Source organism: Helianthus annuus, chromosome 12, assembly GCF_002127325.2.
Source record: "Helianthus annuus cultivar XRQ/B chromosome 12, HanXRQr2.0-SUNRISE, whole genome shotgun sequence".
Lineage (NCBI taxonomy): Eukaryota > Viridiplantae > Streptophyta > Magnoliopsida > Asterales > Asteraceae > Helianthus > Helianthus annuus.
The window spans coordinates 157,694,309-157,766,397 of record NC_035444.2 but is presented as its reverse complement, the minus strand read 5'-3'; the positions used below and the strand labels follow the sequence as shown (position 1 = coordinate 157,766,397).

At 35.9% G+C, this 72,089-nt stretch overlaps 3 protein-coding genes and 6 long non-coding RNA genes across 25 annotated transcripts; 4 read left to right on the top strand and 5 right to left on the bottom strand.

Moving 5' to 3' along the window:
- The first annotated feature begins 6,621 nt into the window (after positions 1 to 6,621).
- Positions 6,622 to 10,392, top strand: LOC110897158. The gene is made up of 5 exons (XR_004873946.1): positions 6,622 to 6,759; positions 6,858 to 6,926; positions 7,014 to 7,073; positions 8,404 to 8,544; positions 10,146 to 10,392. It is a non-coding gene; the product is annotated as an uncharacterized LOC110897158 (long non-coding RNA).
- A 182-nt stretch (positions 10,393 to 10,574) lies between these two features.
- On the top strand, positions 10,575 to 11,503 carry LOC110896045. Its single transcript, XR_004873947.1, has 3 exons — positions 10,575 to 10,663; positions 10,749 to 10,956; positions 11,220 to 11,503. It is a non-coding gene; the product is annotated as an uncharacterized LOC110896045 (long non-coding RNA).
- Positions 11,504 to 19,718: 8,215 nt separating this feature from the next.
- LOC110896044 (BOI-related E3 ubiquitin-protein ligase 1) lies at positions 19,719 to 26,825 on the top strand. Its single transcript, XM_022143468.2, has 5 exons — positions 19,719 to 19,950; positions 20,054 to 20,079; positions 21,834 to 21,956; positions 24,478 to 24,842; positions 26,142 to 26,825. Exons 3-5 carry the CDS (start codon positions 21,860 to 21,862, stop codon positions 26,676 to 26,678), a joined length of 999 nt encoding a protein of 332 aa, XP_021999160.1. The 5' UTR covers positions 19,719 to 19,950; positions 20,054 to 20,079; positions 21,834 to 21,859; the 3' UTR covers positions 26,679 to 26,825.
- A 4,022-nt stretch (positions 26,826 to 30,847) lies between these two features.
- On the bottom strand, positions 30,848 to 31,839 carry LOC118484680. The gene is made up of 3 exons (XR_004873945.1): positions 31,625 to 31,839; positions 31,298 to 31,385; positions 30,848 to 31,194 (listed from the first exon to the last, which is right to left on the bottom strand). It is a non-coding gene; the product is annotated as an uncharacterized LOC118484680 (long non-coding RNA).
- Positions 31,840 to 39,162: 7,323 nt separating this feature from the next.
- Positions 39,163 to 41,082, top strand: LOC110896042. Its single transcript, XM_022143467.2, has 6 exons — positions 39,163 to 39,400; positions 39,475 to 39,505; positions 39,583 to 39,809; positions 40,092 to 40,400; positions 40,506 to 40,584; positions 40,668 to 41,082. Exons 1-6 carry the CDS (start codon positions 39,342 to 39,344, stop codon positions 40,890 to 40,892), a joined length of 930 nt encoding a protein of 309 aa, XP_021999159.1. The 5' UTR covers positions 39,163 to 39,341; the 3' UTR covers positions 40,893 to 41,082.
- A 7,538-nt stretch (positions 41,083 to 48,620) lies between these two features.
- Positions 48,621 to 56,901, bottom strand: LOC110896043 (zinc finger MYM-type protein 1-like). Of its 17 annotated transcripts, none has more exons than XM_035980483.1 (10): positions 56,369 to 56,901; positions 56,086 to 56,196; positions 55,188 to 55,370; positions 54,996 to 55,084; positions 54,755 to 54,836; positions 54,469 to 54,519; positions 54,255 to 54,356; positions 53,967 to 54,075; positions 51,443 to 53,600; positions 48,621 to 51,048 (listed from the first exon to the last, which is right to left on the bottom strand). In XM_035980483.1, exon 10 carries the CDS (start codon positions 51,034 to 51,036, stop codon positions 48,697 to 48,699), a length of 2,340 nt encoding a protein of 779 aa, XP_035836376.1. In that variant the 5' UTR covers positions 51,037 to 51,048; positions 51,443 to 53,600; positions 53,967 to 54,075; positions 54,255 to 54,356; positions 54,469 to 54,519; positions 54,755 to 54,836; positions 54,996 to 55,084; positions 55,188 to 55,370; positions 56,086 to 56,196; positions 56,369 to 56,901; the 3' UTR covers positions 48,621 to 48,696. The 17 variants fall into 17 exon arrangements, 15 of the variants coding, with proteins under 15 accessions (XP_035836376.1, XP_035836375.1, XP_035836381.1 ...); XM_035980482.1 differs by having other exon boundaries at positions 51,443 to 53,595; XM_035980488.1 differs by having other exon boundaries at positions 53,967 to 54,033.
- A 2,576-nt stretch (positions 56,902 to 59,477) lies between these two features.
- Positions 59,478 to 60,179, bottom strand: LOC118484678. Its single transcript, XR_004873942.1, has 3 exons — positions 59,967 to 60,179; positions 59,640 to 59,727; positions 59,478 to 59,536 (listed from the first exon to the last, which is right to left on the bottom strand). It is a non-coding gene; the product is annotated as an uncharacterized LOC118484678 (long non-coding RNA).
- A 432-nt stretch (positions 60,180 to 60,611) lies between these two features.
- On the bottom strand, positions 60,612 to 62,304 carry LOC118484677. The gene is made up of 3 exons (XR_004873941.1): positions 62,201 to 62,304; positions 62,018 to 62,113; positions 60,612 to 61,868 (listed from the first exon to the last, which is right to left on the bottom strand). It is a non-coding gene; the product is annotated as an uncharacterized LOC118484677 (long non-coding RNA).
- A 1,010-nt stretch (positions 62,305 to 63,314) lies between these two features.
- On the bottom strand, positions 63,315 to 63,613 carry LOC110897157. The gene is made up of 2 exons (XR_002568494.2): positions 63,484 to 63,613; positions 63,315 to 63,373 (listed from the first exon to the last, which is right to left on the bottom strand). It is a non-coding gene; the product is annotated as an uncharacterized LOC110897157 (long non-coding RNA).
- Between the last annotated feature and the right edge of the window lie 8,476 nt (positions 63,614 to 72,089).

The window sequence follows — 72,089 nt, the reverse complement described above, 5'->3', positions numbered from 1 at the left end:
AGACACTCATGAGTAGCTGCGGACATAACCATAGCTTCCGCAGACTGGTTGCTACGGAAGAGCCAACGTAACTCCACATCACCGAGCGAAGCTACTTCAAGGCGAACTCGGTATTGGAGCGGGAAGGTAAGTGGCTCCAAAACGAACGCAGATAAGCGATCTAAACGAGCCCTTGTCGAACAGCAAGCGTCCGAACAGCGGTAACAAGTCTGCTTATGACTTTGTTTGCCCGCCTATGGGCCGCATAGAATAAACAATGGTGGGCATACCCTTGCCTATGACCATGTTTATTTACCCATAGTACAAATCTACATTGTTCGACCAAACATGGCCAACAATGACGCAACGAGGTAACCGCAAAGGACGTGCGGTTACTAGAGAGCTATGACGACAAACACGAAAACCCAACAAAAAAGGGGATCGTCATCTCACGACTAGATGCTGAACATAGAGCTCGAGCAAAGCACTTACAAGCATCAACTACTTTTGATCCAGATCTCAGAGATTGATCAAAAAATTTCTTTTCTTCTTCATGCACCAATTCAACAATTGGTTTGAAGAAAAGACCACCTTTCAGAGGTGGGAAACCTCTGCATACCTTCAAACCACCATCTCAGAGGTTGGTTCGAAGTTTGTGCAGCATTACTAACAAAGTCTCCAAGAGACCTTCGGCACAACAACAGGTGGCAAGCCACCTGGTGACATAAATCGGCTGAGAATTTCGCATCAGACGAGATTCTTTCACCGATACGGAAGAGGCGTCAGATGACCCTTCCAGACCTCCAGCTTGATTTACATACAGAAAAGACCATACATGGTCTAGGATCTTCTCCAGACTGCAAACTACCTTCCAAACACCATAGTCCAGTACTCCTCCCACATACAACTTGTATGTGGCAGCAACACTAGACTAGGGGGACTTGAAGGGGTATGGTCCCAGATCTCGCGTCAGCATCGACCGCGAGTGACCATTACCCTTATCAAAACCCCCACTAGCTAACAACCTACTTGTGCCCATGCGAGAACGCGTCGGCACAAGGGTTGAATCCAATCTATCTAGTAACGAAGGAGGACTTGCATGGAACATGAGAACGGTAGAGTGATGCGACATAGCATCACATCTGGTCTACAAAAACGGAAGTATTCACAGTGATGCGGCATCGCACCGCATCCAGTGAACACTTCTATCAATACAAGAAAGCCTTACCTTAGGCATAGAAGAAGATGAACGTAACGGTGCGGCTGACACCGCACCATATGGGCATTTTCGTCACGACAAGGGATGCAGGCAAATAGTCTCCGCGGACGACGATGCGGCTAGCACCGCATCTCGCGTATTCCTTGATCACAAGTAGGAGACGCGGTAACTTCAGATGTTACCGCACGTAGCGATGCGGCTTGCACCGCATCCTATGCACTCAACAAGTGGGACTGACACCACAGTGCAAGTGGCACCAATGGCAGTTACCTGTCAGAGCTACGTAAGCAATGGACTGACGTGGCGTAACCTCCACAACCGACAAGCCTGACACACCGGCAAGTGGCACCAATGGCAGTTAACATGATTTTTTTCAATTCAATTAAGTGGTCAAAGTTCTTTTTTTTTCTTCCAATGTAGGCTTTTAGTAGGGGTATAAACGAGATGAGCCACTGGTGAGTTACGCTATGAAAAATCAGTTTGCTAAAAGCTTGAACGAGCATCACTGGGGTTGGTGGTCCAGTGACAAGACAAAGCCTTTTAATATACTTAAATGTAAGGTCTTGGGTTCAAATCTCATAAGAAGCAAGAAATTCGTCGTTAAAAAAAAAAAGAAGCTTGAATGAGCTTAAACGAGGTCGAGGATATTGGAGTTCTTTTAATAAATAAGCTTGAATATGATATTCTATATCGAGTTTCACTAGACTTACCGCTTATAGCCTATGCAAGCATATTATTATACAATTACTTTTAACCACAAAATAAATATTTTTATACATAATTACCGAAGAAATAACTGATTATGTATTGTGTTACATTTAAAAGTTTATAACAGTATATAAAGTTATACAGTTAATTTAGTAATAAATAATAAATGAGTCAAGCTCGAACTTGAAAATTACACATAGGACGAGCTCAAGTTTTAGACACAGTGCTCGAAACGAGTTGAGCACAAGTTCTCGAACTTACCTTAAACGTGACAAACTTGAGTTTAGGCAAATTAAAGCTCAATTCGGCTCATTTACACCTTTGGTTTTTAAGGACTTAGATCAATACATTAAGTAAAGTTTAAATACTTAATCATTTGTGTGATTATGGACAGTTGACCCAAAAATTACTTAGATACTTGATCAATTAGAGGAAAGTATTATGTGAGTGGACCTCTTATCAGGAAGTTAACAGATTAGTTTGATTGGACTTCCATCTGAACAAGCCACTCGATAAGCTTAACTAACCTCTCCCATGACTTGTTTTTTTAACGGCCAACGAATTCCCTAAATGGGCTACTGGCGAAATTCACCACATCGGAATACACTCGCCCGAAGGCACGACAGTGCGGTGAGGTAAAACCCGCTCAGTTCAAGAATTGAACTAGCGATCTCCACTTTTTCGCCTAGTCTCCCATCATCACCAGGTAAGGGAGGTCAGAAATCGAACTTGGGTCCCTTAGAACACCAAGTCTCTCTCTTACCACTCCACCACCACCTCATTGACCCTCTCCCATGACTTGTGAGAAACGGTTTAACATCAATGGGTCAAGATTAAACATTTAAAGAAGTTGAAATGCATATTTTTCATAGATGATCCAAAAAACCATAATAATTTCTATGATAGTTCTAAATTTATCAATGTAGTCATGGGCCACCTTCACGCCTCTATGTTTTGTTGTGTGGTGTGTCACTTTTAAAAACGTACCTAAAACGTAATCCTATAATATTATTAGATGTCTAATGATTACAACTCACTATTATGTAACAAAACAATTGTGCACCTAATCAAGAATGCAAAAATTATACATAAATCAAGTCTTTTAGGTATAATTAGAAAAGAATTAGATTATCAGCCTCATACAAAAATTATAATAAACGACAAACTTACATATTCATCATACTCTATACATCTCTTCCACACGAGACTTACATCCATAACCATTTGATTATGAAACATCTTACATTTTAGTACCGTTATATGTCAAACACATATAGTGCGTGATTTGATAATAAATCAAACTTTTTTTTTGTTAGTTTTCATTTAGAGAAGATATGTGAAAAGAAGTTCTTTTTTTCGTGGTGTGTGAATAGTGTGATGTACTTGGTCTTTGAATGCTTTGAACTTGTACTTGAAAGGGAACCATTATAGAAGGCTATATGTTCAAATGTCTTAATTGTTAAAATTGGTCAATCTTGGACGATTTACCTAGATGTATGGTTCATGCTAAGAGAGTGAAGGGGTATGGTCCCAGATCTCGCGTCAGCATCGACCGCGAGTGACCATTACCCTTATCAAAACCCCCACTAGCTAACAACCTACTTGTGCCCATGCGAGAACGCGTCGGCACAAGGGTTGAATCCAATCTATCTAGTAACGAAGGAGGACTTGCATGGAACATGAGAACGGTAGAGTGATGCGACATAGCATCACATCTGGTGTACGAAAACGGAAGTATTCACAGCGATGCGGCATCGCACCGCATCCAGTGAACACTTCTATCAATACAAGAAAGCCTTACCTTAGGCATAGAAGAAGATGAACGTAACGGTGCGGCCGACACCGCACCATATGGGCATTTTCGTCACGACAAGGGATGCAGGCAAATAGTCTCCGCGGACGACGATGCGGCTAGCACCGCATCTCGCGTATTCCTTGATCACAAGTAGGAGACGCGGTAACTTCAGATGTTACCGCACGTAGCGATGCGGCTTGCACCGCATCCTATGCACTCAACAAGTGGGACTGACACCACAGTGCAAGTGGCACCAATGGCAGTTACCTGTCAGAGCTACGTAAGCAATGGACTGACGTGGCGTAACCTCCACAACCGACAAGCCTGACACACCTGCAAAGGTGCAGCACGTCGTCAGTCCATCCATCATCATCCTCCTTCACTCCTCGGCTATAAATACCAACCCCAAACCAGGTTTGAGGTATCTCTTCACAACTCTCTCGCTACTACTACTATCTTACTTTGCTTCCCAAGCAAACTACTAATTCTCACGCCGGAGAGTGGTAACAAGGAGCACCCCCCACCCCATCCTCCTTGTTACGAGTCACGGCTTGTTTTCTTGTGCAGGAGATCAACCACCGGTGATCCAGCCAGCGATCCTCGAGAGGAAGGGATTAACCCTTCTTGACGAGACCAGTGTGTTAACCCTGCCCGGTTAACCATTGTTTCATCAGAGAGCTTATGATATATTAATTGTATGTCTAAGATCTAGAATGTTAAATTCAAAGTCGGTTACTTTTTGTTAAGGGCTAGATGGTTTCATAATTTGAGAATTGTTTTAACTAGTAAATTATTCAGTTAAGTTTGGATCAAGTAGACAAGCAGGCTTGATTTCTTGGAAGTTAAATAAACAAATTTGTCCAAATATAATTTATAGGAGTAAACCTAATTACATAAATAGAGGTCGGTTAATATACAAGAGTGCTTATCGTGCGAAGTGTACGCGAACATCTCAACCACACATCTGACCTACCCTATGCGTTCAATTGAACGCGGTGCCACAATAGTAATCAACTTGACATAATTACGCACTTTATTGCATAATTACGTACATTATTTGCGTAATTACATACGTTATAATGCATAATTATGCACGTTAAAAAAAAATCAAAACCCACATGCCACCAAACATAAAAATTACTCATGTTAAACTCAAAATTGCACATGGGTTGTTTCAAACCCTAATCACACATCTCATAAAAAATATGGAATGACACACGCGACGCAATCTCCTACTCGCATACGCTTCGTACGATAACCACTCTTGTAGTTTACACTTTCTCGTTCTGCATAAATATACTATATATTCGTAGTTGTAGACAATAGACAATTTAATCATTGAACGTAACATAGTTATATTATCCGTGCAATTGTATGTAACTCCCCGTTCCAAATGGTAGAAAGATGTGAAAGTTTTTGCATTCATATGCAACCACTTTACATTTAATTGCTTGGAAAAAAGAAAGGTTTAATACAATTTGAAAAAAATATAATATACTTGACTTTACATTTACAAATGATAAAACTAAGCAAACTAATAATAATCTATTATATATAATAAACATAAAGATTTGGGCTGATGTGGCACGTTATTAGGGCTTCTCAGGATTCATTTTAGCGGGAAAATGAGCTGAGTTTTTTATCATCCGCGGATACCCATTTTGATGTGATCCGACCCGTTTTATGACCTGGGTATATAAGTCACATAAAAAAACCTAATTTCCTGTAGCCCCATTCTTTTCCTTCACCGCTTCACAACCAAACCCTAGCCTCCGTCTTCCTTGAAGCTTCTACATCTAATTTTCTCTGAAAAGATAGGTGTCGCTTGTGCTTTGAATCGACTGATAAAGGATTCCAAAATCAAACCGATTCACTTACAAGTATGTGGATTCTTCACTCGATATTGATTTTATTCGTTTTATTTGTTTCATCGTCTCAGTTTTTTTCTAAAATTTTGACTGTTTCGTATGAGGAAGATGGTGGTGGCCTGAAGAGAAACGATGACAACGACATTGGTTGATTTAGGTTTTCCCAGTGGTGGTCTTATGATGGTTGTGGTTTAACGCAACAAGGAAAGGGCGGCGGCTAGGGTTTCACCAACACATAAATCGGTATCTTTCTATTTCATTTTTAATCCTCTTATTCAGATTTGATTTGTTGCATATCCTATTTTCATATAATTTTGTTCATGATTTACTGTGAGTTCGTCAGTTCTAATCGTTTTAGGGTTTTTACTGTTTTTTTTTTTTTTGAAGGTCATTGTAATAAGGTTTTGGATGTTGTGTAATGGATGAAGATGTACTTAATTATAAATGACATATTTGCCATCATTTTTTGCACATATGATACTGCAATTTGGTGTTTGTAAAGTAAGAGACGTGGACTAAAGTTGTTTCTGTCATGAAAATAACTTATGTGGTAGTTTGTTAGTTTCTTTTTTTATGACACATTGTTCATTATTATTTATTATTTTGGGTTTTTTTTTGTCAGGTGCCCAAGGCAAAATGGTTTTCTTTTTTTAAAAGTTTGTAAGTTCTTATGGATTTCTTTGAGTACATCTTTTTGTTATTTTGTCTTTTTTGATTTGTCAATGTCTCACCACTTAGCTATATATGTTTTCAGGAGTTGCAGAATATATGTTCGGAATTTCACATCATACATGCCTGTCACGTTGATTTGTGATCACCATGTTATGTACGAGTTTGCATAAAAGTTTCACGACTTATTTTAAACTGTGAAAGCATCCAAACCGGTTATCATGTCCAGCACCATATGCAGCAACGACACAACAGGGAGCAAAGGTAAAATTACCATTTTATTTCGTTTGTGCTTTCAATAGTAAAGCAAATGTTATGCATTACATACTCAGTTTTTTAATTTTATGTATATATCACCAGTTGTAGTTGAAGCAGATTGTCATCCACCTTTTACAAGGAATGTGGTTCAATATTACACACCAGCTAGCCGTGCAGTTCGATAGGGTACGCAACAGCTAACTGGAGAGTTTGATTGGCTTTTACCCTATGTTCAGAAACTGCTTGATCATCTCCTGTTCAAGGTTCAAATTTTCACCTTTTAAATTTTTTATTGATTGATCGACTGAATTTTGTATAAGTTTGTTGATTGAAAGTTTTATTTCCCATGTTTGATATGTAGATGGGACCTACTAGAATGAAGATTCAAGAGGTGATCTTCATCTAAGCGTCCCAGGCCTAGAGAACCAAGGTAATATACAATATTACAATGCACTGTAAGGTTATTTATATTGATGTTAGTTAAGAGTATCATTGATTTGTTTTTTTTTTTTGCTAGAGGAAGTCCTGCATTAGGTGGTTCTGGGTTTGGTCCTCGGATACCGTCTCCGGGGATTAGGTGCGTTTTTTACATGTTTACATAAATAGTTTCAGATTTTACCATTCCTTTCTTCTCATGCTCAAATAACCTAAAACATTCATTCGTTTGCATTAGAGGTCTTAACTTGGTTATTTAGTTTCCTTGATAATGGGTCAAACAAGTAAAATCTGAAAATTATTCACAAAAATAAAATGGGTTAAAAAGATTCAAGGGTCAAAAGCCGCCTAGCGTGTTCAAACGTATACATTATCGATGACACCAAGTCTTTTTTGGTTTAATGGAGTTTAGGCATTCAACGGATCGAGAAGTTGCTATCATGATACTTGTAGCTTATCTTTCTTACATGCTAGCTGAGGGATATCTTCCTCTTTGCTTATCTTGCAAGTTTTTTTTCTTCCTTTAATAGAAGTAATTTCGACATGTTTTGTTATGAATGAGTAATTCGGGCCATAACCGGTTTTCTGATGAATTGCAACAACAACTTTGCCCACTATAATCCCAGTTAATTTAACTATTTTCTCATGAACAATACCATATCAAGTTTGCAAATTATACGCCTGTTTCTGGGTTTAGCTTGAGTGATCATAGTTGCTTAAAAAATAATAATTAGGTAATAGAATTCAGCAGTCAAAGAAGTTTCTTTGGGAAAAAATAATAATATCAACCTGTTGGCCACTATAATCCCAGTTAATTTAACTATTTTCTCATGAACAATACCATATCAAGTTTGCAAATTATACGTCTGTTTCTGGGTTTTGGTAAAGCTATGGCAATTGCTGTGCAGCCTGCTAAAGATCCTTTCTATTTGCTGAAACTAATTGTTGTCTCTTGCGTAGGTATATTGCATCTGATGTAAGACTGTTCACCACTTCGATTTGATCTTAAAGGTATCAACCATCAAATTCAAAACATTAAATATTATTAACCTTGTGTTTCTTGATTTTCACCATATTTGCCCTTTGAATCTAGCGATGTAGAAGACAGCTGTTTTATTACTCATGTTCAAGATAACCTCTTTCGTGTTCATGTGAGCAAGAAGAGAGGAAGACACAAAGGAGGTTTGAAACATAGTTCAGATGATACAGGTTCAGGTGTCAAATCTGTATCATGTGAACTGTGTTTGACACATCCTTTGTGTCTTTCTCTCTTCTTGCTCACATGAACACGAAAGAGGTTATCTTGAACATGTTTTCGCTCAAGTTTGAAACAGTATTGTTTAGTGTTACTCTTCCTTCAAGGTAAGGCCAAAATAGCAGTTATCTATATATAAAAAATTTGCCTTCAAATTCTTTCTAACAAAACAATAGAAACGTTGTTGATTATTTGATTTTTTTTTCATTTTTTGTAGCTATGTTAAGGTTTAAAGCTATTTAATGGGTTGAAAGTGTAGTTAGGCCATTGGAGATACCAAAACAGCTATCAAACTTTTTGATATGTCAAAGCTTCATGTTTCCAACAACTAATGGTTGTTCTATCCTAAAGACTTCTGGTATGTACTTTAAGCATAAACTTTATATTGTCATTCATGGTGTTAAACAATGTGATTAGAGTAGAAGTTCAACATTGCTATGTTGTAACTTAGTTTCAGTTTGAATCTGTTTGTGTGTTTCTCGAGGCCTTTTTTAAGCAAGCCGCATAGTACAAACTCTAACTTTTGGGTGTTGTAGACTGTTTTAAGTTGATTTCTAGGATTATTTAGGTTGAAGGTAGCCTTCATTAGGGTTTTTATTGTCATTTTTTTGGTGTAAATTAGGACGAAAATCATGTTAAATGACTACACTGTTGTTTTTCTCTTTTTACCTGAACATGGTTTCATAAAATTACTTTCTTGCCTGTTATACGTCTTTATCTAATCTCAGTGCTATAAAATTATTTTCGTGTTCACCTTCGTTTGTTATCAAAATATGTTGTTAAATAAACGAACATATATTAAAAGATATAAACTTGGCTCTATAAGACTAGCTAGCATATTGAGTGTTGCTGTCCCTAATGGATCTTTCGACTTTTGCCCTAGAATAATATATACAACTACCAAACAATCTTAACATAATCCAAATTCAGATAAAAGTTACTCGGGTTTGTTGAAACTGTTTGGCTTCGAGAATTGTTAAAGGAGAAAATTAAATAAAGATTAAACATTGTTAAATCGAAAAGTTTAAAAAGAAGTAAAAATAATACGATCATCCATATAAAGTATTTAAAAAGTAACAATTACATATAAAAAACAAAACTAATCAGACACTTAAACTCTAATAGCAAGAATCAAGAAACTTTAACTTCAACTCCATGGAGCACTGAACTTCACGATGTATGTCATTGATCTTTCTCATGAACTCTAGGTCTCTATCTCCACACTCTATATTACTCGCAATACATAGGTCACGAACGGAAGTAGTTGGCATCGCCCTCAGGTTTCTCGAAACCTGGTCTCTTGTCAGGAGACCAAGTTGTAGTCCGTTAAAACACCTCTTCAACTCTTGAAGAGTAGACCTATCAGCCAAAACTTGCTCTTCGATTTGTTTAATAAAGCGTTTCTTGAAATCGTCAGAATATGACTCCATTTTAATGTATTTATAATAACTAAAGCAAACAATAACAATTGATCTTTGGCTTTCAGTGAATGAATTTGTGTATGATAAAACAACATTTTAATTATCAATCGTATTATATAGAATCTGAAACAGGCAAAAGGTCATTTTTAAATGCAATCATTAAATATCTAGAAAACCAAAGAACAAAATTTAATGATTTAATGGTAAAACGTGTATAAATTTATATTTAAAAAAACATGTACATTTAATGATTTAATGGGAAAGCAAGTAAAATTAAATATCTAGAAAACCAAAGAATAAAATTTAAACTTCAAAAAAGGTTATCATAATTAGGAAATGTCTGTTCATTTACCACATCAAACATTTTACACACTATAAAGGTTCATGATTACTTTATTTGAAAACATCAACACTTCATTTTTAAAAAACCCTTCACCCTAAAACAAACTGTGCAAAAAACACTAACACTCTTTCTAAATGGCAAGCAAAAGCTTCTACCACTGGTCTGAAACTGCCGATCTTAAAATTGAATTTTTAGGATGGTCACTTGAAGAACAGAGAAAAGATGAAGAACTCAACAAAAAAGTTGCTATGGTGAGTGATAAATATTATAAGCAAACCTGGAGTAGCATTGCACTGCTGGATGAAGTGGTCTGTTCTCCTCCATCAGAGTTTAAAGAAAAAACAGAAGAGTTTATCACACATCTGCTGAAACAAGATCAAAAGACCTGTGATATGCTTGCTGATCTGCAAATTAAAACAAACAATGAAATTGCATGGAAGAAGGCGAGAGAACGAGATATCTTATTAAGTGTTAATTGTAATGTATAATTTTTACTATTTTTCAAAATCAGAATTTTGTAATACTATTTAATATCGAATGAGTTGTATCGTTTTTCTTTGTATTTGTTTTATGAGTCGGTGTTAAATTATTTTTAATACTCAATTGGTATAATATCATTTGCAGGTGAAGTGAAATTATTTCGAAGGTTTAAATGATTTCTTGGGCTTGGTTCCTATTGGTGCTTGGTACGGGAATGGAAGGAATGTTGGATGGTAACAACTTAATATAGTACCGTTAAATTACTAGCTTTACCCTTTTTAGTTCTTAATTATGTATCTTACGTACGTTTAATAACAGGTACAATCCATTTCTAATGGCTTGCTATGATCCCGACACTGATGAATATCAAAGTGTCTGTCGTGTAATGTCCGGCTTCTCTGATGCGTTATGTATAGAGGTTCTCTGTCTCCACTCTGAAAACCCTAGCTCCGCACCATATTCTTCAAAAATAAGGGTGGGATGCGACATAGATGATGAGAATCCGAGTCTAGATTCGACTTGCTAGGTTTGTATTCATCTTTTAATCGTTATATATGTTTTTAGGGTTCTTACGTGTTTTTTTAATTCAGCGAGTTTATTCATATTAGAAGAAATAATGAAGAAATTGTTCTTGATTGATTTTTGGAAGCCGAAATTCAGTGTCAATTTAGGGTTAGTTATTGTGTAAAATCAACTTTGTTCATCGATCAATCATTTTGTTTTGAAATTAGTTGAAATACGGGATTGTTTATGTGATAAACCAATGTGTGTGTAGAATATTTTGTGCAGTTGCGTGTTTCAAAAACGAAGATGAAGGAGTGGAGGTGAAAGAGAACACTAACAAGATTTTAGCCGTCTTTTTTGCTTTTTTGCTGAATTTGGTATCACAAGTGATGCAGCATTGAAGGTCGGTACGTTCGAGTTGGGTCGCGTCGGGTCATTTGTTTATTAAATGTATCCCGTGTGGGAATTGGGTTTGGTTAGGATGATAAGTAGTGGAGTTCTGTTTTTCTTTAATTTCTTGATCACTCAAATGAAGCTGGTTAAATTTTTGGCATTTTTATGTCATTGAATGACACTATTTACTTAAGTTATTATTGTTAACATCTATGAAGACATTTTTTAATTTATTATTGTATTAACAATTAATCAATGTTGTGTAAAAGTTTAATGAAATAATATTTTTACATTTTAACGAAAAAAACATGTTTATTAACTAATAAAAATAAACAACCCGGGGAGCATTCCCGGGTGATAACATGTTAGTTATTTTTTATCATTTTATTTAAGTATTTATTGCTTATAAATAATAAGTGCTAAATATATAACTTTCTCGAACCCGGGAAGCATTCCCGGGTAATAACCTAGTCTTAAATATAATAATGTATTGGTATGACATATGTTTTCGAGTTAATTAGGCTCTCTCTCTAAGTGACCTGAAGCCCACGGCAACCAAACTTGATAAGGTTGAAAAAAAAAAAAAATCCAACCACAATTTGACAAAATATAGAACCAATTAACAAAGAGATGATTCATTTTTGTTTTTTATAACCGATTTTAATAGTTTGATTATGCTTATACATGTACAAAATAGTTTGTGATTATACTTATATGTATGTATATAAAATAGTTGAACTAATCGTATTGAATCATCATTAAAACCAACTCTTTTTTATAAATAATATATTATATATATAGTAGAAGTTGCTACTTTTTCTATAAATCAAATATATCTTGTTCTACATTTATAAATTATAAAGTAGCATGTTATATCTGATTTTCATTTTCCAAAAATATAACTGTATTTATCATCGACTAACACTCAAACCGACAGTCATGGGCGGACCCATATGAGGGGGGGGGGGGGGGGGTCGGGCGCCTCCCGTAAAAGAAAGGTTAGTTTATTTTATAGGCAAAAAATCTCAATCACCCCATTGAAAGTTTGGGTCAATCTCTCATTTGTTTCCCACAAAATAAATCCTATGTCCGCCATTATCAGCAGTTGAGCGAAATACCAAAACCTTCTTTTTTTGGTAACAACTGTGTTGTTCTTTTAAGCAAAACCAGTGGTTATAAAAATCTACAAACCAAAACATGGTCACCCCTAAAACCTGAATTGGGTGTAACCGTGTAAACTAATCTTGACTTCGTTTTAGGCTAGTTTTCCGCGTTTAAAAGCCTACATAACACACACATACACATGTGTATACATATACAAGTGTAGAGTATGTATTGGCATGATGGTGCATGCCCATTAAATAATGTTTAGACATAATTAGGTGATAATATAATGTTTGTCAAGTCTATGAGTAGTAGGAAGTAGGAACGTATGAAAAACTTAAATTAGTTGACAAACTCCAACTTATGGTGGAGCCATTTTCAATAAATGGTGGGATGGTGGACCCATCACTCTCAAGATTAACACAACCATTCCCTAAAACACTATAAACGAATCAACTTCAAAGTTTAATATTGGTAGGGTTTAGTTTGGTTTTTGTAATTATTGGCTTTTTAACTCGATTCCACTGTCTCCACATTATTGAACGAATAAAATAACATGTCACCACGACCTTAAGTTATGCATACACACATGACACATGTATTGTTCATATTAAATACCTTTTTTTATATTTATGTAGCACATAGCTAATACTTTAAGAATGAATTAACACCATAAGTGATTGTTTATTTATCCTATTCACGTTTATAAATTTTCATTAGTGGGAGCCCTAAAACAAATCAGCATCTACTAATAAGATAGTTGCAAATTGAACTTTTATTTTGCCTAATAAAAAATAAAAACAAAATTCTGACATTTGGTGATAAAACTAAACAAGTTTATACCAAGTTATTTAAAACTATATATATGTGTTTCTTTTTCCTCATTAAGCAAACTTTAGTGGGGGATTTTCCCCTATCTCAATTGATTTGAGTCACATCTTCAATCATGACGGATCAAATGTTGGGTGTCGGAGTCGAGTGATTCCAAAGACCATTTTAAGTGTAATCCATTGTTTGAGTCGTCTTTTTATGGTAATATATAAATAGCGACTCGATTCACCTCACATATTCGAAAAATAACCCTAATATAAAAAATCTCTTAGATTTACCATTGCCCTACACCCGATATGCATAATGATAACTAATTTATTTGCATGCCTATTTGGTAATTACATGTATAGGTAATAGGGTTGTTCATTTTTATCCGAAAACCAACCCGGAGTTGAAGCCACTCGAACCCAAATTAGAGAATACCTGAAAAACCCGAACCTTAAATGAGTTGGTTATCGGGTCACTTTTTTCCACCAAAAACCAAAATAACCCGACCCGAAAAACCCAAATGTGAAAAAAAAAATATTGAACATTTAATGTCTTTTTTTTAGATTTGTTTGATTTAGAGTTTTTGGTATATGAAGTATTATGTTTTAGGACATTTGAATATTATCATATTGTCAAATATTGTTTTAATTTTGATGATATTTTTTAAGTAGGATGATGAAATTTAATTATATTTTGTGATTTTTTTTATATTACATTTAAACCCGAAACCCAAACAACCCGATCCGAATAACCCGAGCTTTAAGTGGTTCGGTTATCAGGTCACTTTTTCTCAGCCAAAAACCCGAATAGCCCGACCTAAAAACCCCCAAACCGAGAAAAAAACCGAAAACACTACCATAGTTTTGTCAAAAAAAAAAAAAAAAAAAAAAAAAAAAAAAAAAAAAACTAAAACGAGCGCAAGAGTGTAATCTTACACTGGGAGCAAAATCGTAATTTGACAGATAAAAAAACAAAAATGATGACAAACTGTAAATTTGAACTGAGAGCAAACCCTCAATTTGACTGGAAGAAAAAAGAAACTAATGACAAAACTATAAATTTAAAAATAACAAATTCGTAATTTAACTAGATTAATAGGAAAGTGTTGCCACGGCTACACTATTCCCCTCAATGTGAGTGATTTGTAGTGTATATAAATTTGAAGACCAGTTTTGGCAATAAGAATAGTCGAGGGTTAGTTGTCGTGCTATCATGAGAAAGTTGGTAAACAAATAATAGTGAAAACTGAAAAGACGATAACGTGAAGGTAATGTCGTTTCTTAAATTACCCGCCAAAATAAAACAAACAAAGAGGGTGGGCCCACTGGCCCAATAAGCCTGCTGCGATTCAACGTTATGCATCGTGACCACCCACGGCCTTCCTTAATTGACAAATGCAAATGCAACGGTCTCAATAATATGATTACCGGCTTTAATGACTTGCCACATGCCTTGTTATAATTTCTACTTTGTTATACAAACATATTAATTATTATTATTATTATTATTATTATTATTATTATTATTATTATTATTATTATTATTTTATGTCCCTGTATCATAACAAAGATGATACATGTATATTAGTTAAATGAATATTTTTTTCTAATAAAATGATGGTTGCTTTAAACTAGTTGGCCCAACTATCCCTATACCAAACCAACAAGATATTTTTCTTGAATGTGAACTATTCAATTGTGGAGTTAACAAGTTTCGTGCTAGCAGGTTGAATTGAAGAACTCAAACACAACCGATATATTTGTTAATATCGACCATGATCCAGACATATTTAAAATCGTGTACTCCGAAACGCGAAACATGTAACACGTTATATACATATATATAAAGATAAAGTCCTTAGCTACAGTAGATAAATTGCCGCTTATTTTGAAAGCTATTTACAGGAATTCCATTTATGCCATCTTTTTTTACTGACTTGTATATCAAAGTGACACAACAATAGTTTTTTAAACACTATAGTATTTTTTCCACCAACATATCTATCTAGTAAGATAATATACACTTTGAGGAGGTAGACAACCTTATCCCTACCTCGTAGGAATAGAGATACTGCTTCCAGTTAGACCCCAACTCGATAGTAGTTTTGCATCAAGCCTTAGACATAAGTTGATGGGATTTACTGAGTATGATGATGATGTTGGTGATGATAAATAATAAACAAGCTTCAAGGATCAACTTGTATACAATTTAATTATGTGAAGATTATATAATTTTTATTATAACATAAACTGATAAAACAAAATTATATAACAAATCATACATTGATTCTCACTCGCAAAACCAACCACACACACACTTCACATTGTATTTTTATTTATGGCTTTCGGTCAATGTAAAGCACATGTTGATTGCTATATCAAGTGTTGCTATCATACCGATACCGTAATGAACTAAACCGATGCCGACCAAAAGCCCTCCATGAAGCGCATGAGGATTCCACTAGTCTATATTAAAGACTCAACTGGATTAACGGGTTGTAAACTAGTTAAACGGATCATAGACGGGTTAACTTGTAAAAAGTGCGTTGACTTGTATTATTAAACAGATTAATCAAGTTGACCTGAAGATAATATGTTTATTAAATTGTTATAAATGAAAATTTAATTATTTTAGCGTCATGCATTACATGATAGAGGTTTACCATTATCCCTTTTGTGATAATAACCCGCATATCTTGTATATTGTCTAAATTCTCACTCCCAAAACCAATTGGACCACACACTGTTCACATTGATTATAACAAGTAATGGTTATTTTAGAGTGCTTGGATGGAGCCAATTATGATATGTAAATCTCTATAATAATAAGTTGATCGGGGTTGTTTGATTAGCTCTTAATGAGCCTCTTAATGGTTCAGACTATTTGTTTCGCAAGTAGATGTCTGAATGGTTCATACATTTGCCTCTGAATGGTTAAGCATTATGCTGAGTCTGAATGATTAAAACCCCTAATCTGAATTGGTTAGACATTTGTCTTTGAACGGTTAAGCATTATACTGGATCTTAATGGTTCAGACCTCTTACAGATTCAACACTCAATGGTTCAACACTTAATAATATAGAAGTTGCCAAACAACCCCTAAACCTCTAAGAACATGTGTTATTACTAAAAATCTCTATAATAAGTTCATCTAAGCTTCTAAGAACACGTGTTATTACTAAAATACATGTAGTTCTTATAAGTATATACTTGTTTAGATATTTGAATTGATGTTGAGATAGATACACATCAAGATAGAGAGAAGAAAGAGGATAAAGATTAAACCAAAATATTTTTAGGAATTTTGGGAAGTAACCATGTAAGTTGATAAGTTCTTATAGTTCACGATTACTATATATTTGCTAAAACGTTTCATAAGTTTTCAAAACACTTTCTATTAACGAATCCTGACAAAATTGTAGATTCACCAATCCATATTCCGTCTATGTACAAGATACCTTTGTAATGCTATTTTTGAATTTTTACCAATTTACCAATGTTCTCAATTGAACATGTTTTCAAGACTTAACAAACACTTCAATGCATACTATGTGAATACACGGACATGATATGATGATATGGATTCTTAAGTTTCATTAGTTAAGTCACGATATAATCATTCCATGCTAAACTCAACCGATCTATTTTAAACGAATCATATATTCAGTCCCTGCTACATCGAACCGACATGTTTTAAACGAATCAAACCAAATGAAAAACAATTGTTGCTTGCCTTCTATTAACTAGCTAATTTTAAGATTGATTTTGAAGCCGTTAGAGTTATCAGTTTGAACCACATATTCGATTTTTAAAACAATAGTTTTAACATTTTATCAAGGCTCGCCGTAGCGTGCCAATGCCCTTCCACATCAGCACCAAAAGCACCACCATTTTTTTTTAACTACGAGGCAACACCAAACTTTCACCACAATGATGAACATGAGCCCCTTCTCCACCACTTTCCACCAATTAGATGCATACATAGGGCTTGTTTGGCTAAGCTTATTTAACTCAAAAAAGGCTTTTTGTTAAAATGACTTATTGACTTATAACTTTTTGAAAACGAGTTTTTAAAAAAGTGTTTGGATTAGCTTATGGGGTGTGAAAAGCCAATAAGTCAATAAGTTGTTTTTTAAAAAATGTTTGGCTTAGCTTATTCATGTAAAATGACTAAAAAAATATGGGAAAAACTAATAAGTCATAAGTAGCTTCAAAAAGTCATCCTTACTAACTTTTCATCTCTATACAAGAAGTCATCTTGAAAAGAGCTTATGAGTTTGCCAAACACCTTTTCTCCTTATTAGCTTGTTGTAAAAGTCAATAAATTATAAGGAGGTGTTAAAAAACTTAGCAAAACACCCCATACTCTAAAAGTTTAGATTAACGTAACATAAACTGTTACACTTTCAAATGATTTCACATATAATTTAGAGTTAATTGCTCGGATGGTCCCTGTGGTTTCAACTTTTTTCACGTTTAGTCCCCACCTTTTGAAAATAGCAGGTATGCTCCCTATGGTTTGTCATTTTGTTACTCGGATAGTCCCTGAGTAGATGTCAGTTAGTTTGAAAATAGCAGGTATGCTCCCTATGGTTTGTCATTTTGTTACTCGGATAGTCCCCAAAGTAAATGTTGGGGGGCTATCCGAGTAACAAAATGACAAACCATAGGGAACATACATGCTATTTTCAAAATGTGGGGACTAAACGTGAAAAAACGTGAAATCACATGGTCCATCCGAGCAATTAACTCTATAATTTAATAAAAAAAATCAATTCAATAATAGGTGAAAACCCCCAAAATTATACATATCAAAATAAAGTGATGATGAATAGTAAAAAAATTATATATTAAAGTATTTAATTCTTAATAGTAATTTATAATTTGATCTTTTAATAATAATTTTAAATCTTTACTTAGTTTTATTTGTTCTTTATCATTTTAAGTTGTTTGCTCACGTATTGTGACGATTTGTTACCGTGAATATTGTTTATTATTATTTAATTTGAAATTTTAGTAATTTTAAAATAAATACTAAATCCGCAATTATATTTATCTATCTTTTTACCATTTCAAGTTATTTGCTCGCGCATTGTGACGGTACGTTACCGCGGGCATTGGATCGATATTGAGCCGGTTCGTTACAGTACCAGTACGATATATGCATTCGTTATTGATTGTTGAGTAATTTTAAATCTGCACCTATTTTTATTTTTATCATTTTAAGTTGTTTGCTCACGCATTGTGACGGCACGTTACCGTGAATATTGTTTATTATTATTATTATTATTATTATTATTATTATTATTATTTAATTTGAACTTATAGTAATTAAAAAAAATACTAAATCTGCAACTATGTTTATCTATCATTTTACCATTCCAAATTATTTGCTCGCGCGTTGTGACGGTACGTTACCGCAAGCACTGGATCGATATTGATCCGGTTCGTTTTACCGGTATGATATATGCATTCGTTATACAAATTACCATGTGTTTTACATCGGACGAAAATTATAAAAACGAAAATTGTACCGACACCAGTGTTGTTTGAACGCCGGTTCAGATTGTAACGCTACTGCAACCGATATTCATTTATCGTCGAATATATAGTTGTATAAATGAAAATTTATGAAACCAGAAACCATAAAAATGAATCTAGGTACCGGTACCGATGTTCCGTATGGTAGCGATACAACATCAGCTTTTCGAAATAGAAAACAATAAAATAAATATCAGTACCAAACTGTTGTTGTTCGTCCGGTTCACTACGTTAGCGGCACAGTATCCATTATCAAACAGGAAACCATAACAACGAATCCATACCTGTATTGATGCTGTCCAGTTCAGTTTGGTACGGTATGGTAGTGATACGGTGTGAGGTTATCCAAAGCAAAAACAATAAAAATAAATACCGGTATCGATGCAAATGTTGTTCAATCACTTTCGGTTCGATTTGGTATGATAGCAGCATGGTGTTCGTTTGCAATAAAATCTATATCGCATTGTTGAAAAAAAAATAAGCAAGAACGCGAACGAATCAAACCAATATAAAGTGAACAACATCAGTATTAGTATCAGTATCGATATATGTTTTTATTGTTTTCAATCGATGTAAGATTTTCTCTTTGGATTACAATAACGAGTGTCCGTACTATAACGAACCGAACTAATACCGACTTTCTGCCGCGAAGCGCGGAAGATTATAACTAGTTAGAATACTTATCGGTTAGGCCTCTCCAACAAACAAATTAAAAACCAAAAAGAAAATTAAAACACATACATCACGTCCAATATTAAAGTCAAACGAGGCCGATGAATCGAGGAGCGTGATTTCAGAAATTTGCTGGGTCGCGTGTTCTGTGGATCCCACCATCTACGTATTTCCTATTTTTCAATTTTTTTAACTTATTTATTATTATTAGTAGTTAATATATTATTTAAAAACTCTAAATAAAAAAAAGAAAAAAATTCTCAACCTCCATCCATCATCTTCTCCCCGTTTGCGTAACCACCACCGCACCGTTCAATTATTTCTCCCCCATCACCTTTCCCTATGCCACACCATCCCACACCATCCCACTTCTTCAATCAATTACTCTCTCTCTCTCTCTCTATATTCATTCACCACTTTCTCTCTCTAAAACCACCTTCATTATTATTCGTAACCTCTACGCTTCCATCTAATCGCCAGCCACTCGGTATTACATCTTCCTTTCTCCACTCCATTCATCGATTTCGTATCCTTCTTTATTTAACTGATGATTTGCCCTAATTTTATCTAATTTGCGTCTGATTTTGCAGTATCTTGTGACGTTTTTCTCTCTCAGGTAATTCTGTTACTGATTGATTGGTTTAATTTAGGGATTTTGATGCTCTGATTGTGTTAGATTGTTGCGTTTTTTGTGATTTGTGACGTGTTAGTTCTTGAGACTCTGGATTTTGGTCAAACATAGGGATTTTGATGTTCTGATTGTTGCATTCTTTTGTGATTTGGATTTGTTGTGTTTATCTGTGATGTGTTTGGTTGTTGAGACTTTGGATTTTGGTCAAACATAGGGTTTGCAGTCTCCGATCATGCAGTTTTTGTATTATGTGGTTGTTTTTCCGGCATTGGTGGTTTCTGATCGGCTAATTTGTTTGGTTGAAAGAGAGTTTGATTGCTTGTGTCTTATGAATAGTTATCGATCCAGTCAGTCTTTTTTTTTTCTCTTGATTAATTGTTAATTGTAGAAAGTGCATACACTATAGTTTGTCATCTCTTGAACTACTACATCTTAGGCTGCACGGTGTGGGCTTTGGCCTGGGATCGTCGAGGAACACCCCCCCCCCCCCCCCCCCGCGGCGTCGTCCAAATCGTCGGGGTGTAGACGGTGAAGACGATCCACAAAAAACACAAACGCCCCACACACACATACATGCAACTCATATATATATATTAGGCCCATCCCCCATTTCCTTACCTCCATCCTCTTTGCCCCATCCTCACACCCGATCTACGTGGCGCTTACGTGGCGGATCATCCTCCAAGGATGGGCCATCACCATACCGCATAGCCTTAGAATGGCAAGTTCATATCAACCATATAGCCAATTTTGACCAACCATTTATCAAGGATATGTTTATTTGCCAATTATGTTTAACCAACAAAAAAGATGGATTCAAGCATTTTAGTTTAGATTTGAGGTTCTTAATTTTTAAAGGATAGCCAAGACACAGGGAACTATATTTCTTTTATAAAAGTAATAATGAAATATATGGTTAATACCTTAAATTATGCTCCAAAAAAGATGATGGAAGAAACAACACCATAAAAAGGTTTTTCATAAGACCGTGGGGTATGGTTGGGCTTGGGTTGGGGCATTTGTTGACACGTGGAATGGGAGCCCCCCACTGCCTGGTTACGTGTCCGCGGGGTATGGCGGGGCTTGGGTTGGGTGCACTGCGTGGCAGAATATTCAAAAAAAAAAAAATTACAAACTTTTCATATGTCCCGCTATGACATGGCGGGGTCAGCGAATGGAAGCAAGCCAGCTAGGATGGCCAGACCGCCCCACGCCCGGCTTGAAACCCAAGCCCCAAGGGCCACGCCCCAACCCAAGCCCACCCGGGGTGGTGGCTTGGGCGTTTTCCCCCAACCCACGCCCAAACCCCTGCCCCATACCCCATGGTCTAAGTAAAATGCAGTGTTGAACCCTTGACTGTTAGAACTGTACTATTTATTGGTTAGCACATAGGCCGGTGATTTCTTCAGTATCAGTGTACTTTAGAATAGATCATATAACAAGCACAAACGTGATTTCACTAAACAATAACTAGTATGTAATGCATCGTAAAATATGAAACATGTTATTAATGATTCCACCGTCAGTTCTGCTATTCTGTTGAGTTGCAACTTTCTCTTTGTTTATTATTATGCTTCTACTTTTTAATCATAGCATTTATTCATAGCTATCGGTTTATAGCTCAGTTCCAAATTTGCGCTTCTCTCACTCGTTTCTGGCTTGGCATCAATCTACTTTATAGTACATGTGTGTAATTTTAAACCACCAACTGATTTTAACAATGGTTTAATTGTAAGCAGGTTGTCCGTGTACTGTTTACTTAAAGATGTTGGGAGGAAGTAACACCAATTCATTAGTCCCTGTCTTCCTTGATGAGAATATCTTTCAGTATCCTTCAAACCAATTGCAGCTATTTGGTAACGGTGAGTTCTACTATTTTTATACCCAAGATTAATAGACTTATGCTGAACCTAGGGTCAAGTTATTCTACAAAGGCTTCTAATTGTAAGAAGTGTAAGAAGGCTTTATAGAGTGACAAGTGTCCAATAACCTAAAACTAAACCCACTACATCACCACCCAAAACCTAAACACCCACCCCCACCACCACCCAAAAACCTAAACCCCCACCCCCTCGGCAAAAAAAATTTTTTTTTAGGGGGGGGGGGTTTAGGTTTTTGGTGGTGGTGGATGTTTAAGGGTTTTTTTTTTTTTTTTTTTTTTTTTGTAGTGGGGTTTTTTTGTGTAGTGGGTTTTTTTAGGTTATTGGACACTTGTCACTCTATAAATCTTTCTTACACTTCTTACAATTAGGATCCTTTGTATTTGATCCTAATCCGCTGAACCTAATCTTCATTGTATTATCATGGTTTTTATGTTCATGATGTACTACAATTCAAGTGGGCCATTTTCTTTAAGCTGCTCATAAGGGTTTCAAATAATTTCTTTTCGAGATTTGTTGCTACCGCAAAGTCTTTGCTGTATTACTTGATCAATTGCTTTAATTTGTTTTCTCGTATTGCAAGTAAGTTGCTGTGGCTTTGTTAGATTAGTCAATTAACTTACTGGATTCGTTCTTATGGAAATCGGCTAATTTTTTTCTGTCTTATTTGGCATTCTAAACCTGACACATCATATGTAGTTAATCTTGCACATTTTGCTTGTAGATGGAATTAGTTTTAAAACATATTATAATTATAAGGTTATAACTTATATGCTACTTGCTTTTGAAACATAAAGTGTACCTTAAATTGCTTATTTTGTGTTTTCGTAAATGAGGTTAGATTGAGAAGATATTATCATTCTCATAATACTGATTACTCACTGCCTCCTGTTTCTAACACATAGGGTATGGAATTATATTGAGAAGATGTGATCGTTGTATGTTTTTTTAACCCATGCCTTCTTAGGTTATGCCCTAAGATTACGAAATTTAAAGGAAATGCCCATGTATGCAATATGTTTGACCTAACAAACAAACTTTGAGGAGTTGATCAATCACAAAAAAAAATTACGCTTGCAACGTGAAAGCACGTATAGGGGTTTTTGAGAATTAAACCTTATTTTGATTTACTTGAAGAGCAACCTTCAATTATTCTGCCTGTCACATCATGATCACATATAGCCTGCTTTTCAGACAAAGAAAAAAATAATTTAAAAAACATAATGAGCAAGCTCCATTGTCAGGATTAAGCATCTTTCATTTCTTGGTTTGACAGCTCCACTGTGTCTGTTTGCAATGAACCTTTTTTTTTTTTTGCTAATTTAACTGTTCTGCTGGGGTCTCACCATTACTTTAGTCACTTCAGGCTATAATGGTATTTGCAACCGTCTTATTATTACAATAGCCATAAATGATTAGATTTTTGCTTTGTTGTAATTGGTTGTGATTCTTTTTGGTTGAATTATTGTTTATTACTTACAGCTCATTTTAATTATTTTAAATTATGTTAATGAGTATGAGGTGTACAACACTCAGACAAAATGTTGAACCGGCAACCGAACCGAACCAATTCTCGGTCCATGGTTCGAGATAGCTTCAGTTTATGTTCCAGTTGGTTTCTTTCCAGACAGGTCCGGTCCAGTTTCGGACTGAACCGGTACTATACGATCTGGTCTTGGTTTCAATGTCTATAAATCTTCCGTTTTGGTTCGGTCTTGTATTGGACTGTTGCGCACTGTCCAAAACAGGACCTGGCGGAAACCAAAATTCGAAAACATTTGCACTTAGAAGTTACAACCAGACTGTATAGTAGGGGTGAGCAATAACCTAACTGTTAACCGAATCCGAAGCGAAAACGTTGAAACCGAACCGAACTGAAATTAACCGAAACCGAATTAATTGAAAACCAGTTATCGTTTTTTTGTACTATTGGTTAACCGAAATTAACCAAACTGAGTTGAACTATTTTTATTTTCATATATTTCTAGCTTTTATACCTCCATTTCATTTATTTATACCTCCATTTTATGTATTTATACATCTATTTCATGTCTTTATACATCCATTACATGTATTTCTAGGTAAAAATTTTATCCCTTGTTTGGTTTGGTTATTAACCAAACCGAACTGAGAACCGATAAATTAACCGAATAAACCAAGCTGATTAACGATGACTTTGGTTACGGTTTCGGTTAATGCTAATAAGAACCGGACCATGAACTGGATTCAAAGTATTGGGTTAGTGATTCAAGCTTACTTCCGTAAATAGACACCGTCATATACTATAAATAAAATAAAAATATCCTGTTTTGAACCGGTCTGGACCAAAACTGAACTGCACATGTACCGGACCAGACCAATAATTGAACTTTATTCATACCATGACGGAGAACCGAACCGCATATAACTGGTCCCGGTAATGTCTGGTCCGCTTTGTTGGTCTCAACGAGTTACTCTTTACCATGTAATCTGATCTTTGATTTCGCTTTTAACTTTGCTATAGGAGTACCAGCCGCCCATAATGTTGAGCAGATAAATTATTCCGGTAAAGACCATAATACCCCTGTATTCCGGTCCCATAAACGCCCAAGGGAAGCTGAAGCTAATTTAATGCAGAAGAAGCTACAGATATCATTGAACCAGAATTTTTATAATGAAGAATCTGATCGGCCATCAACCATTCAAAACCCACATCATGTATCTACTGGATTAAAGTTATCATATGATGATGAGGAACGCAACTCATCAATCACATCTGCAAGTGGAAGCATGCCAGCAGCACCATCAATTATGTCTTCTTTTGGTGAGAGTGTCACAACTGAACTTGATCGACAAAATGAAGAACTCGAAAGATACATTATGCTTCAGGTATTAATTTGATATTTCTATTTCATATTACTTTTTTTTTATATAATCATGGTTTTAATTATATTGATTTTTAACATAACCAATTAAACCAAAAACTTCAAGAAAAAGCATCTATTCATATATATGTGTAGTTATATATGTGGGCGTTTATGCAGTTATAGCGGTCCAAAATCGAATAGCGGTCAAGGTCCGCTATATGATATAGCGGTAATTTTTATACCATGCATAATTTGTGTATTTTTATATATATATATAAATATTTCTTTGAAAAATATTAATAGTAATCTCAAAATTCATAGTAATATTATTCCATTATTAAAAACCTGTTGCAAATCAAATACTAGTAACTTTGAAGTATTTAATTTAAGAATTAACACAATCTAAACACCGTTACTGCTATTACCGCTATAGGCCACCGCTATTTGGACCGCTACACACCCTGAGGTCCGCTAACCTCTATAGCACCGCTATTGACTGCTTAGGTTTAGTACATAACCAATTTGAGAAGAGAACTGCAATAAGCACTTGTATGTAGCTTTGGTAAGACATAATGGGAGAGAAAAGTAGTTGGATACATAACCGCTTATATATCACATTTAAAACATCAAGTACAAGTCTAGCTATATACTTGTATATATTGTTTAATTAAATGCATCTTGTAGTTAGATGTATTATCTCTATATAAAAGAAGAGAAGTTGAATAGTGTTAATATGCTAACATGAGCCTTGGAGACTTTGTTAACTTGAACCTTTTTTTGTGAGTTTAGTGCTTTGCTAACTTGTGCCTATTTTTTCTACTTTAGTTTTTTTAACGAACCAAACCAATAGCGGTACAGAAAACCGCTTTTAACTTTTGAGTTTTTTTTAACGAACTGAATGCGCGAAGATGCTCTTTTGGACATAACTTTAAGCCTTTTTTTTCGTTTGCTATAACGAGTGCACCGAAACCGACCAAGTTCTTATCATTTTCTTTTATGTTTACCTTTGTTATTTACCTTATTGTTTTATATGTTATTATTTTGTTTGATTTTACGAATCTATTCATCGGTTATCATGGTGTACGATACATAGCGAATTCCAATCGTATCCCGGCACAACGCGTGGGTTACTACGACCCTAGTTTATATTATTTAAAATATTTTATCATACTTAGGGCCATTCTAGGCTGAAGCTCTGGCTTGGGCTCGTTTAAGCTTAGCCAACTTATGTATTTTATGAACGGGTCAACTTGTTTACACCTATCAGTAAGCAAATCTCAAATGCCCGCTTATAACTTACCTATATACTGATGCTTAACAGGGAGATATTATGGTTAAAGGAGTAAAGGACATTAGACAAAGACACATGTCTTCATTTCTGGCTTCTATCGGTAAAAGCATAGACAAGCAGATGCGTGAAAAAGATCTCGAAATAGAGACAATAAACCGTAAAAACAAAGAACTTGTGGAAAGAATCAAACAAGTGGCAACCGAAGCCCAAAATTGGCACTACAGAGCAAAATACAACGAGTCAATAGTCAACATGTTAAGGTCAAACCTACAACAGGCATTAGCACAAGGAGTTGACCAGGTCAAAGAAGGGTTTGGTGATACAGATTTAGAAAACGATGCTGTTTCATCTATAGACCCGAACAATTACCTTGGATTGGCTAATGGTGGGCCCCGTAAAGAGCGTGATAATAACATGATATGCAAAGCATGCAATGCGAATGAGGTGTCGATTCTGGTGATGCCGTGTAGGCATTTGAGTCTGTGTAAAGATTGTGATAGGGGTTTGAGTGTTTGTCCCGTGTGCCAATGTGTGAAAAGCATCGGTGTTGAAGTGTACATGTCGTAAAATATAGGCATCATGGTTGTGGTGTCCCTCAAAGTTTAACTTGTGAAATACATTGTGGTTACTCATATATGTTTAAATCATCTGGGGGGATTGTAATTTTTGCGTCCATGCATGACGTGCTTCGGTTTATACTTCCATTCAAGTTGACGATAGATTGGCTGATTTGGTTTGATATCGATTTATCTTTTGCTCACTATGTTTTGACCCGCTCTGACCATGACTCATTTTAGCTTGACCCTTTAAGCCAATGGTCTCTAAAGATAAAGTGACGGTTCGAGTGAACTATGAGTGGTGGGAAGTTTAGTATATTTTTGTGGCAACAAATGAGGAGGAGATGGGTACATGCAACAGGACAAGGCCTAAGACATCTTTATGAACACAACACGTGCGATTTCTGGCATGACATCTCTTCGAACATAACCAAATGAACGGTAAACCAAAGTTTGTGATTGTTTGTTCTCTGCCCGTAACATGCATGATTCAACAAACTATTGTAATTGTTCGTGAGGCCCGTGTCAAACCATCGAGGTGGTTCCCGCTCATGGTGGTGTGAAGTCTAAAGTGTGTCATCAAAATGCCATATTGTGGCCATGGATAATGATCATGTGTGTTTGCATTCTTCGAGTCACCAATTGCTCTTATAGCATTTTCAACTTGCCTCAGCCAAAAATCAATTTAAATTTTGTGAACACCTTTTCTACAATTGTTAACTAACCAATTACATTTCGAAAATACAAAGAATCTATATGAATTTAAAAGTTATCGCAATTCAAATCCGAAATGGAAAGTACAAACCGACTTGAGAGCTAGAATCAATCAACTAGTCCGTCAAACTATCAATCATGAATCAAAAGTAACAGAAGAAAAACGGACTGTGGTCTCTTAGTACCTTTAAGATTCGATATTTTATAAAGTTTTTAACATGCCATTGCGACTTGCTTGTTATCTACGGGTTGATATAAAATTGACTCAAAATAATAGTAGTGTACGAGTGATCAAAGCACGGATGCACATTTCATCAAATCCTCCTCGCAGTTTAGTTTTTATTTTATTTTTTTATTTTATGTAAAGCATCGTTGCTTCCCTTTTCTCTAATAATATATGTTGCAATGTCTATATATTTATCTACATTTTGAGGAAAAAAAACAAAGTTGCAAGGATAAAATGTTACTGATTTTAACGAAGTTGTAAGGATTAAATGTTACAGATTTTGTTCTTTACCGTGACGAACCAAACCGATATTGTCCGAACATTGGTGCTGATATTCGTTTTACGGTTTTCTCAACATTTAGATATAAATTTCTTTGAAAACGGAGTTGTAAAAGTCAAGTATATTGATTTGAACCAATACATCCTAAACAATATCAGTCGGTATTCGTTTTTTTTTGTTTTCTCTATGTTTGAAAACGGAGTTGTATTTGTAATAGAGTATCTTTTTTTTTTATCATAAGCTATAGAAAGTGTCGGTATCTTACCGATCCGTGCGAAACTGACAGTCACAGTCACTCCGAACAAAGTTGGTACTAATATCGATAGTCATTTTTATCTCTTTCATATGCTATACTAAGTGCTAGTATCATATTAATACTGTAATGAACCGAACTGATACAGACTAGACGAAAGCTATCACAAAACATGGGGAATCACCCTAGTTAAAATATAAGAATTGGATACTTAGGCGTTTAGGTATCTAGGTTATCTTGTCTTTTTCTAATATGATTATTTAAAAAAATTGTGTTACCTTTATATTTTTTATGTATTTAAAAAAAGGTTAAAACTTATCTTCTGAAATCAAAGTAAATATATGATTTTCATCGTGTTTTCAATTAAAGATGTAAAAATCAAAACATGTGTAGACATTTAGTTTATATATTTGGATTCAATACTAGATAATATTTATGTAATTACTAGGTTATCACCCGGGTAGACACCCGGGTAGGAAAATTTAATGACTCTTTGTAAGACAATGTTAAATACGTAAACAGACCTTGGTATGGGGTCCATCCCAACAGCTTTCCAGTCGAGCATCGTGCGGTGAATTGCCAGCGGTGAATTGCCAGCAGGAAAAAAAACACACCACCAAATATACAATCACGAACTAACCCTGATCGTATACCCCTCCACATGGCACCCCATCCTTCTAAAGATATAACATCTATGGGCCGCCTAACATGATACACAGGTGGGCCCTCCCAGTATTGGTCATCATCCACGGGTACTCTTTCAGAGAGCCCGTCAAGTTTGAACGTTTAGCGTCTACGGTGGACAACAGACCAATCGAATGGTCCAGTGCCTTGACGTCTGGATTATATCCACGCAGTAGTTTTGTAACTGAAGTTGATACAAACGCTTTTTGCAAATTCGTAGAAGAGTTTGGAACACTCGTCCATTGAGCAGTCGCACTCTTTCTGTCCCGAAAGGTGTCGATTGGAGTTGTAGAGCCTTGCAATGTTTGTTAACAACTAACTTGTTGAGCAAAGACACAGACGTCATGGTGTAGTTAGACACTTAAGCATCTTACAATAACCCGAAACCACTTCATGCTTTCTTTGCATGCACCTTCATATGTGAATCCTAAATGTGACCCGATGCAGGAAAAATACATTGGCTTGTTGCCTCATGTCCTAGATATGAGGTGGTACAATATGGTGAGTTTTCATGATATAATAAATGAGTAATGAGTCATCTGTCCAACAATATGAAAGGTCCAAATTTATGAAATAATAAGGCATATACGATTTCTTTAATTATTTTTCATAAAAAACCAAATCCATAACAAACAGCCAAAAGGTTTGATAATAAACTACTTTCCATTAAAACACCAAAACAAAACAACCAAAACCGAATACCCTGACATCAAATCTTCGTCTTTAACGATTAGCCTTGCCAACCCTCTCAATCTCATCATTCTTTAATAGCATAGCTACATAAACAACAAATCAAGCCAACACCAAATCAACAAAATAAATAAATAAATAAATAAAGAAAAACCAAAAATAAATCTAACCACAAAACAATAAAACACGTAAATTTATTTAAAAAAAGGCACCTGTTTGAAGAACCCTTGCCAGCATTGATAAGCTTATTAGCTAGACGCTCAGCAACAGTCTTCACATTCCTAAACGCACACTCGCATGCACCAGTGGTAAGCAGATAGATAGCCATAGATAGCCTGGTTAACATGCCTTAACAGAGAAATATCAACGACCTGACACCTAACAACACAAGCAGAACCAATTCTAGTAGCATCTTCTCTTGGTCCAATGCATGTAATAAATAACATCATCTATAATACATACAACTTTAGTCATAAAAAAAAAACACACAAAACTCTTGTTTTACCAGCAAATATATTACACGTCTTTCAAATTACATTTGCAAGCAAAATATGTTTCATAGGTAGCAAGTTCGATCAAAATAATATTGATTATATATTTAATCTCTGAAAAGATGCTAATAATAAACATGATAACCCTCCTAATAATATTGGACTGACAAGTAAATAAACTTCTTAAAGATAAAAAGTATTACATTGTTGCCGTATGCCGCGTGTTGCGGCGACGACGCCTTAGATGTTTATAGCTTGCCACACGTTATGTGTTGTGTTAATCATATGAAAATGTGTGTTTGACATATCTGATCTAAAGCTTTGCGGTTACAAAAGAAACGGAATCGAACCCGAGTTGGTTCGTTTAGCAAGCATTCCACCTAACCACTACACCATCCTTACCTTTGCATCAAGACTTAGCGGTGTAAAAACATACAATAACTTGAATTTATACCATCGAATGAAAACATATTATATTTGACCCGAATCATTTCCGAACACAGTTTACATCAAATCGTAAAGCATGAAATCGTGTTATATTTAACCCGACTCGTTTCTGGAAAAAATCTTATGTCGAAACATGAATTTATATTGTTTACGTTGAAACGTGAATTTATAACGACACACATACTAAAATGTGAAAACGCATTATATTTAACCTTGTTCGTTTTCGAAAAAACTTGAAGGGCTGTTTGTATTTTGGTCCCACCGACCTTTTGTTTTAAGTATGTTTGAACTAAATGGTACAAGAAAGAACCCGTTTTGTCACAAACCCATTTGGCCTGTTAATAAAAACTCTTGTTTAGCATGGCAAACTGCAAACGTGTTATAACAGAAACATGAGTAAAGATGTAATACTGTTTTGTGGTTAGAAGATGAATGATCTCCATAGCATGCTTGACTATGTGAACAGTATCTTGCAGTGCTTCTTGAGAAGATAACACATCATTTTCAGGTTGACTGGAGTAGACATGATGCTGATAACTCGTTCTTCTCTTGAAGTATGAAATTAACTTTACACCATTAGAATTTAAAAAGAACACAATTTAGTAAAATAAAAAAGTAAACTCGGTATTGCAAATTTGCAATAGTACCGTGGCATTTCAGGTCGACGTTCCCTAGCAGTAGTGGGAATTTGGCGCTCATTTGGGTCTTCACCTCTCTGTTTCTTCAATTCTTTACGTGTGTCTAGAAATTAATTTTAAAATGGTATAGATTAGTGGTGTAACAGTGTCACACTATCTAACATCAATTAACATTGAATCACAAAGATTAGAGAAGAGTAGTTTACTTTCGAACTTCTCATAGGCTGCAAAAAATCTGCAGGGTCATGCAGCTGATCCATTTGAAAAGTCGGTTCAAGAATTGTCGAAGACTGGCTGTCAATAGTATAGCACATCAAGCACAATCCAAATTTCTAAACTAAATATATATGTACTTATGTAGAGTTAACTAAACTGATTCTATGATTGAATTAGACCGGTGTCTGATTCCTTATATCCTTAATCCCTATCTAAAATGATTCTATGATTTATAGGAAAAAAAGAGAGGGGTTTATGGATTAAGAATATGCACGTTATCCATACAAAATGCCTATTTTTAAGTAAACACTTCTTACCTAAGAAGTTTCCCTTTGTCTAGATGATTATGTGACCAGATTAGTACTTGTCACGACTTCTGTATCAGCAGCTCCAGCTCCACACAGTTTTTGTCAACAGCAATAGAACCATCTATGGCTCTGGTAATCGCCTTAGAATGACACCATTCTATAGACAAAATAAAGATAGTCAGGAGTAGTTCATCTCAATACAACTTGTGATCATATTAGGCATTGTTGTAATCAATTTTCATGTATATTCATATAGTAAGTAACTTGTATTCATCAATTAACTTTTCCGAATTTGGAAGAGCTCTTATTAATCAATTTTGAAAAAACTATATCCACGGAACAACCACTAAACTAACTGGTTATATATACAAAAAGGTGATTCTACCCCCACTAATCAAATAACTGATTACCACTGCACAAATCAAACTAATCATATTATGCCATATTCACATCATGTATTAAATTCCAAACATCATTCAACATACTAACGTAAGTCAAATTGTTTGTGCAAAGTCAAGCTAATGACATTATGCTATATTCATGTCATGTAATAAATTCTAAATACCATTTAAACATACTGAAGCTAATCAAATTGTTAATGTGCCAATAAGACAACTAAACTTAAAACCGATGACAGTAAAGTACATGGTCAAATCTTAGCATATACCTCAAACTAACCTTCCATTTAATTCAAGAAACTCTTAACAAAAATCTTACCTATTCCTTTTAACATCCACTTTATCGTTACTCTATTCATATTGGCCGGTTTTAATCTCTTGATCATAGTGTGATCGGTTGCCATTACTGGTTGTCCTGATGGCGTTTTAAGTTGTTTCGAAAACAGTTTCTTTTATCTGGCATCCTGCCGTGGGGGTTACCCCATAGTTAAAAACGTGACTTGTTTATTCCCGGTTACTCTGGCATTCCAGCCGTGGGGGCTACCCCGTGTTAGTTATCTGGCATTTCGGCCGTGGGGGCTACCCCATGTATACACTAGACTCGTTACCATATCGACTGCTGACTGTAGTCATGTTTATGTGCCCTGAAACTGTCAATGTCTATCATCATTGACGTGCCCCAGATCCATTAGTTCACGCCCGTCCTCTACGGCACGGTGTGAGGTTTGTCAGACCTAAATAGCGCTATCTAACTAATGACCCGCTCGCCATTGGCCCGGCGACTAAGTCGATATAAAAAGGAGGGACTTTGTGATAGAGTTTTGGTCTAGTACGAGTTATCTGTCCGTGAGGACGAGGAATTACATTCCTGAACCATTACTGTCCTACCCAAGGAGGACGAGGAACCCACGTTCCTTAACCCCATTCCCAACCCAGGGAATCCCATGCTTTGTAGAGGGTGTGAACTCACCTTGGTTTGCTCGGCAGATACACAGAAAAGTTAATCAAGTTGTAAGTGGTCACTACGTCCTAACATAGATACCATTCAAGTCAGGTTTAACCCAAGTAGTGCACGTAGTATCTACACGTATTCATACGCAAGTAATGATTATGGCATACGTGTCTATCATGGCAGTTCAACAATAGTGCACAACAAGTTTCACAGTAACATTCACATAACAGTCTAAGTGTGACCCAAACAGTTGGTTTCGTAATGGTATGCAAGCCCAAAACACGCATTTAACAGTAACGCAAGAAGTCCATAAGTCCGGCCCATTAACTTAGGCCCGTAACTATGCAAGTCCAAAAGCGTGGTCTCGAGTCGAGACTGTGCGGTCTCTAGTGCAGCTTACAAGGTCTCGAGTCGCAACAAGACTCGCAACCCTGGTCTCGAGTTATGCTGCTTTTGCTGTCATTGCGTGGTCTCGAGTCGCAACCGGACTCGCAAGCATGGTCTCGGGTCATGCTTGTGTGATGATCATGTATGGTCTCGAGTCGAGACTAGGGGTTCTCGACTCGCAACCTGTGTCGCAATCTATGTTCTCGAGTTGTCATGTTTATGGTCTCGAGTCGAAACCGGAGGTCTCGACTGGACATCTGCTGATTCTGCACAGTGTACTAAACCAATAGAATTTCATGATCATGCAACATTATGTACTATCCACTAAACATGTTTTCTTGTCTAACATATAACCAAAATGGATCAAACATTCAGATTTCAAATATTCATATTCACATTCATATCACATTCATGTTGTTCTTCATATACTCAAATAATTCATCACCATTATTCAAACTTTTCATCATATTTTAGGGTTTTTAGCATTTATCATAGTCATAACATGAATAACCATCAAAACACTTGAACATACTCATTAAATGGTTTCAATCATCACATAATACCGATTTTTATGACATTATTTAATACATATGCAAGCCGGTTTCATGTTCATCAACAATAAATGGTTTAAATCACATTTAAACACAAGATATCCTTAGTCTATCATGCAATATACCCGAAATCAAGACATGTTAACCGATTATCATCATCATACACATTAAGAACATCATACACATTAAGAACATCATAAAACACTAACATCATCAAGAAATGCTAATCATCAACAATAAACATCAAGAAACACTAACCGGTTGATGGGTTTCAAAGGTGTGTATGAAGCTTCCAAATGGGTGTGTGTGTGTGTGCCGATCCAAGAGCTCCTTATGGTTGAATCCGAGAATGAAGGAGAAGGATGTTGTGGCTTAGGGTTTTAGTGAGGGAGAATGGAGAGTGTGTGTGTGTTGTTTGTCCAAAAAATGACAAGTGTGGCTATCACTAAGGATTATATACTAGTTCAAGTTGATGCACCCTAATGGGTTTCGGGTGGATCGAATGGCCCAACCGGCCCAACCGGTTACACTATTCACTCGAGACCTAGGGGTCTCGAGTTGGGTTCTCGGCTCACATGTACTTATACATACTATACATACAAGCACACACATAATCGCATAAAAGGTTCACTTATATCATTTACTAAATTGACACGTTAACTAGTCACATAGTGTTCAAGCATGTTACATCAAGATACAACGAAAGGTTCTAAGTTTCGAGTTGTCACATCATCCCCGAGTTGAAAGAAATTTCGTCCCAAAATTTGGTAGCACTCACTGAGGAAGCTAGTTAAGTTGCATGGTTTTCCCGGTTATCCTGGGGTGTCACATCCACCCCCCGTTGATCTGGAATTTCGTCCCGAAATTCCGTAGCTTCAGCCTCAGTAGTGGTTGTACTGTTTACGAACAGTTGGGGATACTTTTGTTTCATCTGATCTTCGCGCTCCCAGGTGAACTCTGGGCCGCGACGTGAGTTCCAACGAACTCGAACGAGAGGTATTCTAGTACTCTTGAGGACCTTAACATCCGGGTCCGTGATTTCAACCGGTTCCTCGACGAATCGTAACTGTTCGTCGATAGTGAGTTCCTTCAGAGGAACTATGTGGGTCTCATCTGACAGACACTTCTTCAGATTCGACACGTGAAAAACGTTGTGAACTGCACCGAGTTCTGCTGGTAAGTTCAGTCTGTAGGCCACCCTGCCTATTTTCTCGATGATTTCAAAAGGTCCAACGTATCGTGGGTTAAGTTTGCCCCGTTTTCCAAAACGAACCACACCCTTCTAGGGTGAAACTTTGAGTAGTACCCGCTCCCCAACCTGGAGCTCAAGTGGTTTCCTGCCCTTATCGGCGTAGGCTTTCTGACGGTCTCGAGCCGCCGCCATGCGTTGTCGTATTTGAGCAATCCGTTCAGTAGTGTCCACCACGTGTTCTGGACCAGTGATTTGACTATCTCCCACCTCTGCCCAACAAAGAGGTGACCGGCATTTACGTCCGTACAATGCCTCAAACGGAGCAGCTTTAATGCTGGTGTGGTAGCTATTATTGTACGAAAATTTCACAAGTGGCAGGTGCTTTTCCCAGCTGTTGCCAAAGTCAATTACACATGCACGAAGCATGTCTTCTAAGGTCTGAATAGTGCGTTCGGACTGCCTGTCCGTCTGTGGGTGATACGCTGTGCTCATATCTAAGCGTGAGCCGAAGGATTTGTGCATTGCTTGCCACAGCTCTGAAGTAAAACGCGCATCTCGATCCGAGATAATAGAGGTGGGCACCCCGTGCCTCGAAACAACTTCCTTGAGGTATATGTCTGCTAGAGTGGAGAACTTATTCGTTTCCTTGATAGCCAAGAAGTGAGCAGACTTTGTGAGTCGATCCACGATTACCCAGATAGTATCGTTACCTCGTTGAGATCTAGGTAAGCCGGTAACAAAATCCATGGAAATTTGCTCCCATTTCCATTGTGGTATTTCTGGTTGTTGGAGTAGACCTGATGGTTTCTGATATTCAGACTTGACTCTCGCACAAGTCAAACACTTGCTGACATAAGTCGCTATGTGGGCCTTCATGCTAGGCCACCAATACGTAGTTCTAATATCGTGGTACATCTTATCCGAACCAGGGTGTACCGAGTAGCGAGATTTGTGTGCTTCATCCATCACAAGTTCTCGTAGGTTGCCATAGAGTGGAACCCAAATGCGTCCTGTTACGTAGTAGGCACCGTCTTCTTTCTGTTCTAAGCGTTGTCTTGACCCGCGTAGGGCTTCAGCCCTGACGTTTTCTGGCTTCAGTGCTTCTATCTGAGCAGCTCGTATTTGGGAAGGTAGGCTAGAATGGATCGTGAGTTGTAAAGCTCGCACGCGCTTAGGCGCGGTGTCCTTTCGACTGAGGGCGTCAGCCACAACATTGGCCTTACCCGGATGATACCTGATGGAGCACTCATAGTCATTCAGTAGCTCGACCCATCGCCGTTGCCGCATATTCAGTTCTTTCTGCTTGAATATGTGCTCTAAGCTTCTGTGGTCGGTGTAGATGGCGCACTTGGTACCGTACAAGTAATGTCGCCATAACTTAAGTGCGAAGACAACAGCTCCCAGCTCTAAGTCGTGTGTAGTGTAGTTCTTCTCGTGAACTTTGAGTTGGCGTGAGGCGTAGGCTATGACCTTATCTCGTTGCATCAATACACAGCCAAGACCTTGAATTGATGCATCACAGTAAACCACAAAATCGTCTGTGCCCTCTGGCAGTGAAAGGATAGGTGCACTGCAAAGTCTATCCTTTAGGTGCTGAAAAGCTAACTCCTGCGCATTTCCCCAGCGATAAACAACGCCTTTCTGTGTTAGCGAGGTGAGAGGCTGTGCGATCTTAGAAAAATCCTTAATGAATCTCCTGTAGTAACCTGCCAATCCCAAGAATTGGCGAATTTCTTTTGGTGTGCGAGGTGCAGGCTAGTTCTTAATAGAGTCTACCTTGGATGGATCAACGTGAATCCCATCCTTGTTTACCACGTGGCCTAAGAAATGGACTTCTCGAAGCCAGAAGTCGCATTTCGAGAACTTTGCGTAAAGCTGTTCGGTTCGAAGGAGTTCCAGAATAAGTCGTAGATGCTGCTCATGTTCCTCCTGACTCTTAGAATAGATTAGGATGTCGTCGATGAAGACTATAACGAATTTGTCCAGATAAGGCTTGCACACTCGGTTCATCAAGTCCATGAAAACTGCAGGTGCGTTTGTCAGCCCAAACGGCATGACCAAGAACTCATAATGCCCATAACGAGTTCTAAAGGCTGTCTTAGAGACATCCTCTTTTCGAACTCTCAGCTGGTGATATCCCGATCTCAGATCGATCTTTGAATAGTAGCTCGACCCCTGCAACTGGTCGAACAAGTCGTCAATACGTGGTAGAGGATAACGATTCTTCACAGTCACCTTGTTGAGTTCACGATAGTCGATACACATTCTGAAGGTACCGTCCTTCTTCTTCACCAATAGTACTGGAGCTCCCCAGGGCGATGAGCTAGGACGAATAAAACCCTTATCCAAGAGTTCTTGTAGTTGCGTAGAGAGTTCTTCCAACTCTGATGGAGCTAAACGATAAGGTGCACGAGCTATAGGCGCAGCACCAGGAGCTAGTTCAATCTGAAACTCGACTTGGCGATGGGGTGGAAGACCAGGTAATTCCTCAGGGAATACCTCAGGATAGTCACGTACAACAGGAAAATCTTCTATCTTCTTTTCTTTCTCCGAGGTGTCAGTAACGAGAGCCAAAACGGCAGTGTGGCCCTTTCGCAAGCACTTCTGGGCCTTAAGGAGAGAGATGATGTTCTCAACAGCACTTCTCTTGTCGCCGCGAATTATGAGAGGTTCATCACCGGAACCAGGAATACGAACAATCTTCTCGTTGCAAAGGATCTCTGCTCGGTGTTGGGATAACCAATCCATCCCAATGACAACGTCGAAACTACTCAAGACGATAGGAATAAGGTCAATAGAGAAGGTCTGGTTAGCGAGAATAAGTTTGCAACCTTTGACTACGTGTGAGGCCTCCAAACTCTTACCATTAGCTAGCTCTACAGTGTGCTTGTTGCTCAAGGGTGTTGGAATACGCGTAAGCATTTGACTAACTTCTAGTGACACATAGCTAGTATCGGCGCCCGAATCAAATAAAACTGTAACATAAAAGTCGTCGAGAAGGAACTTACCCGTCACCACGTTGGGGTCGTTCCTCGCTTCACCTTGGCCAATCACGAACACCCGCCCCCTGGCGCCATTGTTGTTGTTGTTGTTGTTCCCATTGTTACCATTCCCCTGATTGTTGTTGTTGTTGTTGTTGTTCTGGTTCTGGTTCAGTTGGGGACAATCTTTCTTGAAGTGGCCTTCAGCTCCACACTGAAAGCACCCTTTGTTGTTACCCTGTTGCTGTCGCTGATTCTGTTGACCTTGCTGACGATTCTGATTGGCGGGGTATAAGCTCCTGCAATCCTTTGCAGCGTGACCAGGCTTGTTGCACCGATGACAGTTACCCCTGGTGCATGGCCCACTGTGGTGTAGGTGGCAGCGATTGCACTTGGGGTGATTCCCCTTGTACCCACCATGACTTTGACCACCAGACGATTGCTGACTGGGGCTCTTGTAGTCATCAGTCTTTCTCTGCTGAGACTGAGATTGCACAGAAGTTGAACCCTTGCTTGAAGTTCCCTCCCATTTACGTTTGTTGTCATTAGAGGTACCAAAAGTAGTTAATAAGGGTCTTTTTAGATTGTAGAATCTTTTAATATTTGTTGTGTGTCCATTTACAGAAATATTACATATGTTTTCCCCGAATACCGTTAAGGTCTTGGAGGAAATTAAAGCAATGGCGTACTTATGGGTAAAAAACAGATCAAAGGAGGCGCAGTTGTCATGGTATGATTGGTGTCGTTTTAAATGTTTTGGTTAAAAAAGAGTGATTTAGTTTAAGATGGTGTAACGTTTTATGTCCTTGGTGTATATGTAAATTTGGTTGTAATTTTTTGATGGTAACATCTTGCTATAATGAATAAAAAATTTTCTGTCAGCCGTTAAAAAAAAAATTACATATGTTTTCCAAATAGTTTGGACTTGTGCAATTACGGTCATAAATGACCATAAAGTATCTTATGAGTTTTATGAACAATATATTGTTAGCATTTATAGCTTATACATTTTTAGCGTTTATTCAATAAAAGTTGCCATATTCAACTCTATTATATTGTACGATATCCATTCTCTAATTAATAGATATAAAAAAAAGAAAAAAAAACACATTTCTTGGAAAGTATATGCATGCAGTTTTGAGTCAAACCCAACCCAGCCCAATTATCATCTTCTCTTTTTAAGGAGGTTATCAGAAGAAACCCTAAAACAAAAAAAAATCAAAATATCTGAAAACAGATCGGTTCTTAGGGTTTCGCATCGCATCATGGGCAGTCGCAATACCAATCCCAATACCAATCGCAATCGCAATCGTAAGAAGAAACGGTAAGCTGAATTGAATCACATGCATGTATGTTTTTGATTGTTTTCTCATGATTTTGTTTTTGTTGAACAAACAGTAAGATGAGCCGTGCGGAAAGAACGTACGAGGTAAGATCGAACACTATATATATATATATATATATATTTCGTCTATTATTGTTGTTTTAATCGAGTTCTCTGTTTAGCCAAAGAATAGGGAATTGATTTGCCGGCGGAGAAGGTTTACCAAACCATTCAAAATCGGGTTTTATGCTCCTGGGACTGAACCTCGTCGTATTCCATATCATCTATACTTGTTGATTAAGGAATCAGTCCATCTTATGCAGAGGGGTTTAGATTCAGCCCTAGTTGACAAAAAAATTAGTTTCTTTTGTGACTTCTTCTATTCTCATCTGCCAGTTGGCTGGAAATAGTAAGTTTTTATCTAATGTAGTAGAATTCATCATTCTTGCCAATGATCTCTAGATCAAGTGGTGGAGGGCTTGAGTTTGTTGGCCGTTCAAAAAAAAAAAAAAAGAATTCATCATTCTTTATTATTAGTATTGTTATTGTTATTATTAAAGTTGGAATTTTCTGTTAACTCCTCGATTAATTAAAATAATATACTTTGGACCAAAGTGTCAACAATGGCCTAAACTCGGGTACCATTTTGGCATTTTACTCTTTATTCTTGTTGTCATTCGATGTTTTGCAGCGACAAGGAGAATGCAGCATCCCTTATTGCGGACTACGACACCTCTCTGCCTAAATACGATATTTCAGGCTATACCTATCTCACATATCCGTATGTTAATGAGTTTGATGATGACGCACGACTATCTATCAGCACGGTTTTTGAGCTTATGAGAACTATTTACTCACGGATAACGCCTACTCCAAAGAAATTTATGCAATGGGATGAGGGTATGATGTCATTCTACTGTAAACTATGTTCCTGTTTTGGCATCGATTATCTGCATCTAGAGGCTGCTTCCAAGGACGATGTGGTTTTGATGACTCGCAGGTACTCCTACTACTACTACTACTACTACTAGTATTGTCATTGTTAATGTTAATGTTAATGTTAGTTTTCTATTGACTAATAATATTGTGTTTTTGGTGACAACAGTAATAAGTGCGTTGACAAGATCTCACTACTGGCAATACCATATTTTGAGTGGGTTGACAAGATCCCATCGAACAAGCGTGTAAGGACAATATAATTGTCATCATCATCAACCAACAAGTTAAAGCTTAATAAATAAATTGTTATTATTTGGTTTGGCTGCAGAATCCTGTGTTTAAGCACAAGACGAAGCTTAGCAGCAACGATGAGGCTTTTGTACTCTCGATATTTGAGATTTACAAGATCTTAAGTTTTGTTATCTGCTCACCGCGGTTACCTCCTCAGACCACGCTTACTCGATGGAATGAGTATCAGATATCATTCTATTCTAAAATGTGTTCCTACTTTCGCGTGGATTTCAAGCGTTTGGCGGCTGCTGATACTACTTAGTTTTCAGCAAATTACAACTTCACCATGCATGGTTGTTTTCTCTCATCTGTTAAAAAACCGGATTTTATTCTAAATGTCGCATTGCTTTCTAGTTTAAAATGTCTGTAACATATCAGCACCAAAATCGTTCCTAACGTTTTGGGCGTTTTTAGAATATCCAAACCCTTAAAACTATTACCTTTTAAAACAATCTTCATTACAAATACCCGGATCAAATTTTCACAAATAAAACATACAACATAAGTTGAATGCTAAAAAGGTAAAAACTGACCGTGGAAGGTGAGGTGTTGAGGAGGAATCCATGACAGTTTCAAGATCAGCATTGAAGGTTTGTATAAATATTATTAAGGGGCCGATGTTATTTAGGAAGATGCAAACAAAAACAAAGAAAAAACTGAGTTAACAAGAAATGTAAAATGGTGTGGCTGTTTAAGGGTAAAAAAACAAATCATTGAGTAATTCGCCATAGTTGATTAGCAAATGAAATTGGTATCTTTACCTTGATGGGAAAACTGGTGGGGTTTAGATGATTAGACTTCGAATTCTCACCACTAGTGAATCAGTTGTGCTAATATCTCTTCAAGCTTCTTGCAACTGAAGTGCCATTGTTATGCCAAACTCAAGTTTTTTTCTATATTTTAATCAAACACAGAGATTTTTATCACACTATTTTTTTTTTTTTTTTACCATTTGGTTTAGTTTGTAAAAGTCAAATTATTAATTACAATAATATGTAATCTTCTAATTTTTTCGTAACTTTTTCTAGACGTCCTGCTAAACCATTGGGGTTCCATTAAGATGCCATGTTTAACCTTTTAATCTTATTCCAAAGGAAAAGTAATCCACAACTATTCGCAGCCACACATTTTATCCATGAAAGTCTTTACTTAATAATTAAAATTCCATTTTTGATCTAACGAATAATCAAGTAAATCCATTCTACAGAAAAGGAAAAGGATCTGGCTAAATATGTTAAAAAAGAGAATTGGATTGAAAAACTTAAAAGACCTTTATTTTATGGTATCCCTTTGAACAACTCCTTGAGATCTGTTAATCAGCTAATCCAAGGTATGTTATTCAGACAGAGAAACCTACTCCGGCGGATTCTGTAAACAGAGTATTCAAATCAAAATCAATAGTGCATTACCAATCACCAATCAAAAAGCTCTTGTGTCCTTGGATGACCTCGGTATCAAAATCAGAGTATTCTAATTTTTAGTTTTTATTTTCTAGTTTAAAACCTTTTTCTAAACTTTTGATTTGATTAGACGTTGAGGATAAACCGGTATTAAAAGCTCTTGTGTCCTTGGATGACCTCGGTATCTTACCAACGCTATACTACGCTCACGATGGGTGCACTTGCCCATATGTGTGTTTGGTGTTAGTAAAATATCGTGCTTTACAAATTTAAAACTTGACTAAAGTGTAAAAAGGGCTAAAAATATACATAAAAATATATTACACATGTTATCATCTCATTGCATCCCAAATCCCAATTACACTTGGCAAGATCATGTGGGGGCTTGAAAACTATAAATAGGCTTCCACTTTCACATTATCATTTGCACTTTCAATTCCAATCTGCTATACTTCTCAATATTTGAGGGTCCTAAGCAATTGGGAACCTCCATGGAGTTTTCTTCAGTCGATAGGATCATTTGTAAGTGTCCTTTCGTGACTAGTGTATTTTATTTGGCTTAAAAAGCCGAAAAGTCAAGCGTTTGCGATAAACGCTTTGACTTTTAGCTAGGCCATAAACGGTCAAGCCATTGTTCGCAACGAACATGGCTACGTGATCGTAATTAGGTAGGTGTTAAACCCTCAAAAGGGCACCTCCTAATTATCACGTTTACTTAGTTAATTGTCGGGTCAAAGTAATTAAAATAAAAGTCAAACGGGTCAGTTTTTAAATAAAATTCATAACTGATAATGTAGAAGCTATAAAATCAGTTTTGTCACTTTAATAACTTGGTAAATATTAATTGAACATGTCTAGGCATGTTCAACCCGACAGTTCTGAGTTTAGGATCGGTTCGCAACCGAAAGTCGCAAAAGTAGACTATTGCTTTGACTTTCAGTTATGGCCCGGATTAGCTTAATTTAGTTATGCGTTAGGGTTCCTTTGTGACCATATTATATGTTAGTATAACCCTCTGAGGTTATACTACATGGTCCCTGATGTGCTAAAAGTGGTCAATTAAAACTAACTAATTTTAACGTAAACTAGACACACTAAGTTTTAAATTTATAAACTAAGACTCTCTAAAACCTAGACCACACAACCGGCAAGTGTACCGGTCAATGTAGTATAGCCTAAGTAAGTCCGAGTATCGAACCCACGAGGCTCTCTAATTACGTTAACTAGACTCTATCTAGACTTAGACTGACACGGACTCTAACTAAATGACTTGTTTTTATTGTTTTGGGGGGTTTTCTAACAATCCTAAAATCTTTAATTAAAATATAATAATAAAATAACTAGACACGAACTTGGATGAAGAGTTGAACCAGTGGCGATGAAGACTACCTAGGCTAGACTCATGTTTAACTTGGAATTGATTTCTTTTCGAAACTAATGTGATATGGAACCGAGATCTTTAGATACTAAACCTATTAAGACACCAACTAAGCCCCTCAACCCTTCTCGAGGTGAAATTTATGGCACTACCTAGGCTGTTACGAATACCGGTTGTTAGACTTCCTTACAGTCCTCTAACGTCTTGAAAAGTGCCTTAATGTGACAATCTACCTTACAGCGCGAAAGTCTAAGGCAACTATGGGTTTCAAACTTGGTTTAATAGGCAAGAGAATGGTTAGGGAACTAGACCGATTTCTTACAGAACCTAAACCTAGCTATATACCAAACCAAGACCTATTAACAATCTCGAGCCTTACAGCGACAAGATTAGTAGAACACTTGATTTTATGAGATTACCGAATATTACTTCTAAGGTTACTTACTAGATTTTCGCCTTAAAGAATTAAAGATTTATTACGTGATATAGACACTCACCTAAATCTAGAACCCTAGCACAACCCTATTATGTGATATAGACCGTCACCAAGGATTATACGAAGCGATAAACAGTAATCAAACAATATCAAGCATGCATATACACCAAGTTAAAATTCCATAATCGTTTACAATTCAAGAAAATCCATAATCACATTAAAATCGAATAAAAATCCAAACTTTGTTTAAACAATCATCATGCCTAGGTAGTAGAAAGTATTTAGCCGAGTATCATGGTTTTAAAAATAAAAGCACAAAGTTCAAAATCTGAATTCATTGAATTAAACAAGAAAAATAGTAAACAAGAAGAATCGGTGAAGATGGAACTCGTAAATTCCTTGCTCACGCAGTGTATATAAACCATCTGAACTTTTGGGGGTCATTTTGGTGGGTTAGAAGCATCAGTTTTTCACAAGGTTTATATACGCTGCGTATAGACCTATACGCAACGTATATAAAGGTCTGAAAATGTCCTTTATACCCTTGTGTTGAGGCTATACGAAGCCAAATACAAGGGTAGTTGTGTCATTTTTGTCTCATACGCTGCGTAGGGATCTATACGCAGCGTATATAAAGCTCCATCTTTGTATTTTTTTTTTGTGTATTCCTTTGTTTATTTATAAAAAAAAATTAATTGTGTGTATTTTGGGGTATTTCCATGTTTATTTATAAAAAAACAATATTATTTGTAAATAATACAAATATAAATTATAAAAATTAAAAATAATACAAATATTATGAATTACAAGACCTACAGGGAACCTATACAAATATTATGGTGTGGCTGTTTAAGGGTAAAAAGACAAATCATTGACTAATTCGCCATAGTTGATTGGTGGGAATAGCAAATGAAATTGGTATCTTTACCTTGATGGGAAAACTAGTGGAGAAAAAACAGTCAATCCTAGTATATTTTATATATAAGACCGCCCGGTATGGGCCTCGTCTCCCCCCGTCGCCTCCGTCCCGGGTCGTCGCACACCGCCCCCGGTTGCTCCGTCGCGTCGCTGCCGGCCTCTCCAAGACGTTGGAGACGAGCCAATGTGGTGGGGCCCCTCTGACTTCTCTCTCTCTCTCCCTTTATTATATATTATATTATATTGATTTTTATTGTAGGGTTGGGTAGTCTTCCACACCCTTGGGTAATCCCCAAGGGGATGGTCCTCCACCATTGGTGAGGTGGCGCCTACGTGGCGGGTGGTCTCTTTGGGGACTGACCTCACCATACCCTATGGTCTAACTAGTATTTAAGCAAGACCCTCGTGTTGCGACGGGGGCGTAAAATCGTGCCAAATAGCACCAATGTCACACCAACGCCTAAGTTCCGGCGTGTTAATGCAAAGAAGTTAGACTGATGTGACAACCGGAAAATTAGGCTAACATCCTCACATGCCAGAAACTCGCACGCATCGTGATCTTAAGTTTTAGACTTCAATTTTATTAATTTGGTCGTCATATGAATAGCAAAGTCCATTGAAGTCACATCTTGCATCGGTGATTATTAGAAATTACCGGGTCCTATACGAGTTAACCCAACACGCATGAACGTAGATGATGATTAATCGGATGACTAGAGAATGTTTGAGATATTTATTTTCATGCATAAAATATTATAATATACATTTAATTATGATCTGGTTTAACCTTTATATTTTTACGTGTGCCTATATTTTTATAAAGATTAACGGTTTGCAAACACTAAACCACGCACGTATGGGTTTTATTAAATTTCTACCCATTAGACGTCCTAATTATTTCTTAAGTTTCAAGACCCAACCTAATTATTTTGATAACAAAATCCGGTCTATTTAGAGATATCACTAATTCATCACTTGTTGTAATTCCTAATATATTTCAAAAAAAAAAAAAGTTGTCTTCGCAAGTGAACAACATGGACAACCAACCAATTAATATATTAATGCTTTTTAGTTCTTGTACTCATTTCCAAAAAAAAAAAAAAAAAAAAAAAATCGTTGGCTTGGCTTTAACAGCCACTTTCCACCACATGTTATCCTCATTTTTTTTATTTAATACTAGTGCTAATACCCGCGAATTTTGTGGGGTTGAAAAATAATATGTTTGTACTTTTGGTAAAAAAGTTTTATGTTACTTATCGTTTACTGTACGCATAAACTTATTATGGCAATATGAACTTAAAGATTAAAATAAAACGAAACATCGTACTATAAATGTAACAAAAGGGAATTGACGGTTCAAATAGGTTAAGGTTAGATGTATGAATTATAAAACAAAGCAAAATTTTCAATAACTTAAAAGTCTAAACAGTTTTGCTTGACTCAACATAAACAAAGTCGATATTATCTATTTCTCAAGTCGACTTTCATTATGCCTCAACTAAGAAATAGGTTATTAAATCCCCAACTTCACCATATGGCCCAATCTTACCTAATATTTGATAGTTAAATAAATCAAATCGCCATCGGAGACCTTGCCACGTCTGCGTTCTGACTTCAGAAATAACCAAATAAGATGGTTAAGAAGAATAATGCAATTTTGTAGTCGTGCATTAACACGTTGGACAAAAGGTGTTTCAAAGATAAAACAATAAATTAATACGTGTAACATGTAAATACTAAAATAAAATATTATTATTAAATGTAATCATGTAAACAAAAATGTTACAAAAATACTTTATTCCATATATTGAAAGAACAAAAGTGTAGCTTCCAAATACATTCCTTGGTGCCTATCTAGTTATAGCAGTGCTAAATCCCTTCTATTTAACTTATTTCTTACACTTGGTGCCTTTTTCACAGCAGAAACATGCAAAAAATAACAACATTTGTAAATAAAAAATTGTTGCAGCTTCATACTCAAATCCATCATTGGTTTCATTTCCAGAAACTTAGTTAGGTGATGAAATATAAAAATTCAAACTAAATATTATAAAATAAAGATATGTTACCCTTGCTAAATGGCTTAAGATAAGATACTTGTCAGAGGCATAGTCACCTAATTCGCGGTTCGCTCCGGTTCGGGTACGCGGTTCGGGTTCGCAATTCGCTAGTTGGGACGAATTCGGTTCGGAAGGGGGTAGGTTCATTTCGGTACGGTCCGGTATGATTCGGTTCGGTGTACCATTCCGTTCCGTTCGGTATACACAAATTAAAACAAAAATTACTAATTTTATAAATCCAAATAAGTAAACAACTTAAAAAGTTTTAGGTTAAAGTCGAAAAGGTAAAAATATAGAGATTTGAGGATGAAATATGTAACTTAATAAAAAAAGCTTTAGGTTAATATTTATAATAACATAAACATAAAGGATGAAATATGTAAATAAAAGAGGTTTTAGGTTAAAAGAGATGAAAGAAACGCAGCGTACAGCCTCCAACTCCATCTTCTTCTCCATTTTCACTAGGGTTCATCATTATCACAGGTAAGGTTTAATTTTTTCATCTTCATCACCATTCGCTGAATTGATGAACATGATGCACTGAATTGAGCGAATTAGGTGACTATGGTACTGGCGCCGTATCCAACCCTAATACGTATTGACCCTTAAAATTCGCTATTATTGCAAACGGAATTCAGTGAATTGGTGCAGGAAATTCACAGAATTGAATGGAATGAAACGCTGAATTCAGGGAGTGAATTCGCGAATTCGAACCGTATTTTAAGAAAACGAATTCCGTACGGTACGAAACGTACCAATACGAAATTCGCCACTTTTCTAGCGAATTAGGTGACTATGGTCAGAGGGGCATCTGACTCATCGTTTTTGCAATCTCCAGTTTAGGAGATCAAGACTCATCTTTACTTTACTGCTACGACAAACATGGGTGAATCGGCTTATGGAGCTGAGATCACCAACTTCTTGGCACCACCCTGCATATTTACGAAGAAAAATACCAACTTAGGGGTACACATGTCCTTTAAAAGTTTTAAGGTAAACCAAACTAAACTTTTTAACTTCAAATTAACCGTCGTAAAAATGCCAGAAGATTATACAATATAGTCAGCTCCAAAATCACCCAAAGATATACAGTGACGAAGCTTGAAAAATTCCACCGGGGGGTCGGAAGTCAATGGACCTAAAAGTATATACCTAAATTTTTTTTATAAAACCGGGGGTCGAAAACGTATATACCTAAAATTCCATACGAAACGTACATAAATAACACTACTGAGCGAAAAGTTCGGGGGGTCGCCCCCGACCCCTTCAATGCTTCACCCCTGAAGATATAGTTGCAAGGTCTCTGAACACGTATGAAGTTATCGTTAGGATAAAACAAATATTTGCTCATTTCACAGTTACAAATGTACAAATGCTAAATACATGGTGTGAAAATGGATTAATTCTTTATACATATGGATTAGCTTTGACTCTATTGGCCAGTGAAATTGCAGCAACCCTGTAATTTATAAGAACGAGTTTTCAAAACCCGCACGTTGTAGCGGGAACATTAAACCAAACAAAAAAGACGTTAAAGTGTTTAACCATGCATAGGTTTGCTACGGAACGAACATTCGCTGCAACAACCGAAAGAGAAAACCCAAATGCCCAAAATAATTACATGTATCGATAAATGTAAAAATGAATACCGTTGTCCAGTGGCGGATCCAGGAATATTTTTCACTGGGTTCACTTTTTTAGATACTCCAATTTCATGTAACCGAACATAAAGAATTTCGGGTCGGTTCGATGGTTCGGATCGGGTAAGGTTCATCACATAATAAAAGTACGATACAACGATGAAAAGAAAATCGTCATTAGAAATTTAAAAACACAATATAAAATACGATAGTCTTTACAAATAAAAAAACTACCTAAAGTTGTTGACGACGGGTTTTCTTCTTTTGAAAACGTTGCATTACACTCTCAACGGAAACTTGTTGTAAGAACTCCTTTTCAATGTAACAAATGCAAGAATCGTTCATGTATCCATCACCCATCCTATTACGCAATTCTGTCTTCACAAGCTTCATTGAAGAAAAACTCCTTTCAACACTAGCCGTTGCAACCGGTAAAACTAGTGACAACTTTATTAAACGATAGACCAACTGATACTCAATGTGTTTCCTTGTTTCCACCATCCTTTTGGCAAGATCACTAACCCCATTCAGGTTATCAAACCGACTATCTCTTTTCATATTAGAAATGTAGTGGCCGAGTTCATCGATAAGCTTATCTTTTTCATCAAAAGTAAAATCATACGGATACATTTCGGCCAACTTTAGCAAGTTTAGTTTATTAAAGGAACTAAAATTATCATGCGGGCTCAAAGAACTCATACACGTAAGCAAGTTAGTGGTTACCTCGTTAAAACGGTTTCCAAGCTCTTGAATTTGCATGTCGAGAACCGTGTTGAAATTATTGACCACAAAATGATGACGATTGGTGATATTGGTCTTTCTTCTTCTGTTTTTCGGGTCAACATACTCATCTTCCATGTTAATCATCTCAATATCATACTTGTCACAAAAGGATGTGACATCTTTTAAAAGTGAGTCAAAGCCTTCAAGTCGATACCTTTGTAATTCTTCTTTGGTTGATCTAACCAACTCAACTGCATTCAAAATATCTTGATTCTTTCTTTGAAGAGCGACACACAATAAGTTAGTAACTCCCAAGATATGTTTCATCAAATGTAAATAAAATACAAACTTGAAACTTTTCATGTATAATTGAAGTCCATTTGCTTGAGTTTTGTGAATTGGTTCCCATGCCGAAGTTTCTATATATTCAAGCACTTCAATAACACAAGGATATAAGGTAAGCAAACGAAGAAGTGTTTTTTCGTGAGAGCTCCAACGTGTATCTCCGGGTCTTGTAAGTGCCATTTCTTGATTATTTCCACTTCCAATTACAACTTCCGGATTCAATGCCAAAAGCTCTCTTTGACTTTCTCTTAGCAAATCTATTCGTTTGCACGATGCACCAACAACATTTATTAAATCTGTTATTTCCTTAAAAAATCTACAAATTTCAAGATGCTTGTTTGCAAGGGCCACAACAACAAGTTGAAGTTGGTGGGCAAAACAATGAACATAATATGCCGAAGAATTTTCTTTCAAAATCAAAGTTTTCAAACCATTAAACTCACCGGACATGTTGCTTGCACCGTCATATCCTTGGCCTCTAACCCTACCCAAATTTAAATTGCGGTGAGCAAATAATTCATCAATTGCAGATTTAAGAGATAAAGCGGTTGTTTCCATAACATGAACTACACCAATATATCGCTCCTTCACAAATCCTAATTTATCAACAAATCTCAAAACCACGGCCATTTGTTCCTTTTTAGAAATATCCCTCGATTCATCAACTAATAAAGAAAAGACATCATCACCAAGCTCTTCAAATATCATCTTTAACACTTCTTCTGCAAAACAATTACAAATGTCTTTTTGTATTGATGGAGCCGTCATTTGGCAATTCTTCGGAGCATTACTTAATATATACTTTGCAATTTCTTCATTTATTTGTTCGAACAATTTTAAAAACTCTATGAAATGTCCTCTATATAAGGATGCTTCAGATTCATCATGACCCCGAAAAGGTAATCCGCCATTCAACAATCCTTTAGCGAGTATAACCGAAGTACTTAATCGGATTCTATATTCTTTGTTTTGCTCGGGTTTTTTTTGAACCGCTGGTATAGATTGGGCTTCTTTAAGTAAGTCTTCTCCTTTTTGAACCGCCCTGTTGTGAAAACTATTGCTTTTACCAACATGAATTTCGAATCTTTCTTCTTTCCTATGCCAACATTGTACCCCCTCACTCGCAAATGCATCTTTTTGTCCACTTTCTTTGAATAAGTAACAATATAAGCAATACACTTTATCCGCTTTGACACTATATTCCAACCAATTTCCATGCTTTTCTGTGTACCATTTTGGATTGAACCGTCTTAACTTATCACTATTACCAATAAGTGTTTGTGGAAAATCTGTTTTTTTCCCTTTCGGTTGACATGGACCTCGAAGCAAATATGTTCGTCTAATTTCATCTTTTTGACTAGGGTGATAAGATGAAATTGGTTTCCTTTCGGAAGGATCCCACGGAAGATCATCCAAAACGATTTTCAAGGGTTTACTAGTTGAAGACGACGATTCAATGTTAGGTGGTGGTTGCCTTTGAAAGAAACTTGAAATATTCTTCTGCATAACTGATAATGCCTAAATACCAAACAAATTCAATATTAACTCTCAGCAGCAATATTAACTTAAAAACCACTTAATCGAACTGTTCTGTAATCAAGTAAGCAACATTAACTTAAAAACCACTTAATCAAGTAAGCGATATCAACAGAACAGATGAACAGATGAAACCCAATTTTTAAACCCAATTTTTATTAAAAACTACTTAATGGAATTTTTAAACCCAATTTTTAAACCCACTGTTAACTTAAAACCCCAATTTTTAAACCCAATTTTTATGTAATCAAGTAATCAACAGATGAAAGCTGTACATCAAGTAATCATCGAGTAATCAATCGAACTGAGATGATGATAATCAATTAATTCGTATAAAACAAAGAGATATAAAGTTAAAACTAACTGTAAAACTAACCGGAAATCGAACTGAGATGATGATAATCAGGAGCCGGAGCCGGAGGCGGCGGAGCAGCCGGAGGCGGAGGAGGGCGGAGGCCGGAGGCCGGAGGCGGACTGGTGGCGGAGATAATGTTGTTCGCTGCTGCCTGCTGCTGTTCGAGTGTTCGCTTGTTTGTGTATTTCAGTATTTGTGCGGCGTATGTTTTACAATATAACCCTAAATGGGTTTTAATGTTTTTATTAGTTTAAAGAAAAAAAAACTAAAAGAGAATTAAAAAAAAAAACCGGACTAAAATATATGCAGTGGCGAGATTCGAACCCGGGTGGGTTAGGAAGAAAAGCGGGATTATAACCAGTGGAACCAAGGCCTTTTATGTTTATGGGTTCCTTTTATAATATACTTATGGGTTCCTTTTCAGCTTCTTATATATATTTACACTAAAAATTAAAAAAAGACTGGGTTCCCGGGAACCCGTAATTTACACGTAAGTCCGCCCCTGCCGTTGTCGACACAGATTATAGGAGAATTCAAATAACATAAGCATATATTAAAAAAGTTTTTTTATATTCATATATTAAAAAGTTTGTTTACGTGTAGTAAAATAAATGATGAAAAATTTAATATATATATGAAAATAAAAATATTCAAAGATATGAAAACTGGAATCTCATCAGGATTAATTCAATTCAAAAGTCACCCACAACACAAAACCATTATCACAACATAAAAATAAATACAAAACTAAAATAATTTTTTTTTGCAAAAGAATACCTCACATGACATCAGACGACGACGTTTACCCCCACAATTTTAATACTTAAATAATAAAATATTAAAGAGTGAATTTTGTGTACAACTGGAAAATGGTTTTCAAAAACCATTTACAGTAAACAAACAAACACACATACCCCTCTTTTTCTGCCATAATCACCACCACCACAAAGTTGCCACTACCACCACCACTAACCACCATCCACCACCACCACACCACCACAGCACCCGCCACACAACCACCACAGCACCGTCCTTCGCATTCAACCCTGTAACCACGTATATCATTTCATCTCTCTCTCTCTCTCTCTCTCTCTCTCTAAACCCTAAACTCTTCATCGTCCAAGATCATCACAACCATCGGCTCGGACTCACATATAACACCGTAAAACCCTAGATACGTGAGAGCCTGCGGCGTTGGTGGTCCCAGCCAGATGTAACCGAGCGTCACTACCTTCGATCAGTGCCAATCACCACCGCAACCTACATCTAACCACCACCGCTACCGCACCACCACGTTAATGCCACCGGCCTGTTTATCTCTACAAACTTTCTCCCTACAAACCACGGACCACCTTAATACCTCCACCCTTTAGCCACCGCTACCCCTTGTAGCCAGTGGTGGTGTAACATTTGTGATGGTGGTTGTGAGATCTTCAAAGAGAAAGAAAAAGTGGCGGTTGATGTAGTGGTTTCAGGAAAGAGAGACATGTTGGATGAAGTGGTGTGGTGACCAATGAAAAGAAAGAATGGTGAAATGCAGACCAATGAAAAGAAAGAAAAAATTGAACAGTAATTTTAGAGGAGGAATGAAAGTTGTAAAATTATAGAGGGGAAAATATGTGATATTGTCATGATCAAAAGGCTTTTTATAATACACTTTCTGCCATCTTTAGGGCTTGTTAATGAGTCAGAAAGCAAAAATAAAAAAAATCAAAAGATTAAAAACCCTACAAAACAGAACCAACGAATTTCAAACCCCAATAAGAAAAGATTAAAACCAACATCTAAGTATATAAACACGATCCACATCAACCACAAAAGGATGATTGAAACAATCACAACACATTATTAACAATTATACAAATTTGAATAGTGTACCTACGACAATCTACACAACTTGGAACAATATCTAAATCGACCCATTACATTTTAGAATTTTTTTTCGCGATCATACTAAAAACAACTTGCTTATGAATGTCGTAAAGTTTGGACAAATAGTGTCCCCATTCAACCCACTCGGACTCATTTTGACCCATACCAATATTACTCATTTTGACTCAAACCAAACTCGCTCGACCCATCCATTTTTTTGCCACCTTTACAAAAAAGAAAATTCATACCAATGTTGTATTATGCAATTTTTTTCAAGGCTTCTCCTTCAGTAACTTTCAATTCTGCTCTGTCAAACAAATTTGTTACTTAGATTAAGCTTTTCCTTATCTTTGTATCCTGCCCTTGTCTCAGTTTTTTTTTTTTGAACGGTAAATTTGGATCACTGACGGACCACTGGAGTATCATCGTGCCACCAGAGGAACCACCCGATCATATCCATCTCCACTAGGCATAATGTCACACCAATTCAGGAGGAAACCCAATAAACATGGGAAAACCCCCCTTGTGGGAATCGAACCCAAGACCTATTGGTCTCAAAGTCTTATCCCACCACAGGATGCCACTAGGCTATAAAGCCATGGGCCCCTTGTCTCAGTTTTGATAAATCAAGCAACTACAACAGGAAATATCAAATATAAGTCTGAAATCGGACCTGCATATATAAACCAAAGTGGTCCCGTAATCTGACCCAGTTTCTTCTATGCCATAGCAAGTTGCTCCTGCAATAGTTTTATCATTTCGATTTGTAGAGAGCATGTTGCCTAAGAAGAAAAAATGTCAAGTGTAGCATAAGTTATAAGATACACATATACATGAATATTTAGATCTATTTACTTACAAATAGATTGATTAGGTTTTTGTTTTTTGTAAAAATATTTTAACACACTTATGCATGAAAGAAGAGTCTTGGTGAAGCCCAATCTTGCCCATTTCAACTTACACAAAAATATTTTGCACATATTCACCACGACCCGTTACTCAATCGGATGATTTTTAATGCAGATGCATAGTTTCCAAAACCCCCAAACGTAGCTATAGGCTCCTGAACAACATCATGACAATTAGTCAATGCATCTGTCTCTAAGATTTTACAAACTTCCAGCCAATAAAGCAAAGCATTATACTACATGATGAACAGCAATAACGTATACTACCTTGCCCTTTTCTTCGTTAGGAGCATAGCCAAAAGCAAGATTTCTCAATTGCTGCAAAATCAAGATCGCAAATTTAGACGAAAACCAACTAAAAATTCAAAGAAAGTGTTGAGCAAAAACACATGTATCAAAATAAGATAATTAACAAAGCTGGTGGGTGGTCAAGATTGATATGGCAGAAGTAAAGAGACTAAGGTGGCTATTTATCTAGATGATAAAATTGAAGGAATTCAAAGAAAAAGAAAAAAAATAAAGATTGATAAGTAGATAGAAGAGGAAGTCGTACCTTGTTGATGAAGATTTGAGATCTTGAGGATGCAATTTAGGGATGAAGGAGAGGCAGAGATAAGATTGAAGTTGCAGAAACCCTACACAAAGTTCGACATCCGACATGTGTCAGTTCTAATAAACTTAACCTGTAATTCTACAAATACAAACTGCTACTTCTCTATCATTCGCCATATCATAAAATTAGGTTTATCGAATCATGGTAGAATATCTAGGCAAGGTAAGTGATTGTAGAATACCGTCTTCGGGACCATTTCTACCTCCAATTGTAGTAACAATTATATGTCTAGATTCAGTTGATCTCCATCCAAATTTTTTCCTACATTTCCTAAAACGCAAAGGAAATCATGTGAGAAACAGAGTACAGATCCATTTAAAAAAAATATAACATTCATCTAAATACAATTTTGACTAGCTCAACAGAGGACAACCTTTTCCAACTTGTCATCTCTAATTTCATCTCACCGATTCCCTTTGGCAGTTTGCCAATAACTTCACTGGCTACTGCAGGAATGGATCTTGTTTAGATGATTAGACTTCGAATTCTCACCACCAGTGAATCAGTTGTGCTAATATCTCTTCAAGCTTCTTGCAACTCAAGTGCCATTTTGTTCCTGATAAAGTTATGCCAAACTCAAGTTTTTTTCTATATTTTAATCAAACACAAAGATTTTTATCACACTATTTTACCATTTGGTTTAGTTTGTAAAAGTCAAATTATTAATTACAATAATATGTAATCTTCTAATTTTTTCGTAAGTTTTTCTAGATGTCCTGCTAAACCATTGGGGTTCCATTAAGATGCCATGTTTAACCTTTTAATCTTATTCCAAAGGAAAAGTAATCCACAACTATTCGCAGCCACACATTTTATCCATGAAAGTCTTTACTTAATAATTAAAATTCCATTTTTGATCTAACGAATAATCAAGTAAATCCATTCTACAGAAAAGGAAAAGGATCTGGCTAAATATGTTAAAAAAGAGAATTGGATTGAAAAACTTAAAAGACCTTTATTTTACGGTATCCTTTTGAACAACTCCTTGAGATCTGTTAATCAGCTAATCCAAGGTATGTTATTCAGACAGAGAAACCTACTCCGGCGGATTCGGTAAACAGAGTATTCAAATCAAAATCAATAGTGCATTACCAATCACCAATCAAAAAATCAAAACAGTATAAACTCTATTCAGCTAATCCTCACATACAACTACATTATAACAAAATCACAACAGCAATTTTAAACTAACAAAACTTTTAGACACAATCAAAACATCATAAATTCAATACAAAAACAGAATAATCAAAATCAACCGCTACAAAACGTACCATCCATGAAGCCGCTTGTGAAGATTAATGGTGTACTCTTTCGTCACCACCTCTTCCTTCATTCCTTTCGTCTTCTCCACCATTATTTCACCTCTAAAAACTACACCTTACCTGCAAAAAACGAAAAGTAATTTAGCATTCGATTTAACAGTTCTGAATCGATTTTAAACATGAAAACTATGATCAATACAGAAACGAATTGATTCAATGGATAACAGATTGATCAACTGAGATGTGTGTGTTAGAGAGAGAGAGAGAGAGAGAGAGAGAGAGATATAGGAACCTAGGGTTTGGAATCTGCAGCAGAGGAGGAAGACGAAGGCGCTAAAGTGAAGTAAGGTAGATGAAGGTTATAAAAAAAACAATGGGGATATTTTAGTGAAGTGATGTACTTTGATCGGTTGCAATTTGTTATCAATCTATAACTTAGTGAAGTAAGGTAGATGAAGGCTATAAAAAGCCTAATTTGGTTCCAGTAAATAAAAAGTAAGAAATCGAAAGAAAAGGCAAGAAAACCAAGATTGATTGTTACCAAAGAGATGGAATCATACATTTGTGATGAAGATTTCGTAAGGCTGAAGGACGGCAGAGAGAATTAGAGCAGAAGATTGGTAATATAGATTTGGGTTGACCTTGGGGATGAACATGATCTTCATGGATGCGATTGGATGAGAAGGAGAGGTGCGAATGAGGTTGCAGAAACCCTAGGATGTGAATGAAGATTAGAGATGGAGAAGAGAGACGTGTATGCTGGAAGAATGAAACCATAGGGGGAGGAGTGTATGATGGAAGAAACAGAAACCCTAGATGTGAATGAAGGTTGTATATTCTTCGGGTTATAACATATATATAGTTACTAGGTTATCACCCGGGTAGACACCCGAGTAGGAAAATTTAATGATTCTTTGTAAGACAATGTTAAATACGTAAACAGACCTTGGTATGGGGTCCATCCCAACAGCTTTCCAGTCGAGCATCGCGCGGTGAATTGCCAGCTGGAAAAAAACACACCACCAAATATACAATCACGAACTAACCCTGATCGTATACCCCTCCACATGGCACCCCATCCTTCTAAAGATATAACATCTATGGGCCGCCTAACATGATACACAGGTGGGCCCTCCCAGTATTGGTCATCATCCACAGGTACTCTTTCAGAGAACCCGTCAAGTTCGAACGTTTAGCGTCTACGGTGGACAACAGACCAATCGAATGGTCCAGTGCCTTGACGTCTGGATTATATCCACGCAGTAGTTTTGTAACTGAAGTTGATACAAACGCTTTTTGCAAATTCGTAGAAGAGTTTGGAACACTCGTCCATTGAGCAGTCGCACTCTTTCTGTCCCGAAAGGTGTCGATTGGAGTTGTAGAGCCTTGCAATGTTTGTTAACAACTAACTTGTTGAGCAAAGACACAGACGTCATGGTGTAGTTAGACACTTAAGCATCTTACAATAACCCGAAACCACTTCATGCTTTCTTTGCATGCACCTTCATATGTGAATCCTAAATGTGACCCGATGCAGGAAAAATACATTGGCTTGTTGCCTCATGTCCTAGATATGAGATGGTGCAATATGGTGAGTTTTCATGATATAATAAATGAGTAATGAGTCATCTGTCCAACAATATGAAAGGTCCAAATTTATGAAATAATAAGGCATATACGATTTCTTTAATTATTTTTCATAAAAAACCAAATCCATAACAAACAGCCAAAAGGTTTGATAATAAACTACTTTCCATTAAAACACCAAAACAAAACAACCAAAACCGAATACCCTGACATCAAATCTTCGTCTTTAACGATTAGCCTTGCTAACCCTCTCAATCTCATCATTCTTTAATAGCATAGCTATATAAACAACAAATCAAGCCAACACCAAATCAACAAAAAAAATAAATAAATAAATAAAGAAAAACCAAAAATAAATCTAACCACAAAACAATAAAACACGTAAATTTATTTAAAAAAAGGCACCTGTTTGAAGAACCCTTGCCAGCATTGATAAGCTTATTAGCTAGACGCTCAGCAACAGTCTTCACATTCCTAAACGCATACTCGCATGCACCAGTGGTAAGCAGATAGATAGCCATAGATAGCCTGGTTAACATGCCTTAACAGAGAAATATCAACGACCTGACACCTAACAACACAAGCAGAACCAATTCTAGTAGCATCTTCTCTTGGTCCAATGCATGTAATAAATAACATCATCTATAATACATACAACTTTAGTCATCAAAAAAAAAAACACACAAAACTCTTGTTTTACCAGCAAATATATTACACGTCTTTCAAATTACATTTGCAAGCAAAATATGTTTCATAGGTAGCAAGTTCGATCAAAATAATATTGATTATATATTTAATCTCTGAAAAGATGCTAATAATAAACATGATAACCCTCCTAATAATATTGGACTGACAAGTAAATAAACTTCTTAAAAATAAAAAGAATTACATTGTTGTCGTATGCCGCGTGTTGCGGCGACGACGCCTTAGATGTTTATATCTTGCCACACGTTATGTGTTGTGTTAATCATATGAAAATGTGTGTTTGACATATCTGATCTAAAGCTTTGCGGTTACAAAAGAAACGGAATCGAACCCGAGTTGGTTCGTTTAGCAAGCATTCCACCTAACCACTACACCATCCTTACCTTTGCATCAAGACTTAGCGGTGTAAAAACATACAATAACTTGAATTTATACCATCGAATGAAACATATTATATTTGACCCGAATCATTTCCGAACACAGTTTACATCAAATCGTAAAGCATGAAATCGTGTTATATTTAACCCGACTCGTTTCTGGAAAAAATCTTATGTCGAAACATGAATTTATATTGTTTACGTTGAAACGTGAATTTATAACGACACACATACTAAAATGTGAAAACGCATTATATTTAACCCTGTTCGTTTTCGAAAAAACTTGAAGGGCTGTTTGTATTTTGGTCCCACCGACCTTTTGTTTTAAGTATGTTTGAACTAAGTGGTACCAGAAAGAACCCGTTTTGTCACAAACCCATTTGGCCTGTTAATAAAAACTCTTGTTTAGCATGGCAAACTGCAAACATGTTATAACAGAAACATGAGTAAAGATGTAATACTGTTTTGTGGTTAGAAGATGAATGATCTCCATAGCATGCTTGACTATGTGAACAGTATCTTGCAGTGCTTCTTGAGAAGATAACACATCATTTTCAGGTTGACTGGAGTAGACATGATGCTGATAACTCGTTCTTCTCTTGAAGTATGAAATTAACTTTACACCATTAGAATTTAAAAAGAACACAATTTAGTAAAATAAAAAAGTAAACTCGGTATTGCAAATTTGCAATAGTACCGTGGCATTTCAGGTCAACGTTCCCTAGCAGTAGTGGGAATTTGGCGCTCATTTGGGTCTTCACCTCTCTGTTTCTTCAATTCTTTACGTGTGTCTGGAAATTAATTTTAAAATGGTATAGATTAGTGGTGTAACAGTGTCACACTATCTAACATCAATTAACATTGAATCACAAAGATTAGAGAAGAGTAGTTTACTTTCGAACTTCTCATAGGCTGCAAAAAATCTGCAGGGTCATGCAGCTGATCCATTTGAAAAGTCGGTTCAAGAATTGTCGAAGACTGGCTGTCAATAGTATAGCACATCAAGCACAATCCAAATTTCTAAACTAAATATATATGTACTTATGTGGAGTTAACTAAACTGATTCTATGATTGAATTAGACCGGTGTCTGATTCCTTATATCCTTAATCCCTATCTAAAATGATTCTATGATTTATAGGAAAAAAAGAGAGGGGTTTATGGATTAAGAATATGCACGTTATCCATACAAAATGCCTATTTTTAAGTAAACACTTCTTACCTAAGAAGTTTCCCTTTGTCTAGATGATTATGTGACCAGATTAGTACTTGTCACGACTTCTGTATCAGCAGCTCCAGCTCCACACACTTTTTGTCAACAGCAATAGAACCATCTATGGCTCTGGTAATCGCCTTAGAATGACACCATTCTATAGACAAAATAAAGATAGTCAGGAGTAGTTCATCTCAATACAACTTGTGATCATATTAGGCATTGTTGTAATCAATTTTCATGTATATTCATATAGTAAGTAACTTGTATTCATCAATTAACTTTTCCGAATTTGGAAGAGCTCTTATTAATCAATTTTGAAAAAACTATATCCACGGAACAACCACTAAACTAACTGGTTATATATACAAAAAGGTGATTCTACCCCCACTAATCAAATAACTGATTACCACTGCACAAATCAAACTAATCATATTATGCCATATTCACATCATGTATTAAATTCCAAACATCATTCAACATACTAACGTAAGTCAAATTGTTTGTGCAAAGTCAAGCTAATGACATTATGCTATATTCATGTCATGTAATAAATTCTAAATACCATTTAAACATACTCAAGCTAATCAAATTGTTAATGTGCCAATAAGACAACTAAACTTAAAACCGATGACAGTAAAGTACATGGTCAAATCTTAGCATATACCCCAAACTAACCTTCCATTTAATTCAAGAAACTCTTAACAAAAATCTTACCTATTCCTTTTAACATCCACTTTATCGTTACTCTATTCATATTGGCCGGTTTTAATCTCTTGATCATAGTGTAATCGGTTGCCATCACTGGTTGTCCTGATGGCGTTGTTATCCCACCACAAACAACCTGAATGACTCAGAACCTGGAATATGTTAATTCTTGGTGGGACAGCCTGAAACAAATAACCGGCAAAAAAGATTAGGTCTTGTAAAGTCGGAAAAAGAAACGAAAGCTCACAGTTGTGCATCATAATGCATACATCCAATTAGTAAAATTGGTTTCGTTTCTCTTTCAGAGTCTTTCTTGTCAAACTTTTCACTCCGATAAACAAATGGGTCAGCATAAGATATTCCAGCCTCATTGGGAAAAAAGTTAAACCAAGACCAACAAATGGATTTAGTCATTAGTCATTGGTGCTGCAAAAAAATGTTAAATCTTGTGGTTTCAGTTCAGGACTTTAGGTCTTACCTGCTTCCCAATACCCTGTAAGCCATCGCATCTATGGTTGCTTTGTCTTCGTAAAATTCACTTGCAAGAATATCAACTGTCTGGTTACAGGAAATACCTCATAAATGATAGATCTAGAATAAAACTTAGTGCAATACTACATCAAAAAGTTCAATAAATAACTTCTAATCACCAGATTTAGCTAACAAAATGGGTAGTTAGACATACATTTGCCAATAGAGAACCAATAAGCACACTACCACAATACCAGACAAACCACAAAACAGCACCCACCCAGAAGGTTGCACCCAAACACACACTACACAGAAGCCACTCCCCAAGTGGTGAACCAGCTAGACACCAAATCACACCCACACCAAGACACAACCAGTCCAAAACCCAAGATTCAGCCCCCACCCACGCAAAGACCACCACTCTGACCTGTTGAATTACTTCCACCAACTTGTACACTAACCAAACGTAAAGAATTAGTAACAACATTTTCAATCCAAATGAAAAGAAACTTTTAGAGTCAGTCCATTTATGTACAAATCAAAGAAGAGAATTAGGGTACCAATGCTGACACCAGTCGCGAATTAGGGCTTTGTTCGAATGATAAGCAAAAGAAAAATCAAAAACTTACCCTTGAAACTCCTATCAGAACCCAGTTCATCGCTGCCCTTCATCCTTCTCTCCATTATGAGAAAATCGACGCCTCTTCGCCTCTTGTCCATTCGATTGTAGGCCTGTAACAAAGATCAGATCGGAAGTCCTTCAAAAGGAATGAGCATGATAACAATATTCACTACAAAATCAAATGAAACCAATGATGTAGAAGAACCATAGATCCAGATCTAGAATCGCAAGAGAGAGAGAGAGAGAGAGAGGAGTTTACCACTAATAGCTAAATCAACATCAACATAATACATAGATCAACACCAGGTGTAGCTATTTCACTAATTCACCCTCATAAAGCCTCAATCAACAACACCTATAGGCAATTTTCTCCTAAATTCTCAATAATCATTAACAATTGAATAATGATACAACTAAAACGAAATCAAGAAAATGAGCATACCTAAAATTAGCGGTATGAGAAGAGGCTCAAGGGGGGTTATGTGCAGTTCTAACTGTACCAGTTGCAGAAGCCTCTGATCTTGCTGTCAAAAACATGATTACCCCAAAAAGCTGCATAAAACACCAAAATAAATTTATGATTTTTATCTAGAAAGTTGTAAATAATTAACTGCATAACCCTCCTAGACCTTAGAACAAAACCCAAATGCAAAACTCTCAAAAACATATCATCGAACAGTTGGTGTACAATGCTTGTGCAAACGAAATCACACTGAATCAGCACAGCAAGTCAACAACTCCAATAACTTATTACTTCATTCATTTACAAATTCGTACAAACAATTCAATTCACAAAACGTTACAATAACAAATAACAAAAATCACTTAAATCAGCTTCGATCGAGCACAGCAAGAAATGGCGAAGATGATAGATGGAGAGATTGCAAAGATGGGGGCGTGTTAGGGTTTGCTAAGGAAGCTGGCAAATAAAACCCTTATTTTGCATTGCTTCTCTCTGATTCAATTCTATGTGAAAAAAAATAGCAAATCTGTAAGTCAATAAAGGCAAAGGATTATGAAATGGAAACCTTAAACACACCTCAAAGAATCGAAGAGTCTTCAATGGAGAGGAGAAAACACAGAGATATGAAAAGAATGAAAGCGGCGATGTAGTTTAGGGTTTACAGAGAGAAAATGTTCTGAGGTATTGCCTTTTATACAGATCCAATTCAAGGCAACGGATGACCCGAATTCAACCGGATCACGTGTCCAAACGATAAAAAAGAGATGAAACTTTTTGGAGCCAAAACCAATTTCAAGAAGCCCTATGGTGATGCCACCTCATTTTCCAAGCCCTCATAACATGACACATAAGCCCTTATTTATCATGTTTATATATATATATAGACTAGGTTATCACCCGCGAACTTCGCGGGTAGAAAAAATTACTTTATATTAATCGAATTATGTCATTAAATAAAATAAAAATACATGTTTTCGAACGTAATTTTTTTTATAATTGTTTTGAATTGAAAGTTGTAGTCAATGGGTTGCGAGTAAGGTCAGAAACTTCGGGCAGGAACCGGAGACAGAAACTTGCCTCTCTAAACGACCCATGAAACAAAAAAAAACTTTTATTTTTTATAATAAAATATACACATGAAGTTGTTCGAACCTGCAAAACAAACTCACTTAATTAAATTTAGAAATTAATTAAAAGTTTAAATTAGAAAATATAAACAACAAAAACTTTATTCATTAAAATATACACATGAAGTTGTTAACCTGAGCTTCACCAACATCTCTGCATCATCGACATCGCAGAGTACATCCAAAATCATTTAACATCCTAAACCTGTAACAACCACCCAGATAAGAGACTTAATCTTCCAAGTACCTCGAATGGTTTGTCGGATCATTTAAAATCCAGTATGTTTAACGCAACTTCACAGCTCTATGAAACAATAGGCTCTGGATCTTTGGAGAATTCCTCAAGTAGAGATATACATTGGTCATCTACAAAAATGGTTTATGAAGGTCAGAAACATTAAATTTAAAATAATAATTGACTTCCAAATTAAAAATTTAAAATCAAACACAACAATGGTTTACTTTAAAATGTAAATTTAAAATGATGATTGACTTCAAAATTTAAAATTAAAAATCTGAAAATCAAATCACTAATATCCAATCCCGTAAATCAAGCAAACTTATTAGGAAAGTCTAACCTTGCCAAGCAAAACCAACCGGCATGGTACCAATTTACAGCCATAGCAAGCATATCTCTGTCCAACATAGTTGCAGCCAAAAACTCCGGACCATCCAAAATAAACACCTAATGAATCAAAATAAAAACACATAAAACTTGAATATTACTCAATTTATGACTACTATCCCACAAAACAAAACTTTTTCAACAAATTATACTAACTTATGCAATGGTAAACCATAAAAATAACAAATTAATTTAGATGATTAGCCTTGCAGAAAACCCAAATCGGGAAAGTTTACATGAATCGTTAACGAAAAAAATCAAACTCAGATTGGGTTACTCAAGCGGATATTAATCACTGGAATAAGATCGGGTATCAAACATAAGAGCACACATGAGTTGATTAATGGAACAAATTGGCGAGGAAAAGAATATACATCAGTTAATCGAATAAAGATCAATTTCCCATAGGATCCCATTCAAGATATATAGATATAGATAAAGAACGGTGCAAGATATACCTTTCCTTCAACTTCTTATAGGATCTCATGTAAGAGTTCCTTGTAGGGGAAGGAGTCTGAAAGAAGTTTATCACCTAAAATTACAAAACACAGTTTGAATTAAACATGCAACTCGAGTACAAATACAATAGTCGAAGACTCGAAACATTCCTAAAATTACAAATAATATAGTCAAAGCATCTCATAAAAAACATCAGGATTTCAAAGCATTCAAAATTTAAAATCAAACACAATAATGGTTTACTTCAAAATTTAAATTTAAAATAATGATTGACTTCAAAATTTAAAATTTAAAATCTGAAAATCAAATCACTAATATCCAATCCCGTAAATCAAGCAAACTTATTAGGAAAGTCTAACCTTTCAAATTTAAATTCAATTTACAGATTCGAAATTTAAAATCAAACACATTAATGGAAAACTTTCAAATTTAGATTTAAAATAATAATTGACTTCGTAATTGTAAATTTAAAATCAAACAAAATAATGGTTTACTTCAAAATTTAAATTTAAAATAATGATTGATTTCAAAATTTAAAATTTAAAAATCAAATCACTAAGGAAACATACCAAAAATATAGGATCATATTCCTCAATCAACTTTAACAACGAATGAGAGTTGTTTTTAGGATCCATAACTGCAAAGGAAGTACCATTATTTTAAAAAATATATAATGGTAATATATTTATAGAAACAAAGTCTATTTACAGAAACCGAATCATAACTCCGAATACAAAAATATAGGATCATAGTCCCCAATCAACTTTAACAACGAAGGAGTGTTGTTTTCATGATCCATAACTGCAATGGAAGTAACCATTGTTTAAAAAAATATAACGGTAATCTATTTATAGAAACAAAGTCTATTTACAGAAACCGAATCATAATTTCGAATACAAAAATCATCTTTAACAACACTAATCTATTTATAGAAACAAAAACAAATTTAAAAAGAAATTAAAGACATCTTTAAAGAATTAACAATTAACTAAATACAAAAATTATAACTAAATACAGAAAATTATAACTCACAAAACAAACCATAAGAACTTTAAAAGATAATCACATAAAATTTCAAATTAACACCTAAAGACAAAAATAAAAAAGAAAGACTATACATATCAAAAAACAAACAACACCAACAAAACTGAACTAACCTGTTTTTGGTCGACGAACAATTCGAAAAATATAGGATCATAATCCTCAATCAACTTTAACAACGAAGGAGCGTTGTTTTCATGATCCATAACTACAAAGGAAGTAACCACTGTTTTAAAAAAATATAACGGTAATCTATTTATAGAAACAAAGTCTATTTACTTCAAAATTTAAATTTAAAATAATGATTGACTTCAAAATTTAAAATTTAAAATCTGAAAATCAAATCACTAATATCCAATCCCGTAAATCAAGCAAACTTATTAGGAAAGTCTAACCTTTCAAATTTAAATTCAATTTACAGATTCGAAATTTAAAATCAAACACATTAATGGAAAACTTTCAAATTTAGATTTAAAATAATAATTGACTTCGTAATTGTAAATTTAAAATCAAACAAAATAATGGTTTACTTCAAAATTTAAATTTAAAATAATGATTGATTTCAAAATTTAAAATTTAAAAATCAAATCACTAAGGAAACATACCAAAAATATAGGATCATATTCCTCAATCAACTTTAACAACGAATGAGAGTTGTTTTTAGGATCCATAACTGCAAAGGAAGTACCATTATTTTAAAAAATATATAATGGTAATATATTTATAGAAACAAAGTCTATTTACAGAAACCGAATCATAACTCCGAATACAAAAATATAGGATCATAGTCCCCAATCAACTTTAACAACGAAGGAGTGTTGTTTTCATGATCCATAACTGCAATGGAAGTAACCATTGTTTAAAAAAATATAACGGTAATCTATTTATAGAAACAAAGTCTATTTACAGAAACCGAATCATAATTTCGAATACAAAAATCATCTTTAACAACACTAATCTATTTATAGAAACAAAAACAAATTTAAAAAGAAATTAAAGACATCTTTAAAGAATTAACAATTAACTAAATACAAAAATTATAACTAAATACAGAAAATTATAACTCACAAAACAAACCATAAGAACTTTAAAAGATAATCACATAAAATTTCAAATTAACACCTAAAGACAAAAATAAAAAAGAAAGACTATACATATCAAAAAACAAACAACACCAACAAAACTGAACTAACTAACCTGTTTTTGGTCGACGAACAATTCGAAAAATATAGGATCATAGTCCTCAATCAACTTTAACAACGAAGGAGCGTTGTTTTCATGATCCATAACTGCAAAGGAAGTAACAATTGTTTAAAAAAAATATAACGGGAATCTATTTATAGAAACAAAGTCTATTTACAGAAACCGAATCATAATTTCGAATGCAAAAATCATCTTTAACAACACTAATCTATTTATAGAAACAAAAACAGATTTAAAAAGAAATTAAAGACATATTTAAAGAATTAAAAACTAATTAAATACAAAAATTATAACTAAATACAAAAAATTATAACTCACAAAACAAACCATAAGAACTTCAAAAGATAATCACATAAAATTTCAAATTAACGCCTAAAGACAAAAATAAAAAAGAAAGACTATACATATCAAAAAACAAACAACACCAACAAAACTGAACTAACCTGTTTTGGTCGACGAACAATTCGAGTCCGATCGTCACAAAAGATTGAGGGTTTATCATGAGAAAAACAAACCATAAAACATTCAGAACATATGTTATTAATTTTTGAAAAAAAATACCGAACAGAAAAGATAAAATCAAACCTACACAAACTTAAAAAAAAGAAAACAACTATAACATTTAACTAACCTCTGTTGTTTCACGAATGATCGGAGTCAGATTTTATCCAGGATTTAGGGTTCCACATGAAAAACAAAATCAACAAAAATCAGTAACTTTGATAAATGTAGATGATGATAATAAAACCTCTAATCTTGATTTTGTTTGCAAAAAAACAAAAAGATAAATGTTCAATCGCTTGATTAAAGATACACAATAGATAAACAACAAATTAAAACAACATACCTTCAATTTTTATGATCAGGTCTACAAAGTTTAGGACAAAGAATAAGTTAATAGCATTCGAAGCAATCTTTATAAAATCAAGTTTCTATAGAATTGAATAACATAAATAAAGCAGATTTAGGATCGATTGTGTAGATTACAATCGTAAAACAAAGAAATCAGAAACAATAAAATCAAAAACATAGAAACATACCTTTTATTGATTAATAGGATTGATTTGTGTGAAGAAGATGATGTTGCAGAGGTTTTTGGCTATGGTTTTGAACTGAGGATCTTGGTGGTGGCGGTGGGAGAGAGGCTGCAAATTAGTTTTTCTAGGGTTTGTAAAGTGTGTGCAAGAAGAATAAGAAAAAAAAAGGAAATATATACTATCCGTTAGGCTTGACCCGAATTCAGGATTTCGACCCGAATAACAAACGGATCCCGTGTTTTTTTATCTTGAAATAGTGATTATAGAACCAAAATGTGATTTCCCTCCTAAACTAAATTGCCACATAAGCCAAGATGGCCAAATACAAATGCCACCTAGCCCAAATCCATCTCATATATATATATATAGATGTTACTCATCTCTATTTGTCTGTGTGTAATATTTTCGTATTATTCACGCCAAGTTAACTTGTCTTTATGAAATACTTAACTTAGTTAGAATGTTTTTACTTAAAATTCACCATTAACCCATTAGTCCTTATACTATATTAATAAAAAAAACATTAAAATAACAAATTAGGTTTTAGACGAAAGTATATTTCCATTAAGGCAATATGAATTCCTTCATATTTTTTCAAATATAAAGTAAAAGTATCCTTCAAAACTTCAAACTCCTCCATATTAAGAGTATCCTTATACAATACGAATATGCTAATGATATATCAATAAAAAAGCATATTAAAATAACAATAGTTTTTAGACGAAAGTACACTTTCTACTAAAGGAAATATGAGATTTCTCCAAATATAGAGTAAAACGTATACTCCAAACCTTCAAACTCTCCATATTAAGGGGTATGAGGCAAAGGTTGGAAATGGCCCAAAGAAATAATTTCATATTATCAATTAGGGGTAAGCAATAATCGAACGCTCAACCGAATCCGAACTGAAATGAACCAAAATCGAATTAACCAAAAATCGGTTATTCTTTTGTACCATCGGTTAACCAAAATTAACCAATTCGAACCGAAATCGAATTAACTGAAAATCGGTTATTGGCTATTCTTTTGTACCATCGGTTAACCGAAATTAACCAAACCGAACCATTTATATTTTTGATATATTTCTAGCTTTTATACCTACATTTTATGTATTTGTACCTCCATTTCATGTATTTATAACTCAATTTCATGTATTTATACAATCATTACATGTATTTATAAGTATAAATTTTAGCCTTTGTTTAGTTTGGTTGTTAACCAAAATTAACCGAACCGAAAACCGATAAAATAACCGAATAAACCAAACCAATGACTTCTATTACGATCTCGGTTAATGATAATAATCAAACTAAACTGTGCACACCCCTATTCTCAATGAATTAAACATACACGGGGTTTGGAAAAACCAAGTCACTTTCAAGTGCCTAACAATAATATCCACGTCATCATTCTCCAAGCCACCTAAAACGTTATAAATACCCTCCTCACCCTCTAATCAATTCTCATTCATCTTCATCCACAACCTCACTCGATCAACATCACAACCACCATGGAATCCATCATGAAAACTAATAAACAACCACCACTACAACTACAAAACCATGAGCTACACAAAGGCCCATTTGGCAAATTTTAATAGAGACCTGTGTACTCTGCATGTGTAAGACCACTAAAATTTGCCAGATAGGCCTTTGTGGTAGCTCATGGTTTTGTAGAACTATCGAGGTGTATGTGTATGATTGTATGTGTAAGACGTGTATGGCGAAAGGCAACCCACCTTTCCTCCATATATGTCTTTGCCCATCCAATTAGTACCGAATAATAATAAAAAGGAAACCATGCCAATCTAATTAAAAACCTTTGTGGTGACGCACCAATGGTAGATCTAGTGTAGATGGAAGGGGGCAAAGGCCCCGTGCTAAGCACCAACAAAGGTTAAATTTTTCATTTTTTTTTTTTGATATTTTTGGCTTTACCAACAAAGGGTTAAAATTTTCATTTTTTTGTTAATTTAGGGGTTTTTTATTAACAAATACGGGCACTATTATGAGATGATGGGGCATTTTTGTGAGTAGATTGGCCCATCATAATTTCTCAACCTCTTTATAATGATATTTTGTGGTCGTGAGTAGGTTGGCCCATCATAATTTCTCAACCTCATTATAACGGTATTTTTGTGGTTAAATGAGCAAGTATTTTTAAAGGGGCATGCTAATTACACACGGCAAAAATAATTTTCACACCCCTAAGCGCCGCGCTATGGCCAAAGCGGGGCGCTTAGGGCGACAAAAGTTGATACGAGGTTTCGAATGACTGACTGACTGACTGACAGAGAGACATAAAGGTGATACGAGGTTTCAGTCGCCCGTGAACCCTAAGCGCCGCGCTTTGGCCATAGCGCGGCGCTTCGACCCCAAATGCTGCCTTTAAATCCCTGGCCAGACTCGACATTCATAATTCGGATTGTTTTTTGTCGATCTTCTTTGCTCTATTAGTTACATTTTTTGAAAAAACGATGTCGCGGTTAAGTAACTATCTTTTCGGTCAATATTCTGACGAGTCAGTTGTTCCTGATTCTTACGAGGGGACCGCTATTTCTGACTCGTTTGAGAAACCGGTGTCGTCCAACTTGAGGGAGACAGAGGTTGTATCTGGCATTCGTTATTGTGATAACACGGTGCAGCTGGATTTGAATACCCATGTGGAGGACCCTTACGCACAACAAGGTTATTCGAATTTCGGTTACGGTGGCGACTATAGCTTTGTACAGCAGGAGTGTTATCCAAACGACAGTTACGGTTGTCAACAGAGCTTACAAGGTTATTCGAATTTCGGTTACGGTGGCGAGCAAAGCTTTGTACAGCAGGAGTGTTATCCAAAGCAGAGTTACGGTTGTGAACAGAGCTTTGAACATCAAGTGTATTCGAACCTCGGTGACGATGGTGAGCCGGAGGATGTGTCTGTTGACGAGGAAGGTTGTTACCCGGTTACATTTTCGTTCGATACAACGCAGACCTTTTCGGCACGTAAAGAGTTGGTGCGTTGGGTACAAGACACGGCAAAAGACAATGGTTACCTCATTGTGACTAAGAGGTCGAATAAAAGAGGAGAGAATTACAAGATTTGGTTTCAATGTACTTTTGGTGGGGAGCATAAGAGTATAGCTACACAGAGGAAAACGGGTAGCAAGAAAATAGGATGCCCGTTCGAGATGATCGGGTTTTCGGAATCATCCGGAAGTGTTTGGAGGATCGAGGTGACGAAGGCGAAGCATAACCACACTCCTATTGAAAACTTCGAGGGTCACGCGTATGCGAGAAGGCTTTCTTCGGAGGACAAAAAACTGGTTAAGGAGTTGGCAGAGCAAGATATTCCCAACCAAAGTATCTGGCGAACGCTGACAAAAAACAATCCGGCTAGAAAGCTTATTCCGAAAGATATACACAACGTTGTTCAGAAGATCAACGCCGAAAAAAATGTCGGTAAGTCTCCGATGCAAAAACTTGAAAACATTCTTATCGAAAAAAATTACACTTATTACATGCGCACGAATGAGATATCGAACGAAGTTGAAGACGTCTTCTTTGTTCACGAAAAATCATTCACTATGTGGTGTGCCTTCCCGCATGTGCTATTGATTGACGCCACATACAAAACGAACATGTACAACCTGCCATTTGTTCAGGTCGTAGGCATGACGTCGACAAACAAATCGTTTACGGCTGCTTGTGCGGTAATTTCCACTGAGAAGTCAGAGAACTACCTATGGGTGTTGCAGAGGATCAAGTCTATGCTGGCAGGATGTATGGAACCGCGCGTGATTTTAACAGACAGGGATTTTGCGCTAATGAACGCGTGTGAACAAGTTTTTCCAAAAGCGCATAAGTATCTTTGTCGGTTCCATATTCAACAAAATATTAATAAGAACAGCAAGAAGAAATTCTCTGACAAGGAGTGGAAAGAATTCGTACGTACATTTTGGACATTGTGCGAGTCTACGACCGAGGAAATATACAGGTATAACTTGGAAAACCTTGAAGCACAGTTGAAAGAAGCTGACCGTGAACGTGAGTATTTCTTACATAATTATGTTCAAATTTTATATAATAACAAAAACTGACTATTTACGTTTTTTAATTGTAGAGGTTTTTGATTATTTGAAGAAATCCTGGTTGGATCTGTACCGTGAAAAGTTTGTATCTTGCTGGATTAACCAAACTATCAACTTTCACCAAACTACGACCAACAGGGTTGAGGGCATGCATGCAACATTAAAAAGTCACTTTCCAAGTCATCGCAACACACTGGATAAACTTGTACTGTATGTTGCTCATGTTGTTGATAGACAATACGCCGAGATTAGAAGTAGCTTTGAAACAAGCCTCCGAAAAGTGATGACGCACCACAAGAATCAG

Excerpts from the sequence above, each read along its gene's own strand:
- LOC110896042 (XM_022143467.2), top strand. The coding sequence starts at position 39,342 with ATGGGCAGTCGCAATACCAATCCCAATACCAATCGCAATCGCAATCGT. Across the intron at positions 39,401-39,474 it reads CGCAATCGTAAGAAGAAACG|TAAGATGAGCCGTGCGGAAA; the intron begins GTAAGCTGAATT and ends TTGAACAAACAG. Across the intron at positions 40,585-40,667 it reads AGATCCCATCGAACAAGCGT|AATCCTGTGTTTAAGCACAA; the intron begins GTAAGGACAATA and ends GTTTGGCTGCAG.
- LOC110896043 (XM_035980483.1), bottom strand. The coding sequence starts at position 51,036 with ATGCAGAAGAATATTTCAAGTTTCTTTCAAAGGCAACCACCACCTAAC.
- LOC110896044 (XM_022143468.2), top strand. The coding sequence starts at position 21,860 with ATGTTGGGAGGAAGTAACACCAATTCATTAGTCCCTGTCTTCCTTGAT. Across the intron at positions 21,957-24,477 it reads ATTGCAGCTATTTGGTAACG|GAGTACCAGCCGCCCATAAT; the intron begins GTGAGTTCTACT and ends ACTTTGCTATAG. Across the intron at positions 24,843-26,141 it reads AAAGATACATTATGCTTCAG|GGAGATATTATGGTTAAAGG; the intron begins GTATTAATTTGA and ends GATGCTTAACAG.